The 57,560-nt window shown below is 33.2% G+C and overlaps 3 protein-coding genes and 1 non-coding gene across 4 annotated transcripts; 2 read left to right on the forward strand and 2 right to left on the reverse strand.

The window, feature by feature from the left end:
- Positions 1 to 20,269: 20,269 nt before the first annotated feature.
- LOC115717083 (phospholipase A1-Ibeta2, chloroplastic) lies at positions 20,270 to 22,290 on the forward strand. Its single transcript, XM_030646021.2, has one exon. The coding sequence runs from the start codon at positions 20,488 to 20,490 to the stop codon at positions 22,057 to 22,059; it is 1,572 nt and encodes a 523-aa protein (XP_030501881.2). The 5' UTR covers positions 20,270 to 20,487; the 3' UTR covers positions 22,060 to 22,290.
- A 2,607-nt stretch (positions 22,291 to 24,897) lies between these two features.
- Positions 24,898 to 27,468, reverse strand: LOC115718027 (uncharacterized). Its single transcript, XM_030646994.2, has 2 exons — positions 25,552 to 27,468; positions 24,898 to 25,443 (listed from the first exon to the last, which is right to left on the reverse strand). Exons 1-2 carry the CDS (start codon positions 27,466 to 27,468, stop codon positions 24,898 to 24,900), a joined length of 2,463 nt encoding a protein of 820 aa, XP_030502854.2.
- A 22,880-nt stretch (positions 27,469 to 50,348) lies between these two features.
- On the reverse strand, positions 50,349 to 50,455 carry LOC115715355 (small nucleolar RNA R71). The gene has a single exon (XR_004011231.2). It is a non-coding gene; the product is annotated as a small nucleolar RNA R71 (small nucleolar RNA).
- A 58-nt stretch (positions 50,456 to 50,513) lies between these two features.
- LOC133038474 (uncharacterized) lies at positions 50,514 to 52,678 on the forward strand. Its single transcript, XM_061116638.1, has 2 exons — positions 50,514 to 51,566; positions 51,725 to 52,678. The coding sequence occupies exons 1-2, from the start codon at positions 50,514 to 50,516 to the stop codon at positions 52,676 to 52,678; spliced, it is 2,007 nt and encodes a 668-aa protein (XP_060972621.1).
- Positions 52,679 to 57,560: the final 4,882 nt, after the last annotated feature.

Raw genomic sequence — 57,560 nt, forward strand, 5'->3', positions numbered from 1 at the left:
TGTTAGCTTTAAGAATTGTGTAAGTTAGTTTCTGGAGTTGCATAGAGATTATTTTCATCTTTGTAAGCTAAGTTAAGTAGGTATTTTAATGGTTGTTTTGAATTTGAGTTTGTGAGCTCAAGTTGGAGCTCTAATGGTGAATTGAAGTTTTGTTTGATTTGTTGAGTTCTATTGCTTGGGTTTGGTTTATTATGATGCATACAGGTGTTCTGGAAGTTTTTAGAAAATTTGGGATTAAATTGAGTTGTGGGGGTCGGATTTTTGGTTCCCAGTTCAGAACCGGAATTCTGGTTCCTGGGAGCCTATGTCAACCGGTCGGCCGGTTGGTCCCAGGAACTGGACTTCTGGTTGGGAACCGGCCTGCCGGTTGGGGCTTTTTCCCGAGCCCTAGTTTTTCCCGTTTTTAAGTAAATTAGAGTGTTGGCATCCTTTTTATCGATAGGGTTAAGTTTAGTTTCTATTTTAAATCCCCGATAAGTGTTTTAGCGAGTCTCTCATCGGATTTTAAACATTATGGTTTAGGGCCCTGTAAAACGTCGAGCTGCACTTCCACTCAGGCTGACCGGCACACTTGAGCAAGGAACGAGGTAAGATAGCGTAAGAATATATGTATATGAATGTATATGCTTGTTTTGAATATTAATGTGGTTACGGTGTTACCAACACGAGTACCCAGGGTACATCGTGTTCGTGGTACAACACTTAGTAATTTCTGGGAGTACAGTTAGGGCTCTACCAACACAAGTACAGAGTTGGTACTTTAGTGCATTTGGTATAGTAGTCGTACTACCCTTAAGAACGTTCTTAACCATTTGGTGAGCTTCGTTGTTAAGCTCAGGGCAGCTTGATCATAAAGCTGGCCGCGTGCTACTTTTATATATTTCTTGCATATCTTACTGAGTCTGTTGACTCATCAGTTTGCTACCTTGTGTAGGTAAAGGAAAAGCAAAGCTGGAGGAACAGTGAGGTGGAACTCGGCATGATTGTACATATCGCGGCAGTGCAACCTGGAGGGTTTCGGTTTATTAGTATTTTTGAGTCTGTATTTTGAGGATGCTTGTCCGCTAAATTTTAAAAAAAAAATATATGTATATGTACATATTAGTAAAACACTTTTAACAAGTATTTTGATACTCGGGATCCCGATCCATATAATTATTAATATATTAATTATAAAAATTAGACTTCGGATTTTACTATTATAAAATACGGGCGTTACAGTTTGGTATCAGAGCCACTGGGTTGTCCACTGAAGACCGTCAAGATATGTATAATCAAGGCCTGTGTCGAGTTCAACTCACGGTTCCGTAAGCTTTATTTCTTTTGCAAACTATTTTAAGATATGTTGTGTTGTATATATGATTAAATAAGATGTTTTAAATTTTAATTGCGGTCTTGAAAGTATTTTGACCACTGTCTGACCTACGTGCCTTGTGGGTTCGCAGGCTAAGTCCTAAATAATGGACGACCAGCGAAACGTTAGAAGGCAGGGTGAATTGGTTGAGACCGGAGGTGGTCGGGGTGGTAGAAATCCCCAAAACCCCCGTGGGCGCGGTAGAGGCCGCGGTCGAGTCCCGAGAGGTGGACAGGAGAATCCACCTCAGGCCCCTGTTGATTGGGAACAAAGGTTTGCTGAGATGCAAACTAGAATTGAGCAACAAGAAGAAGAGATCCGACGACTCAGGCAACGGGATGCTCCTGTTGAGCCTCCCCCGCAACCGCCTGCTGCGGCTCCTGCAGTTCCCGCAGCCCCTGTGGTGCCAGCTGAGCAAAATATTGCTGGTAACCGCATGGAGCCTTTATATGAGAGGTTCAGAAAACAAGCGCCTCCAGTATTTCTGGGAGGCCCTGATGTTTTAAAGGCGGAGCAGTGGTTGACTGTTATTGAGAAAATATTGAATTTTATGGGAGTAGCTGGAAATGATAGGGTGGCATGTGCCACGTTCCAATTTCAGGAGGATGCCCTGATTTGGTGGGAAATGGTATCCCTCACCAGAGATGTGACCAGAATGACCTGGGAAGAGTTCCGGGAATTGTTCAATGCCAAGTATTACAACGAGGCGGTCCGCAGTGCAAAGCGGAAGGAATTTGTTGAGTTGGTACAAGGCGAGGGTATGTCAGTGACCGAATATACCACCAAGTTTGATCGCTTGGCCAAGTTGGCCTCCGGAATTGTACCAACAGATTTCAGCAAGAAAGAAAAGTATTTGGCTGGGCTGAATGCCAAAATCAGACATGACCTGGTTATTACAACAAATGATACCACAACCTATGCAGAAATGGTTGATAAGGCTCTTCGAGCTGAAGGAGCAGTTAAATTCTTACAAGAAACCCGAGAGTCTTCTGGTGTTGGTGGGATTACTACTCTCCCTATGTCGGGTCCTGAAAAAGAGAGTGGGGGTTCTACCCTTGAACAGAGGAAAAGAACTTTTCCATCTTCGGGAAGTTCAGGGCAAGGAAAAAGGTTTCGAGGAAACCAGAATAGAGGAGGATGTCAGACTTATTCTTATCCTGAGTGCCCGCGTTGCAAGAAGCATCATCCCGGGGTTTGTAACCGGAGAGCCTGTTTTCAGTGTGGTTCGGTGGGACATCTCAGGAAAGACTGTCCTCAGTTGAGGAAAGAGGAACCGAAGCCCGAGGTCAAACCTGTACCTGCACCTGCTCGTGTCTTTGCTATAACTCAGGCAGATGCTGCTGCCAGTCCTTCAGTAGTTACAGGTCAGCTTCTAATCAATGGTTTTGCTTATACTGTTTTATTTGATTCAGGTGCTACTCGGTCTTATGTGTCATCAAGACTCCTTGATCAGTTTGATAGACCTAGCGATATTCTTGAGACGGGGTTTGGAACCCTGTTGCCTAATGGAGAACTAATTATTTCAAGAAAATGGATTAGGTCAGTAATAATTAGAATTGAAGATAGAGAATTGAGTGCTGATCTCGTGGAGTTACCATTGGCCGAATTTGATATTATACTTGGTATGGACTTTTTGTCCAAATACTCTGCTAGTATTGATTGTAAACGGAAAATGGTGACTTTTGAACCGGAAAATGAGGAACCTTTTGTTTTTGTTGGTTCGGTCCAAGGTTCTCGTGTTCCAAGAATCTCAGCGTTGAAAGCTAGGGATTTGTTACGAGATGGATGTGTTGGATTCCTGGCAGTGGTAGTAGATTCCAGTAAATCTGTGTTACTTGGACCTGAAGAAGTTAAAGTGGTTAAGGAATTCCTGGATGTGTTTCCAGAGGAATTGCCCGGATTACCACCTCAGCGGGAAATAGATTTTATTATTGATCTAATTCCTGGAGCAGAACCTGTTTCAAAGGCACCCTATCGAATGGCACCTGCTGAATTAAAAGAACTGAAGATACAACTCCAAGAGATGTTGGATCTAGGGTTCACTCGGCCTAGTGTGTCACCTTGGGGAGCCCCTGTGCTTTTTGTGAAAAAGAAAGATGGAACTCTTCGGATGTGTATTGATTATCGGGAGCTGAATAAGTTAACCATTAAGAATAAATATCCTCTGCCCAGAATTGATGATTTATTTGACCAACTCCAGGGGAAGACAGTATTCTCTAAGATTGACTTGAGGTCTGGATATCACCAATTGAGAATTCGAGAAGAGGATATCCCGAAGACAGCTTTCCGAACCAGATACGGTCACTATGAATTCCTGGTTATGTCTTTTGGATTAACAAATGCACCGGCAGCTTTTATGGATCTCATGAATAGAGTATTCAAGGATTTCCTCGATAATTTTGTAATAGTATTTATCGATGATATTCTTGTGTACTCTCGGTCAGAAGCAGAGCATGAACAACATCTTCGAATGGTTCTGCAGCGGCTTAGAGATCATAAACTTTATGCAAAGTTCAAAAAGTGTGAGTTCTGGCTGTCGCAAGTGTCTTTTCTAGGGCATATTGTTGGAAAAGACGGAATTATGGTTGATCCAGGGAAGATTGAAGCGGTGAAGAATTGGCCTAGACCTAAAACAGTCACTGAAATTCGAAGCTTTCTCGGTTTAGCGGGTTATTATCGGCGTTTTGTGGAAGGATTTTCCAAAATTGCGATGCCGTTATCCGAGTTAACTAGGAAAAATCAGCGATTTATATGGTCAGATAAGTGTGAAAAGAGTTTTCAAGAGCTGAAGCAACGGTTGATTACAGCTCCTGTCCTGGCCTTGCCATCTGATCAAGAAAAGTTTGTGGTGTATTGTGATGCTTCAAGGCAAGGTTTAGGCTGTGTGTTAATGCAAGCAGATAAAGTCATAGCTTATGCTTCCCGACAATTGAAAGATTATGAGCAGCGCTACCCAACTCACGACCTAGAACTTGCAGCAGTGGTGTTCGCCTTGAAAATTTGGCGACATTACTTGTATGGTGAAAGGTGTGAGATCTATACTGACCACAAGAGTCTCAAATATTTCTTTACTCAGAAAGATTTGAATATGAGACAGAGAAGGTGGTTAGAATTGGTGAAAGACTATGACTGTGAAATCTTGTATCATCCTGGAAAGGCAAATGTTGTGGCAGATGCCTTAAGTAGAAAAGGACCTGATCAGATAGCTAATATGGTCATGATTTCCTCTCAGCTAGCCTCGGAAATGTCTAGGGCAAACATTGAGTTGGTGACTGAGCAATTATTTAATCTGACACTTCAGTCAGATTTGTTGGAAAGAATCAGAATGGCTCAGTTAGAAGATTCAGAATTGGTAAAAATTCGAGAAGATGTCTTAGCAGGCAAAGCTAAGGACTTCTCCATTTCTGACAATGGGATACTGTTGTTTAAAGCACGGGTGTGTGTCCCTGATTTCAGTGAGCTTAAAAAGGAAATTTTAGAAGAAGCTCATACTACCCCTTACTCATTACATCCAGGAACCACCAAAATGTATCAGGATTTGAAGCCCTATTTCTGGTGGTATGGGATGAAGAGGGATGTAGTGGACTATGTCACTAAATGCTTAACCTGTCAGCAAATCAAAGCTGAGCATCAACGACCGGCGGGGTTACTTCAGCCATTAACACTTCCAGAATGGAAGTGGGAAGACATTGCCATGGACTTTGTGGTTGGCTTGCCTAGAACCACAGGAATGTACGACTCAGTTTGGGTTGTGGTGGATCGTTTTACAAAGTCAGCACATTTCTTACCTGTTAAGGTAACCTATTCAGTGGATCAGTATGCTGATTTGTACGTGAAAGAAATTGTCCGTCTTCATGGAGTACCGAAGTCAATTGTTTCAGATAGGGATCCTAAATTTACCTCAAAGTTTTGGATGAGTTTGCAAAAGGCTATGGGAACTAATTTGAAATTCAGTACAGCCTTTCATCCTCAAACAGATGGGCAATCTGAACGAACCATCCAGATACTTGAAGACTTGTTACGAGCTTGTGTTATGGATTTTGGAGGGTCATGGAGTAAGTATTTGCCTCTGATTGAATTCTCCTATAATAATAGCTATCAAAGTACCATAGGAATGGCTCCCTATGAGCTGCTCTATGGAAGAAAATGTCGTTCCCCAATTCATTGGGACGAAACAGGAGAACGGAAATACTTGGGCCCTGAATTAGTCCAGAAGACAAATGAAGCAATAGACAAGATCAAAGCCCGAATGCTTGCTTCTCAAAGCAGGCAGAAAAGTTATGCAGATCCCAAGCGACGGGATGTTACATTCCAACCTGGTGATCATGTTTTTCTACGAGTATCCCCGATGAAGGGAATCAGACGCTTTGGGAAGAAAGGTAAATTGAGCCCTAGGTTTATTGGACCTTTTGAAATTTTGGAAAAAGTTGGGCAAGTTGCTTATAGGTTAGCCTTACCTCCAGCATTATCAGCAGTGCACAATGTGTTTCATGTTTCCATGCTGAGGAAGTACGTGTCTGATCCAATGCACGTTCTGAGTTTCGAATCATTGGAATTGCAACCTGACTTATCATATGACGAACAACCAGTGCAAATTTTGGATAAAAAGGAAAAGGTTCTCCGAACCAAAACCATATCATTAGTCAAGGTACTCTGGAGAAATAGTAAAGTGGAAGAAGCCACTTGGGAACTTGAATCTGATATGAGGACTCAGCATCCTGAATTGTTCAGGTAGATTTCGGGGGCGAAATCCTTTTAACGGGGGGATAATTGTAAAGACCGCATATGATTAATACCTTAAATTATTAAATAATTAGGGTTCATGTACGAGATTATATTATTATTAATAAATAATACGATTATGGGAATTTATTTGAGTTCATATATATTTATTATGTTATTTATGTAATTTCTTAATTTCTGTGATTGTGTTCGGAAGCTGTGGAAGCGACGTTGGGCCTATAGAGAGTCGCATTTTATATGGTTTAGAATATTTTTCGGGATATCATTGTTAAGTTTTAGCGGTGTTGGTATTTTCGGGGTTTGGAAAATGACTAATTTACCCTTGGGATGTTTTAGTTATTTCTTTTATTGGAGAGGGGCAAGAAGGTCTTTTACAAGACTTCTTTTGTCTTATTCTAGTTATTATTTGGCTGTGAATAGGTTAGTGAAGGAAAAAAAATAAGAAAAAAGAAAAAAAAAAGAAGAAGAAAGAAAGCTTTGCTTAAGCTTGAAGAAAGGAAGGAAAGATAGAAATCTCTCTCTCTCTCTTTCGATTCTCTTGGGCAGCAGCTGGGAATTTGATTTGTGTAATTGAATTAGAGGATATTGGTTGTGATTGAAAGCTTTGTTTAAGGTAATTCTTCATATCTTCTTTCTTTTGAAGTTTTGGTAGTTAGGTTAGGTTTTAGTAGGAATTTGGGGAAATTGATGGCTGTTAGCTTTAAGAATTGTGTAAGTTAGTTTCTGGAGTTGCATAGAGATTATTTTCATCTTTGTAAGCTAAGTTAAGTAGGTATTTTAATGGTTGTTTTGAATTTGAGTTTGTGAGCTCAAGTTGGAGCTCTAATGGTGAATTGAAGTTTTGTTTGATTTGTTGAGTTCTATTGCTTGGGTTTGGTTTATTATGATGCATACAGGTGTTCTGGAAGTTTTTAGAAAATTTGGGATTAAATTGAGTTGTGGGGGTCGGATTTTGGGTTCCCAGTTCAGAACCGGAATTCCGGTTCCTGGGAGCCTGCGTCAACCGGTCGACCGGTTGGTCCCAGGAACCGGACTTCCGGTTGGGAACCGGCCTGCCGGTTGGGGCTTTTTCCCGAGCCCTAGTTTTTCCCGTTTTTAAGTAAATTAGAGTGTTGGCATCCTTTTTATCGATAGGGTTAAGTTTAGTTTCTATTTTAAATCCCCGATAAGTGTTTTAGCGAGTCTCTCATCGGATTTTAAACATTATGGTTTAGGGCCCTGTAAAACGTCGAGCTGCACTTCCACTCAGGCTGACCGGCACACTTGAGCAAGGAACGAGGTAAGATAGCGTAAGAATATATGTATATGAATGTATATGCTTGTTTTGAATATTAATGTGGTTACGGTGTTACCAACACGAGTACCCAGGGTACATCGTGTTCGTGGTACAGCACTTAGTAATTTCTGGGAGTACAGTTAGGGCTCTACCAACACAAGTACAGAGTTGGTACTTTAGTGCATTTGGTATAGTAGTCGTACTACCCTTAAGAACGTTCTTAACCATTTGGTGAGCTTCGTTGTTAAGCTCAGGGCAGCTTGATCATAAAGCTGGCCGCGTGCTACTTTTATATATTTCTTGCATATCTTACTGAGTCTGTTGACTCATCAGTTTGCTACCTTGTGTAGGTAAAGGAAAAGCAAAGCTGGAGGAACAGTGAGGTGGAACTCGGCATGATTGTACATATCGCGGCAGTGCAACCTGGAGGGTTTCGGTTTATTAGTATTTTTGAGTCTGTATTTTGAGGATGCTTGTCCGCTAAATTTAAAAAAAAAAATATATGTATATGTACATATTAGTAAAACACTTTTAACAAGTATTTTGATACTCGGGATCCCGATCCATATAATTATTAATATATTAATTATAAAAATTAGACTTCGGATTTTACTATTATAAAATACGGGCGTTACAGAGTTATTTTTATGTTATTAGCAATAACATATATATGCATTATACATAAATTTTATGAGAATGATGTACAATAATGACATAGCGAACAAAAATAAATAACATAGTGATATATAGAAATATTTATTTTAATTAATAAAAAATACAATAAAATTTATTATTTTCTAATTAATAAATATATTTCTTTAATGAATAATTATTTTATTTTTATGTATAATTAACATTCTATAAATACAATAAAAAATATTTTAATTTTAATTTTTTAAAATAATATATAAGATTCATGTACTCAACCAAACAGTATAATTCAATTAACGGGAATATGATTACATATTATCCTACACAACCAAACACAGTTTACACATTTCTCTATAATTATATTCTCCTTCATAATATTTCCTATAATCAAATTATTTTGAACACCTCATACCAAACGCCTCCTATGTATTATAATTCCCTTTACATTGTAAAACTAACATAATAATGATTACATTATTAAAAAAATATCTCTTTTGCCTTTTATTTACTTTTATTAAATTTTAATATTAAAAATATTTTTGTCAATATATTACTTACTTTATCTAATTACAATATTCATTACACAGTTAAACCAAACATCATAATACTATTTCTATTACAATTCTTATTCCATTACATTACCATTTTCATTATACTTCATTACATCAAAACAAACATCACCCACTGGTAGGCCAAACACTCATTGTAGTTTGAGTGAAATTTTTGTTTTATTCTTATAATACACATGTTTTGTTTATTTATTTAATTATTTACTTTAAAGTAAATATGATAAATAATAATTATAGGTGGATATGTATTCTATCTCTTACCAATCTAAGCAGAGATAATTAATAAGCTTTAAAAAAAAATACAATTCTCTTCTTAATTCATGAAATTTTAGTGATGTTTTATTTAATTTTTAGAGTTTATTTTCTTATATATTTTTGTCATTGATCCAATAAATAAAATTCTAAATTTGCCACTCAATCAACCATATAAATTATTGGTTTGAATTGTATAAACTTTTTTGTTTAATTTTTTGGTCAGCCATTTAATGTCGATGAAAATCGATTAATGATTACTTATGGTTGATTATTAATTAGTGCTCATAATATTTTAATATGGGTATATATGTTTGAAAATAATAGGGAATATCAAATATATGATTATTGTAAAGGAGTTTATAGATAAAAATAGCCGTATGTTTAGAATTGTCGAAGCTAATAACATTATAAGGTGGTTTGACATAATAATATAATATATATGTGTTTGACTTGAATATATATCTTATATTTAGACCTAGACTACTTGTAATTGAATATATCAATTCAAATTCAAATTCGATATTTTGCTTATTAATTCACCGCAAAATTTAACATCACTGGCTGCATTATTATTATTATTATTATTATTATTATTATTATTATTATTATTATTATTATTATCCAATTTTATTATGTTCATCCTTTAAAACAAATTTTACTCGTTGAGAGTTTTGATAATAATAATAGAAAATTTTACAATGTACTAATCTAAAAAATATATATATTAAGGGAAATTTACACCCTGTACTGATATTTCCCATTTTATTTCTTTTTTACTGTTACACGGCAATTATTATATTTTTACTGTGTATACTGTTTTTTTTTTTTTAATTTTGTTCAAACCTATTTAATTTACTGGATGATTTTTATGTCAGGTTTTTTATTTAATATACTGATTGTTTTTTATTTTATTTTTTTAAAATTTAAATTTTAAGTCCAACATGTGGTCCCATTTTTTAAAATTTATACATGTGTTTTGGTGATTGATGGCTTACATCACTTTTTTGACTATTTTTTTTAATTAAATTTGAAAAAGTGAAATACCCACCCACCCACCCACGTGATCTCCATTAATTCCAAGGCTTTACATATGTTTTCTATTTCTCTCTCTATCTCTTTTTGTGGGTTGGTATCTATTAAAAATTTCTTGAGATTGGTGTCTTGCATAAAGAAAATTTATTGAGATTAGTGTCTAAGATGAAGACCATCAACTAAGGACTTTAGATAAAATCCTTTTTCCCACTCTTCACTATTTTAAAAATTTACAAAACTCACTCCTTTCATTTATTTTTTTTACTTGGGTTTTGAGAGAGAAAATCAAGATATATATATATATATAGAGAAAGTTTTTGTGGGTGTGTTTCAGAGAGAGATAGAAAAAACTTGAAACGAGAGTAGGCTGATGAAGGAGTGTGGAGGCTCTCTTGGTGAAGAGAGTCCATCTCGTGAGAATATCTTCAAGAAGAACAATACAGAAGAAGAAGAAGAAGAAGAAGAAGAAGAAGAAGAAGAAGAAGAAGAAGAAGAAGAACAGACAACTCAAACTTTCTAAGTAAAAAAATTCTCTTTTTTTCTTTATTTATTTTTTCTTTTTTGGGGTTGTAGTTTAGCTCTGGTTTCGTGAGTGGTGTTGTTGTATCGTTTGATAACTCTTATGACTTATTTTGTTATTGATTTATTATTGTTTTAATGTTGTTTTACTGTTGTTTTCTTTCAATTTTTATCACATTTTTCTAAATACTATTGTACTGCTCTATTTTTAATAGTAATAGAGAATAATGAAATTTGTATGTAAGTTATTTTCTTCAGTTCTCATATGTTCTAATATATGTTCAGTTTTCCTCTGTTGTTCTACTGTTGTTTTTTAGTTGTTCTGTTTCTTTTCATTTTTGTTGTCTTCTCTTGTATGTTCTTTTGTTGTACCCCAACTCCCTACATTTGCTGCATTTATTATGTTGTTTCTTTTCCCATCCAGCTTCAATCCTTTTTTTTGGTCTTCTAGATTTCACAACTTTAATAGAAGGTAAGACTATTACTGTCCATGATTATTTCATTCTGGTTACCTCAAATAAATATTCAGTAATTAGTTTAACTTGTGTAATTTAAAACCAATATTTGTTAAACATACAAAACAATAGTGGAACAACCCAAAAACAACATTAAAAAACCATGACAACCCCAATATTAATGGTTTTAATATTTTTGCTTCATCTAAACGAATTTAATGGTTGTTTTCTGCCTGTTCTGGTGTTGTTGTAGTAGTTTTGTCTGCGGGTGTGGAAAAAGAAGACCTCATTTTTTATTTTTGATGTTTACAGTATAAAAGAAAAAAAAAAGTCTCAAGGCAGTATAAAAGTTATTTTTGCCGTGTGGCAGTATTTTTGTAAAGAGTAAGTTAAAATCCATTATTTTTGTAAGTTTCCCTATATTAATGCATTCTTATTTGTTTTAGTATTAAAAAAAATATTAATTTAATTAATGTTATAATTATATATGCTATATAATTTATTTAAGATATTAGGTACAATTTTGATAAATTTAAAAAAATTTAACACGCTAAAAAATTAAGTTCAAACTGTCTTTTACGTGTGTAACTCTTTTATTTTATATTTGTGTAAAATTGACAAATTAACTGTTTGAATATTATTTTGTATAGTATAAAATATTTAAAATTTTACAAAATATCTTAAATAAACATGAAATACACGACTAAAAAAATAGACTAAACAATTATCATAAATGTCAAAATAAATAACACTATGAAGGGAGGAATTAGAAAATGGGAGACAAATTGATAAAGGAGTAAATTGTAGAATTATCCAATAGTAATTTCTTAAGTGTCAACTTCCAAATGCTCGCGGATTGTTCACGTCCTAATAATTAACATTATTTTTGGTGAAAATAAATTTTGAAGTAACACTAAATATATTACCAAATGACTAATTCAATGAATATTAAGTAGATTGTAATGTTCAACAAATATATGTACCATTTTTTCTTCAACCAAAAGATAAATTGATCATGACCAATAGAGCATACCATATACATAGATATAGAATATGTCAAAATTAATAAAGAGGAATGACTGTTCTAACTTCCAAGCGGTATCAAATATAATGTTAAAGTTCACTTTTTTTTATCTCCAATGTTACCCTGCAGCTATTGTATACTAGTCACTTCTTCTTATTCTTCTTATTATTATTATTATTATCATTACACTTCTATACTTTAAAACAGTTTTTTTTTTTACATTTTTACACAATTAGGCATAGAAACGTCTATTGCAACTAGCGCTGCAATTTAAATTGCAATAAAAAATCGTACAGAAACCCCTATTGCAACTAGCGCTGCAACCACTTTAAAAATCGAAACTGTAAATTTGAAAAAATATTAAAAAAAATAATATATAAAGTAATTCCCCTTATTATTATTATACTATATTTAATAATATTTAAATATATATTATCATTTATATGTTTATAAAGTTTGGATTTATTTTGTCTGTGTTAAAAAAAAACAAATTTTGTGATTTCAAAGTGAATTTGAGATTTTCTTTTAAAAAAAAACCATTAAAATAGAAAATTACCGTTTAATTGGATTATATATTATAATTGTAAGTTTTGATTTACTCTTTTAACAAAAATTTATTATCTTCTTTTATTTAAATAATTAATTACTATATAATTTGTCGGTAACAATTAATTATTATACTTTAAATAGAGTATATAATTACGAATTTCGTAGGAATATTATTATATTATGATTAAGTTGGCTAGAATATAAGCCAAATGGCAGTCTTTTTTAATCATATAAGATTTGCTGTTAAATTTATGAAAATAATATAAATACTATATAATATTTCAAAAAAAAAAAATGTAGAGATATAAATACTTTATAATTTTCTCAATTTATAAAATGTTTATTAAGTTTTAATTAAATATATACACGTAATTAAACTTTCCAACGGATTTATTTATTTCATTTTTCTGTTTAATAGAAAAAGAAAGAATATATTATAGAGTAAATATTATTTTAGACTTTATGTTTTATAAAAGTAATTAATTAGATTTTCTATTTTGTTAAATGATAAAATAGACCATGTATTTTTTAAAATTAAATGAATAGGACCTTGAACGGATTTTTTGTCAAAATAAAACTTAATAATAATTCGATCTAGAGATAATATAATAAAATTGGTCACATTTTATCTGTTCGTCTAAAAAATTATCTTAAAATTAGTTATATTAAAAAATAAAATCGTTAAAAATTGAGTTCAGGGTCTTATTTTTACTATTTTGGAAAATATAAGGTCTATTTTGTCATTTAACAAAACAGTAAGTCTAATTGATAACTTTTGTATAACACAGGGTCCAAAATAATATTTACTCTATATTATATCTCCTTTTTTTAACAATTTTATTATATTTTTAATTGATTGACTTCTTATAATTATAAAATAAGATTTTTAGAAGAAAAACAATGAAAACTACTGGCAGATATGGAAAACTTGAATTGAACAGAATAAGCTGAAAATGTTGTTGGACAAATCAACCAATCCGAGTAAAGCCTATAATAGTCAAATTTCTTATATTTTTCCAATTAGTAAAAATACTTCTTAAACAAGAAATAATAAAAAGAATTTTTCATTAACTTTTTGTAGTTACAAATTTCCATGACTTTTGGTAGTTAACAACCAGAAGAACAAGTGTACTAAAAGTGACTTTTCTTTATGATTAGATATATTTTCTTTAATTTTTTTAATAATTAGCTTTTTATATTTTAATTTTTTACACTTATTATATCACTTAAGATATATTGTTTGTAAATAATAATTGATAGATAAATATAAATTATATATTTTTCACATTTTTTATGTTAATAAATAATTAAATAAAAGACTTGTTTTTTTGTTATAACAATTCGTTTTTTTTATTTTTAGCTTTTTATTTATTAAGGTAAAAATAATGAAAATATATAATTTACATCTATTTATTGACTATTATTTATCGCGGTCACTTGAAAAAATTGAATAGAATACAATAATATAAAAACTATATTGTGATGAATATTATTTACAAGTTATATACATTAAAGATAGAAAATTTAATAGTATAAAAAATATAATGGAAAAATACTAATTATTATTTTTATATAAAGATTTTTTTATAACTTATTTATACATATTTTCTTTTTGTTGGAATTAAATTTAAAATTATATATTTAACAAGTTTTTTTATTATTATTAGTATTTGTTTTTTTGCTGGAAGTTTTTTTTTTTTTTTGAGATGAAATTAGAAAACAAACCAACAATAGTTCATTGATTGAGCATTAGTGGTCCACATTCTGGAAAATGAATCTCCCTCCCAAGGTTCGGATATTTGTTTGGAAAATATTTCACAAATCTCTCCCAGTTGTAGCTGAATTCTATCGAAGACATATAGCAACCTCCCCTTACTGCTTCATTTGCAATTCGTGTGAAGAAACTATTAATCATGCCTTGTTTTTCTGTCCAAGAGCTAAAGCAGTTTGGCATTTGTCGAAATTACCAATTAACCTGTCAAGAACAGATCAAAGCCCTTATGAAGACATTTTGCTGCAACTTTCAGCAACCATTTCTACATTTGAATTTGAACTCTTCTTGGTTTATTGTTGGAGTATATGGCATGGAAACACAGTAAAGACACCTGCTGATGTTGCCTCATATGCACCTTCCTTTCTCAAAGAATTCCAAGCAGCCCGTGCTAAGCATCAACAACCCCATCGATCACAACCTGCCGCTAATAAAGATTCAAGGCTTTTTCTGAATTCACACATGCGCCAAGATGGACAACCCCACCCCCAGGAAGACTCAAACTAAACACGGATGTTGCAATAGACACTGCTAATAATGTTGTTGGCATTGGGGCGGTTCTAAAAAACTCTAAAGGTTGAATTGTTGCAGCATTGTCCAAACCATTACAAGGTAACTTCAGAGCAAAAGAAATGGAAGCATTGGGGCTTGCCTTCAGTCTACAATGGCTACTATCGAACAACCTTTCGGTGGACCTCATAGAAATAGATTCTCTTTTGGTTATTCAAGGACTGAAATCCTCTCATTTATTTATTTCTGCTTTTCATGCTATACTTAAAGATGTAAACTATCTAGTATGAAATTTCGTATTTTAATATTCCCAGTTTGATTATTTAATTAAATGATTAATTAAATGCGGAATAATAAAACTGGTACTGAAAACAGTTTTCTGTAGTTACAGAATGCAACTCTGTAACTCCAGAGAAACCCAGAAAAACAAACAGTGCATAAAAGAAAAAACACACAAGATTTTTGTACGTGGTTTCAACAATCCTTTCAGATTGTTACTAGTCCACGGGGCCACGCCCAGAGATAAGATTCATTAGATCGGTATCAAAAATACAAAGTAATTGACTTATGCATAAATAGACTCCCTCTTATTGTATGCCGCAAGCTTGATGTATTCCACCTACTAACCGAATCTTGATAAAACTCCAAGTGCTCGAACTCCCTTCGATCACCTTGAAGAGTGCTTGAATCCTCCCGATTCAAGGCTTAAAGGTTATCTCCCGAAAGCCTATACAACCATCTCCCGAAGGTTGTGTGCTTGTATCCTCCCGATGCAAGACTTCAAAAGCAATCTCCCGAAAGCTTGTAAATACCCTTCTCCCGAAGGTGCACTGATGTTCTTCTTCGTTGTAGACTTGAATACAGACTCAAGACAATACAAACAACAAATAAACAGAGTAAGAGTAGAACAACTCTTCTCTACAAATCAAAGACTCTCTTTTCTAAAGATATGAATGAAATTCAAAGATACAAGAGAGGTACCAAGAGAGGTACTAAACAAAGACACTCTTTCCTTAAGATATGAAGGCAATTCTAAGTGTATGAAAGAGATACAAAACCTAGCAGCTATAGGATGTATTTATAATGAATATACATCTCATAGACAGCTTACAATCGGTCTGAACAAGACCTCAACCCACTAGAAACTTCCCTAAAATAATTCTCCAATCAGTCCAGGAATTTCCGTTTCTGTACCTACAGAATCGTGGGCAGTAACTACAACTTTCCTTTTATAGAAAAGGAAAGTTTAGCTCCGGTTTTCTCTTCAAGAAACCTGATCTAAGAAAATGGAAAACTCAGCACAAGATCAGATTACACAGCTGGTTAGATAAAAACGAAATGGGTAACCAAACTTACCATTTTTACCTTTTTTCCAAAAATAGGAAAGCTAGACAACTTTCCTTTCAAGTTTGAATACACCAAATAGGAAACCATATTAATGTATACCAGCCGAAAATATACAATGAATAATAAAATATTTTTGTCAATTAAATATGCCAAAAATGGAATTAACATAGTATCCTATTTTCCACGAGCACAAATCTCTCATGTATCACGATCTGCAAATACTTATGCCCACACTTTGGCTAAGTTCGCTCTTACGGTGGATACTGATTGTTCTTGGTTGGAGACATTTCCATCTCTACTGTTGACTGTTATGTAATTTTTTCAAATTAATATTATAGTTTTTTTCTCAAAAAAAAAAACAACATCTCGTACATGTTTCTCTCGCTCTTTTGTTTACATTCTAAAAATTTATATTTATTTTAATAATTCTTATTTTATTTTAATTGTATTAAGTTTTTTTTTTAATTTTTTTCTTTCAATTTATATTCTTAAAAAATATACCTTTAAATAAAAATAAATTATATTTAAATATTATGACAAAAAAATTAAAATAAAAAATCATATAAAATTTTCTTAAAAAATATATATACATAGTTTAGAAAAAAAAAATATATCAAATTAAAATTAAAATAAGTATTGAAATTAATATAAATGTGAGAAAAAAAATAAAAAAATATTAAGAGCAATTAATAAAAATTATTTAAATTATTTTTTAATAATAGGATGTAATTAGCTTCTTATGTGGTGCAAATAGAACTTCTCATATATTATTAGTAAATATTAATTTACCCATGGGCTACAATTATAATAAAAATTAAGAAACAAACCGCATTTCGCTTGCGGCTGTATTTTTTAAATGATAATTAAGTTATAAAAGTATATCAAATTTTAATTTTTCATATTTTTATATATATATTTTTAATAAAAATATACAAATTATTTTAAACCTCATAAATTATAATTTTTAATTAATTTATTTATTATATATATATTGATTAGTTTTCAAAATATTATCGTTTGAATAAATTAAATTGGTTTTGTTATACCCATTTTTGAAAAATAAAAAAAGTCAACCTTGCGACTTTGACCAAGACTTATAAATGTCAATAAGTTAAGGCATCCTTCTTAAGGGCCCCATGGCACCTCTAAAGGGCTAGAAAACATTAACCAACTATTTGGTGTCGGGACTCACACACTCAAATGTGCCCAGACTAGGGTTCATGGGCCCACGCGAGTATTTTCACCCTAGAGACCTCAATCTGCTAAGGAAATCCACAAGGACTTGACTCATTTAGGCATGAAATGACTTAGATTTGTGCATAAAGTTAAAATAGCATAAAAACCCTATGGAATAAGGCCTATGCGCCCATTGCCCTATGAAAATGCTAGTGCTCTCCAATTTCTGGAGAACATTGCCACAAGGAAGTGGTAGTGCTCTCCAATTTTTGGAGAGCATTGCCACAAGGGAATGACAGTGATCGCCACATACAAAGCACTAGGGGGAAATTATTCAAATGTTTTCCCTCATTACCAAGGAGTGCAAAACAAGTGAAGGAAACTATTTCCCACCAAGGAGCAAGCCTAGCTGACCACTACCATCTTTGTGCATGATGAGTGGCAGTGGTTGGCCATGAAGAAGGGGAGTGAGATTTCTTGCCAAGAGTACATTTTCACCAATAATATGTCAAAATCAAGTGAAAGAAGCCATTAAGTTGTGTAGAAACCACTTGGTCGACCACTGCCACACTTTTGGGACAATTGGTGGCAGTGGTCGACCACCTCATAAGGGGAGGAGTTTCATTGGCCAAGTTGTATTTCCAACATCAATGTATCAAATATAAGTGAGAAAAGTCACCCCAAGGCTTCACAAGCTTCTTATGCAACCACTGCCACTTATTTTGGTGAAAATGGTGGCAGTGCTCTCCTAAGCAATTGGCCAAGAACCAATGTGACCAAAGTAGTTTTCTAGCATCAATGTGACTGAAATAAGCAAGAAACACCATCTATAGCTTCCCATAAGCCAAGGCGGACCACTGCCACTCTCTAGTCCCAATTGGTGGCAGTGGTCTCGCGTTAGGGTTTCAGACATCAAAATAAGGTTTTGGGGTGCCGGGACTCCTAAAATATGACTCACTATCAAAAAACAAGTCAATACACACCCCGAGAAGTCTGAGAACATGCATGGCCGAGCACTGCCATTTGGTCACGTCAATGCTTGCAACTGGGACAAAACAACATAAATTGCTCTTAGTAAAATGGGTATAACTCTCTCATTTTTATCCAAATGACCTGGTTCAACTTGTGTTGGAAAGATAATTTCAAGACAGATCTAAGTATTGGCCTCTGCCATATGTAAAGGCTCCTTTTGAAGGTGGATGTGATCCACGAGATTGACCTTCTCTGGTTGTAGGTTGAGTAAGTTGCTGGCCAAAGCCAGGAAGAGGAGGATGAGTTGAGTACTGTACATAGCTATTATGCATCTAATGACCTCTAGACACAGAATGAGAGCTAGGATTATTCGAATTAGGAAAATAGGGAGAAGAAAAGGTACCTCTACCACGAGTGAATGGTTTCATGTGAGCAAGATTTACTTCGGGCTTTGAGATATCTAATTCTTAAGCCGACTTTTCTATTCAAACTTCCTGAGTCATGAGTAAAGCTTCCATTTTAGGGAGAATATAATGATTTGTTTGTGTATTCACGGAGGTGATGAACACATTGTAATCACTGGTGAAACCATTAAAGATTGCTTTAATGTGTTCAGCTGGAGAGATCTCATGACCAATGGAAGCAAGTAGATCGACCAATCTTTTGATCTTGAGTAAGTAATCACCAAGTGATCCTTGCATTTTGGCATTGTGAAGCAAAGTTTGATACTACCAATATTGGCTTTGTTTAATGTTGTGTAGTACTCCTTGATCCAGATCTAAGAAGTTGTATCACAACCAACCATTCCTGTGAAAATTTTCTCAGACATTGATGATAGCAACCATGAAAAAAGGTTGTTGTCCTGCTACTCCCAATCTTCAAACTCAAAATTGACTGTGTTGGAGATTCGATTAGCTTCAGTGAGGAACTTTGGAGGAGTGAGTAGTGGATCAAGAAATAGTTGTAGTTGACTTCCTTTAATTGATGCAAACACTTGATGTTTTCAAGGTAGATAATTGTGTTCATCAAGTCGAACCGAGAGAGAGTGAGAAAAAGTAACACGAGATGATTTTGGGAGATTATGAGTGGATCCACCGGCCTGAGACGAGCCTCCATTGCTGCTGGGAAAAACAGTTGCCATTGAAGCTAGATTGAAGAAGAAGAAGAAAAAGAAGAAGAAGAAGAAGCTCTGATACCATGACAAGACAAAGAAGAAAGAGAGAAAGAGAGAGAAAAAGATCTTGTATATTCAACCATTAATCAAAGTTGTTACATGATTATATACACAATGAATCAGCTATGAATGCTAAATAGGAAACTTGTTATACGACTCACCTAACGAACTAACTGAATAATTAACTCTAACTACCAAACTAACTAACTTTTCTTAATAACACATATATGGGACCCTTTAACCTCAATCCTAGCGGCAATTTTTCTTTCCGATATAAAGAAATTGTATATAATTTTTTTATATAACAACTTATATTATAGTTATAATTTATAATAGACATTTTAACTATTTAATTTTTTTAATAATTAATAATGTTAAAAATAAAATTCAAATAATGAGTATCGAAGGTTTTATTTATTTATTTTTCTTAAAAAAAAACACATCATATGCAAGAGATTTGGTATGGAGGGATACAAAAATAACTTGAAATTAGTATAATATTTGTTTAATTTTTTTAGATGAAATATCAACTTCATTGAATAAATTAGCATTCTGAATACAAAAGATGTAAAAGTTCACTAAAAATAAAAATATAAAAATGCTATACCAAGAATGTCTAGCAACAATAGAAATATAATATTTGTTTAATTTAGTTTTAAAGAAGTTTGATAATAATCTAATTGGTGAAGAGAGTTGACACTATGTGGATGTGTGGTAGGATTAGGAAAGTGTGGTGGTAGCAGACAATAGAGAAGAGTAATAAGGGTCTTGTCTTGCCTTTCTTTTCTTACGAAAACGCGACGAATATAAATACACGTCTGCTGTCTCTGTCTCCATTTCATACACACACACAAACTAATAACTAAAAACTATCTTCTTCTTAAATTAATTAAACCTAAAAAAACTTTAAACAAAAACAAATACGACAAAGTCAACAAACACATCAAACACATACCCAATTCTCTCTATAAATACATATCAAACTCCTTCATTCAACCACTCAACTCGATCTTTAAATTTTATTCTCTCTCTCTCTCTTATACATATTCAATCCAAACTAACAACAATAACAACAACCCTCTCTCTCTTTTTCTTTCTCTGTTCTTAGTCATGATGCAGATCGGTTCAATGTCGTCACAAGCCACCGCTAACTTGAAATTATCTCCTCTAAACCCATTAACAAGGCGTTCTTCCTCTAACTTAACACGGGTTCATCTCGCTAACCTAGAAAAGCTTCTGCAGAAGCCTCCTCTACCTGAAAAACTTAGTAGCACACAAACTGTTCGACAAAATGTTTCTGAGAATATTGATTCAGGGTCTACCGAGAAAAGGGGGAGGAACCTTTTAGAGGGTCTTAACTTGGCCAGATTATGGCCTGAGATGAGAGTAGCCGACGAAATGTCCCCACGACATCTCAATCGGCTTCAGCAACTTCTTAACAAGACGGGTGAGGGTGAGTATTCGCCCAGAAACAATCTTGGCCGTCGGTGGAGAGAATATCACGGTCGTGATGATTGGGAAGGATTGATTGATCCTCTTGATGAGAATCTTCGCCGTGAGGTTGTACGGTACGGCGAGTTCGTACAAGCCGCTTACCGTTTCTTTCACTCCAACCCAGCCATGCCTCTCGATGAGGCTCCCAAGGCTCGACACGTGGCGTTGCCCGATAGGTCTTATAAGGTAACCAAGAGTCTTTATGCGACGTCGTCTGTTGGTTTGCCGAAATGGGTCGATGACGTGGCACCCGATCTCGGTTGGATGACCCAGAGATCGAGCTGGGTCGGGTACGTCGCGGTTTGCGATGACAAGAGGGAAATCCAACGGATGGGAAGAAGGGATATTGTAATCTCGCTTCGTGGAACCGCCACGTGTCTCGAGTGGGCCGAAAATGTGAGAGCTCAGCTGATCCAAATGCCAGACGAAGAAGGTGAACAAGAACACCAAGCAAAAGTTGAGTGCGGGTTTATGAGTTTGTTCAAAACACGTGGTGCTCACGTGCCGAGTTTGGCTGAGTCAGTTGTTGAAGAAGTCAAAAGACTCATGGAGTTATATAAAGGTGAAGAACTAAGCATAACTGTCACTGGCCACAGCCTAGGAGCTGCTCTGGCCTTACTAGTGGGCGATGAGCTTAGCTCGTGCGCCAAGGGAGTACCACCCGTTGCGGTCTTCTCTTTCGGGGGTCCTCGGGTGGGAAACCGTAGTTTTGCTAACAGAATTAACGAGAAAAATGTTAAGGTCTTAAGAATTGTGAACTCACAAGACGTGATAACTAGAGTTCCAGGCGCGTTTTTAGGCGAATGTAAACCCGAAAAAGAGAAAGCAAAGAAGACGGGTGTTGTTGGTGGTATGCTTGATATGTTGGAGGACAACATGCCCTTAGCATACTCACATGTTGGGACAGAACTTAGGGTGGACACAAAAATGTCACCTTATCTTAAACCTAATGCTGACATGGCTTGTTGTCATGATTTAGAGGCTTACTTGCATTTAGTGGATGGTTTTTTGGCCTCCAATTGTCCTTTTAGATCAAATGCTAAGCGAAGCTTGGCTAGGTTGCTTCAAGACCAAGGATCCAATGTGAAAAAATTGTACACTAGTAAAGCTAAGTCCTTGAGTTTGAATCTTGAAAGGCCTGGGCAGGGAATAATGCACTTCCCTATTAGCTTACCTAGTCCATCTTAAAATAAATGAAAAGTATAGTATAAATTTCTTGTATCTTGATTATATCAAAGTGCTTTGACTTATATATTATTAGAGATACTATATGTTGCACCTTGCACGTATAGTTAAATTTGTACAAAGATGAAGTATACATGTGTATGCATACATAATCAATGCATATGCATGACTCACCCAATATGTGTAATGCAATTACAAAGTTAAAATATTATGGTGTTATATAGCTTTTGTTTATTTACTCTTTACCAAAGATATAATAATAACATGCACAACAACACAATTAACCTTTTTAATTTCTTGTGCACCTCAAACTTTAAATATCAACTAACTTATTTGTATTAATTCAACGGTGGGTGGTGGGCATGTCAAGTGCGATGTAGAAGTGTAGTTAAAAAAAAAAAGGTGAGAAATGTATGAGGTTTCATTTTAAAATTAATAAACAATGTGTGAAATAGTTATTAATTTTTTATATGTTATTAATATGAGATTCTCTAATATTTTCTCAAGATAGAACTATTTTTAGCTGACAAATATGTTAGAGGACTACATCGATCACAAGTGACTTTTAACTTACTATACTATCTCAAAATTACAAATCATCACTATTTTTGCTCTAATTTTTCAGTCAAATACTCGTTAGAATTTTGTTTGTATATCAGTTTTGTGTAAAATTAAATTAATATTATTAGTTAATATATTTTAGATTAATTAGGATTTGGTCTTGCAAATTTTGGCGTGTACCAAATTATGTTCTCTTACTTTTTAAATTATTAAAAAAAGAATTCTCAAAATTAAGATTGTTAAATTCAAGGATTTTCGTCCAATTCTGTTCAATTTTACTAATGCAACTATGGTCCATGTCCTAAATTACGCCTCAAAACTTTGAAATCTACCAAAATGTGCCTCCGAACTTTGACAGGGCCAGCCCTGAGTATAGGCGGGCTAGGCCTGTGCCTAGGGCCCACCTAGCTCAGGGGCCCAAAAAAAATTTGTCCCCTTTTAAAATTACACATTTTTTTATCAATTTTGAAAAATATCACATTTTTTTCTGAATGAGGGCTGAAAAATATTTTTTTTCTATGACCCACTACATTTCAGAGTCGGCCCTGAACTTTGACATATACCAAATCGCGCTCCTTGAGCTTTCGTCTATGCCACACTTCCATTAGATAAATTAAACAAAAAATTATTGAATCCAATCATCTCAATAGTTGGGAGAGAATTTTTAACGGCATAAAAAGTTAAAAAAATATAATTTGGTACATGTTAAAATCTAAATAGCAAAACTCATAATTAATTTTTATTTTTTAATATAAAGTAATTAGGCTTTTTATTTCCTTCCTTTCTCAAACTAACCCGGAAAATCAAAAGTGGCAATTTGTTGGTAAGGTAGTCAATTTCCGCCACCGTGCAGTTTGAAATAATTATAGGTTTTATTAAAACTTTATGTTTAGGTAAACTTGCTCTCCAAATATATTTAAATTCATTCATGTATTATATGATAAGATATATAGAAAAAGTCCATATTGAAACATATAAAACCGAGTACTGCCCTCTTTGAATTGACCCAAGTTAAGGGTCCCAATCTGAAAAATATTACTCTCTTTTTGGTGCAACTGAGATTTGACCTTCGAAACCTCTCGTTTGTTGCTAGCTAGCTGGCTTTAGTTTCTTCATTTAAAGTACGATATATATATATATATATGAGGATTGCTATTAGGCACCATGGTGCCTAACAACTTCTTAATATGTTGCGTTCTAATTAGTTAGCGATATTTTCCAAAAAGTTATTACATTAAACTATATAGCACCCGATATTTAGTTTGACCAATAATAATATTGACACGTAGGAAGATACTAAAAACCTTTATATATTTATCACTTTTATATATTAGCATGCACGGTGTACAAAAATAAATTAATATATTCTATTATTCAGAAGGGAACTCCCTAATAATATTATTACTATAATTGGTTTTTTTGTCGGCATTATTATTATTATTATTATCTGAATATATATTTGTAGTAACGTGTTCAAGTATATACATTGTCATTTTATCTATAAGAAAAGTATATATATTGTCATATATACAGTCACCTTAAAAATAAGCAAACTACATTTAAGAGACAACTTTTGTTATTTGTTTAATAATATGAGCTCATTTATATTAATATTTATATTTAATTAGAGGCTGCATTGATAAATTTAAATTTATTTTACTGTTTATAGCATGACATACTTGGCTTTCTTTTATTGATTATTGATTGATGGCCTATTTTGGAGTACTGGTATTCTTTATATACAAATAATTTATTTTTGAACTTGAAAGAGAGAGAATCAGATACTTTGAAAAGAATATACATACAAACTTATTTTTATGATATCATTCCTGTGTAGGGGCTAAGGTTATTAGTCAAGCCAATTTGTTTGTCAACTTGTATTGAAGTCCGATTGTGTTCTCATATATGAAAATAATATAATAATATCCACTAGATATTAAAAAAAAAAAAAAAAGTGATACTTGAAATACTTTTGTAACAATTAAGATTGAATAACATTATATCTTCAAAATACCATTCTCAATATTTATGAATTCATATACGATGGACTTATGATATTTTTACTTTCTTACACAATTCTCTCAATTGATTGAGACCATGGTTTGAAATGGGTTGGAAACCTACCAAACCAACCCAATTCAAAGACCCACTAAAGGCATGTGTCCAAGTCAAAAGCCCATTCCAAGTAGAGGTAAAGGCACCGCCCACATTGTTTAATACAATAATTACAAATTAACGATTTTTTTTTTTTGAATGAAATATCAACTTCATTGAAATGAATTAGCATTCTGAATACATAAGGTTCTGAAGTTCAGAGGAAATAGGAAAATTAGAAATGCTACCACCAGCATAAAATCGAGACTGCCTAGCAACATAATGTGCAGCACGATTTGCTGATCGTTTAACAAAATATAAATTAACATTGGGCAAAGATAGTAAAGCAGAACGACAGTCCTGAATAACTAAACCAAAAGTCGACCCCATGATTTGAGAGCTTCGGATTGCTTGTACAGTGACTAGGCTATCCGTCTCAACCACAACATGGTCCCAATTTTTGGTTTTGATCCAACTAAGCGCCTCTTTGATTCCCAAGGCCTCAATTACTGCAGCAGAGTAAACTCCACCAAAGCAGCCTGCTCGAGCCTCCAAACAATTGCCAAAGTGATCACGAGCCACAATGCCAAAGCCATATTGTTCTTCTTTTTCAAAAATTGCTGCATCAACGTTTAACTTGATTGTATTAGTTTCGGGTTTGATCCAACGCTCACCTCCATCAACTTTGTTATTTAAGCATAACGATGATAGAGAGTTTTTGTCTTGAGCTTTCTTTCATTGATCAAGTGCAATTGTAGCCAATCCAACAATATTCAAAACAGAAGTGTTTTTCGCTTTCCAAACAGTGTTGTTTCTGGCTTTCCAAAGGGACCAGCAAACCATAGCAACAGTTGCTATTTGTTCTGCAGTGGCCGAGGTAAATATCAGCTCTAACCAGCTGCGGAATTGGCCTCCAGGATCAAAAACAAAGGTAACTCCAACCTTTCTCCAGCAGGCAAGAGCAATGTTGCAGAAAATCAAAGCATGGGATGTGGTTTCGGGTTGAGCTTTGCACACGGGACAAACAGTAGGCACTTCCACATGTCTAAAAACCAGATTGACGCAAGTGGGAAGGTTGTTTGTTGCAGCTCGCCATAAGAAGTTTTTGACTTTGGGGGGTATACACAAGCCCCAAAGTTTATCCCAGAAGCTATGTTCGGTTTTAGTAAGCTGAGTTTGTTTCTGCCTTTGGAGGAGACCGTAAGCACTTTTCACAGAGAATTCTTCAGTATTCTCATACATCCAAGACCAGGAGTCACATGTAGCATTTAGACTGAGAGGAATTCCTAGGATTGCGGCAGCATCCGAGGCACAGAACATGTCCCTAACAACATCAGTATCCCATACTCTAGAATCTGTTATGAAGAGCGAGTCAACATATTTATTCACTAACCCAGGATGATGCACAGATACATACGGATTCTTCAAATTAGGGAGCCACGGATGTTGAAGTATGTTAACATTTGTACCAGAGCCAATAGTTCTCTGAATGCCAGAACGCAAAAGATCTTGAGAACTCCAAATGCTTCGCCAAACAAAGCTAGGATTGTTACCCAACTCGGCAGTAAGGAAGTCCGAATGAGGGTAATATCTAGCTTTGTAAATTTTCCCCGCGAGGAAATCGGGTTTACACAAAAGCCGCCAACCTTGCTTAGCAAGCATAGCAAGATTAAAGTCGTACAAGCTACGAAAGCCCAAGCCACCTTCAGACTTTGTAGCACACATACGATCCCAAGACATCCAAGTTATGCCTCGTCCTTTACTTGAGGATGTCTTCCACCAAAACCGAGCCATCTCCTTCTCAATTTCAAGGCATGTACTTTTTGTTAGAAGAAAGACACTCATTGCGTATGTTGGAAGTGATTGAACCACCGTTTTGAGAAGGATTTCTTTACCAGCACGGGAAAGAACCTTACCATCCCAACTATTAACTCTTGCAATTACTTTATTCTTCAAGAATCCCAGTACTGCATTTTTGTTTCGACCAACAATATTCGGGAGGCCCAGATACAAACTCCCTTCTGATGCTTCGGGCATGACAAGTCTATTGCAAATTTGAGTCCGATTTACAGCACTGGTATTCGGACTAAAAAAGATTGTGGACTTGTGGAAATTAATTTTCTGTCCTGAAGCATTCTCAAAAACTTGGAGTAGATTAGAAATCCCCACAGCTGCACCAGGCGTTGCTTGACAAAACAGATAATTGTCGTCAGCAAAGAGCATATGTGTAATGGATGGTGCCCCATGAGCCACACGACAACCTTGGAGAAGATGCTGAGATTCAAATTTCTTGATAAGAGCAGAGAAGCCTTCAGCGCATATAATAAAGAGATAAGTAGATAATGGGTCTCCCTGACGAATACCACGTGAGGGAAGAATAGGACGCATTCGATGGCCATCATGCATAATAGAATAGCTTACAGATGATACACAAAACATAATCAATCTAACCCATCTTTCAGCAAATCCCATTTGAAGCATCACAGCATGAAGATAACTCCACTCAACCCGATCATAGGCCTTACTCATATCCAATTTAAGAGCCACATAGCCTTTCTTGCCTTTTGTTTTTTGTTTGAGATAGTGCATGACTTCAAAAGCAACCATAATATTATCTGAGATAAGGCGTCCAGGGATGAACGCACTTTGAGTGTCTGAGATAATAAGATCAATAATATCTCTCATCCGATTAGCAAGAACTTTAGAGATCACTTTGTAGACAACATTACAAAGAGCGATAGGCCTCAAATCTCCCATTGTAGCTGTTGGGTTTTATGCCCTAAATAAAACTCGTTACAATCTGATTAGTTATCAATTTAGAAGTGAAGTATGATTACATGTATGTTACATGTTTATGGTTTAATACATATACTTGATATATGCACAAAATCAGTTAAATCCAGAACATATAGTTATTCACAATTACAGTATCGTCAATACAGTGGAATGTGATTGTGATTATATGATTCAAAAGATTTGGTCCCTGTTCATCAGTGTTTTGGATTTACACTGATGTGATAATCAGCGATGAAGTATACTTACACTTGGAGTAAGTGTTATGTTCTTTCCAGAACATTGGCAAAGTATACTGGTTTCGAATGCATGGAGTATGCATTGGACTGGACCGATATTGAACTTGGTTAAAGATATTGTAAACTTACCGTTGTATCTTTCCAAGTCAATGTCAGAAGTTGATCTTAGATTAAGAGAATCTAAATCCTGATATGCTTAGGCTCAATCTCAGGAGTGCTATTATTGTTCTTTGATTTATTAGTTAAAGCCTACCTTTGGGTCAGGATAATACATATATTTTGGGAACATGATAGCATAACTGAATGGGAGTGCTAAACATAAATATGGAAATCTATAGCTTCTACTGGTGTATAGAAGTAAAGTGATGATTCCTTTTGAGCTTAGTTAAATAGAAGTAAATGGATGAGCTCTTGTTTCAGTGACTATATATTAGATCACTAAAACATCATTTACAGGTAACTAAGTGTTCAAATGGGCAAAATACATTGAGGGGTGTAAACGGTAAATTGGTCCCGTCTCGATGTAAATCATCTATATAAAGGATCTCTAAATCACATTAAGATTATAACAATGGTTAAATGAGATAGCATATTGATATCGTGAAACATATGATATGCTCTATATAAGTCTGAGAGTGCAGTTCTGAGTTCTAAGAGTGGATTCAACGAGGAATTAATAAGTTAGGGATTTACTTGGTAAATCGGTTCAACTTATTGGAAGCTCAGAATATAGATCCATGGTCCCCATTCTAGTTGAGACTATACTGTTTGTAAGACTCTATAATTGATTTATGATTAATCAATTATAATTCTAAAAGTTAGACTATGTCTAATTTGTGAATTCTCATAGTTTAGGGATGAAATTCTAAATAAAAGAGTTTCTAGGTTTAATTATTAATTATGAGACTTTGCATGTTTAAATTAATAATTATTTTAAATGATAATATTATTTAATAATCTATTTTAGTTATTAAATAATTAGTTTTGGCATTTAAATGATTAGAATTCGAAAAATGGCATTTTTGGAGAAATAGAAATAAAATTGAGGAAATTGCAAAATCCATGTGAGGCCCATACACACCATGGCCGGCCACCATGATTGCATGTTTCCCAATTATTATTTTCAATTTAATTTGCCATATAATTGCTAATCAAAGCCTAGCCTAAATAGGAAAGTGATGAATCACACTAAATAAGGCAGTTATTCAATTACACAGTAAAAGAGGAAACTATTTATTTGGAAAGTTGTGGTCTTCCATTTTCCTATTTATAGCCGCCCCATCTCTACTCTTCTTGTGCATAAGAAAACTTTGCTTTGCATTGTGTGTGACACGAAATCAAGAGAGAAAACAAGAGAGAAATTTTGAAATTCCTAGTGAGAGAGAAGTGCCCACACACATCATTCAGTACCTCATTATAGTTTGGAAGACTGTGAAGGATCACATCCAACTGAAGAACTTTCGGGCTCAGATCTTGATTATACTCTGCTACAGACAGGAATCAAGGATTAGAGATCTGAGTGGAAGGAGACATTAATTCCGCTGCAATCACTGTAAGTTATTCTTAACTTTTATGTGTTTAGTTCATCGTTTTAGAAGTTCAATATTAGGTTGTTAAATCAACATACTTGTAAGTAGATCTAAGATCCTGGATAAATATAATACCAACAACTGGCACCAGAGCCATGGTAATTGATTTGCTTGCAAGAAATTTGGACTTAAAACGATTTGCTTGTGATTTGGATGGTTTCATGATGTGTCATATTGATGTTTGATTGATGTTTGTGAATTCTGGTAAAAGTAATTGATTGTCTGTATCTTGAATTATTTTTATTGGATAGTTTAGAAAATTCTAAGCAATTTACTTTTTTACAGAACTCGATTTCGATTTAATTTGAATTAGTTATGAATTTTTGAAAATCGGGAAAAATCTAGGTGGTGAGCACCTTCCCTACGCGCGTGGAAATCATGCGCAGGGGTGCTTGCGCCCAGTTTTCTGGGCTATGTCTCCCCTTCCACGCGCGCGGACAGCATGCTTACCACCTGCTATTTTCTTCGTTTTCTTCGATTTTTCATGCTATTTCATAGAATTAAATTCCGATTTTTTGTGTAGTTTTGTATGTTGATTTTTGTTTTTCAAATTTCAAATCTAATTATTAGAAATAAATTAATTTTAATTTTAAAATTAATTTTAGATATTAGTGCAATTTGATTTTGCAAATGGGAAAAATCAAATTTTGCTTACCTCTTTTCTTATTTCTTTTAAAATTTGATTATCTTTTTTTTTTTAAGTTCAGATATTAATTTTTTTTCTGTAACTTGACCTTAATTAAAATAAGATCAAAATAATTATGATAATTTTAAAAGAGGAAATAAGGTATTTTTGTTAACTTTTAAATTTTGTTATTTTTCAATTAAATTAAATTGTAAAATAAGAAAAGGGTATGTATTTACCGTTTTCTATTTTATTATTTGATTTATTAAATAACATGAAATTTAAAAGGAAAGTTAGCAATTTAATTTTGAAATGCATTTAGGTTACCCAAAACCTAATTTTTCAAAATGGTAGGTTTAATTTTAATTTTATTTTTCGAAATATAGATTTAAAATTAAATAAATCCTACATCCAACTATGCAGATCTAACCTTGTTGCAGGAGTATGTGGTTTAGATTGTTTGTAAGTTTTTCTAAAACCTATTATTACTTGATCTAAATTGCCAGGGTTAACTTGTTGACAGATCAAATGATCTGATTTTAACTCATGGTTCAATTGATGATAGATCAAGTAGATAATTTGTAACAGGTAATTTTTACAAACTTCTTTCATCTGTGTATGACCTCGTAACATGATAGGATCCATCCAAATCTGTGTGCCTGTGTGAGCCTATATGTTTAATTTCTATTATAGATACATATAGGTTGTTGTTGCTAAATAAAATGTCATAACCTGATAGATTTTATTTAGGCTCATTTAGTTAATGGGCCTATTCAATTAATAACAGTTATTCATTTTAAGGTTAAATTCCTCTCTTTTGGGCCTTGTGTGAGAGTTGGGAGCCTTAGAAGTGGGTGCGACATACTGGACCCAAATTTCCCCTCACATGAACAACCCCAATTGTGAAGGCCCATTTGCCTGATTTGGATAACTGTGCTAGGTTAATTATATTAGTTTGACCTAATAAAATTGAATAGCAACATAATTAATTTCTTCGAAATTAATTTAAGAAAAACATAGTTTAATGAATTTCATTTCTAGATAAACTATTTGCATTTTTCTTGTATTTAATTAAATAAAGAATTTTAACTAACTAGATTCTTTCTGAAACTTACTTTTATTATTTCATTAAATATTCTTATTTAAGTTATGAATTAGTAATTACTAATTTTTCCTTTTAACTTAAATTTGAATATATTTTGATAATAATATTAAGCTGAGGAATTCTAGGAATTAGTTATTGAAGATTCTTAAAAGATATTATTTTAAGTTGGTTTTAAACTTAAAAAGGGAATATCTTTAAATTAGGTAGTTAACACCTAATTTTTATATTTAATTAAATTTTGTTTGGAAAATTTTAAGTTTGTATTTATAGATTCTTTCTATAATAACTTAAATCAGATATTTTCCAAATCTTGAAAAGATACTTAGTAGGATTGAGATATTTTCTAGATATTAATTTCTATACTAATTATTATTTCTAATATAGGAAAATATCATTGATTGTGAAATTAATTGTTTAATAATTAATTTTGGTACAATTCAATTAATGATATTTTTCCTTGTATTAAATTGGAAATTAATGATTAAGCCTTCTCTATACTTAATTATTTATTTCCTGAATTTAATACATTTAATTAAATTGAAAATCAAATATCTAAGTTGATTTTAATGATACTTAGATATTGTTATTTTCATGATATTTAATTAAATAAGAAAATTATTTTAAGTTGGGTATTTCCATAACAACTTAAATTTGAATAATTTTTCAAAATATATTCTATTTATTTTATTAATCATTTTTTCAAAATTGCATTTAATTATGCAAGATGATTTTGAATTTATCTTGAAAGATAGATTGAAGTTGTAAATTAATTATTTTAATTAATTTTGAATCAACTTAAATCAATGATATTTTCATTTAATGATTAATTTAAAATAAAGGAACTGAAATATATTATTAGAAATTGGATTAATTAGTCAAGAAAATCTAGATAGATAATATTTTTGCTTGAAGTATTTTTTCTAAGTAAAGTTTGATTTATTTTAAATGTATTTCGAAAATTATATATTTTTGGAAATACAATATATATATATTTGTAGAAAATTTTAATTTGAGTTGCAAATTAATTTAAATTAATACAACTTAAATTAAGTAATTTTCTTAATATTTGTTGGAAAATTAACACTAAGATGGAAATAATTCATTTTATTTTCTTAACCATCTAAGTTTAATTTTACAAATATTAAATTAAATTTTATTTAGATTCTATTCTAAATTTAAAATTTAATAAATATATATATATAGATTTAAAATAAATAAATAATAGAAGAAAATACAATTTTAAATAATGAGCTTTATTATTTTGAGACATTCGATCTCCATTGTTGGTTTTACATAGCTATTGTTTTAGTGAGTAATTCTCCCTAATGGAGGAACGTTCATTAGCAAGTTAGCGCCGTTTAATCTCGAAAGATAAGTATGTTTGTAAGTGTTTTATATTGGTATTGATCACCCTAATGGTGGGTACTGTATAAGACTTACAAACATATGAAACAATGGTAGAAGCTCATGAAATAAGAATGACCTTGACTCTCGCCTAAACGGGACAACGTCGGATTTTTTTTCGATCGAATAAAAGGTTGCTAGAATGTTTGCCATTTTAGATGAGCTGACAACTCTATTCGATGAATGATAGCTTTGACTCTCGCCTAAACGAGACACTCATATCAGTTTGTTGAAACCCTTGGAAATTATTTAGGATTGAATTTTTTTTTGTATTTTCTCTAGTCATTCCTACTTGCTGTGTGCTAATAATTTCTAAATAAGATTTTGTGATAAACCATAATTGATATCTATGTGTTATCTTGTAGTATCCTGAATTGCAATGTCAAATCCCATGTTGTCACTCTTAACTGAAAATAAGCTAAATGGGTCTAACTTCCCAAAGTGGAGAGAGAACATTCATATTGCTCTCATAGGTGAAAGTGCCTCGTTTGTGTTGACTGAGTCGTCCCCTGAGCAGCCAAGTGACAATGCTATTGGAATATATTTTACCAGGATCTTAGATCTACTCACAAGTATGTTGTTTAAACACCCTAAATATGAACTTTCTAAAACGATAAATTAAACACATATAAAGTTAAGAAAACCTTACATTGATGCAGCGGAATTAATGTCTCCTTCCCCTCAGATCTCTAACCCTTGAATCCTTTCTGTAGCAGAGTATAATCAAGATCTGAGCCCGAATGTCCTTCTTCTTCAAGTTTGATCCTTCACAGTCTTCCAATCTATGATTGAGTTACTGCTTGCTGTGTGTGGGCACTTACTCTTTCACTAGGTTCACGAAAAAGATGAAGGGAAAAGAGAGAGGGATTTCAGCCAGGTATAGAAAGTGGGGAAGGCTCAGTTTTTCTGAATAGAGAAATTTCTGTCAGAAAGGCTTGTTAAAAACTTGTGAAAGCATGTGTTGTGACTGAGCCATCACTTTCTATTTATAGGCAACTACTAGGTTTAGGTTAGGATTTATTTGGCATTAAAATAATGAAAATATTAATTTGAAAAACCAACTTAAGTGGTCGGCCATGGTGTAGTATTGGGCCTCACTTAATTTTGCAGTTTTACCAAATTTTATCTCTATTTTCTGAAAAATGCCAATTTTCCAATTCTAACCTTTTAAATGCCAAAACTAATTATTTAATAACTAAAATAGATTATTAAATAATATTGTCATTTAATTTAATTATTAATTAGACATATAAAGTCCATTAATAAATAAATAAACCTAGAAAACTCTTTTCTTTACAATTTCACCCCTGCTTAGTGAAAATTCATAAAATTAGACATAGTCTAACTTTAGAATTATAATTGATCAATCACGAATCAATTAATGAGTCTTACAAGCAGAATGTTCTCAACTAGAATGGGGACCATGGATCTATATGCTGAGCTTCCAATAAGTGAACCAAATTTACCAAGTAAATTCCTACTTATTAATTCTTCGTTGAATCCACTCTTAGAACTTAGAATTGCACTCTCAGACTTATATAGAGCATATTGTATGTTCCACGATATCAATATACTATCTCATTTAACCATTGTTATAATCTTATTGTGATTTAAAGATCCTCTATATAGATGATCTACATCGAGATGGGATTTCTTTACCGTTCTCACCCCTCAATGTATTTTGCCCCTTAAAACACTTAGCTACCTGTAAATGGTGTTTAGTGATCTAATAATTAGTCAGTTAAACAAGAGCTCATCCATTTACTTCTATTTGCTAAGCTCGAAGGGAATCATCACTTGACTTCTATACACCAGTAGAAGCTATAGATTCCATATTTATGTTCAGCACTCCCACTTAATCATACTATCATGTTCCCAAAATATACGTATCACCCTGACCCAAAAGTAGGCTTAACTAATAAATCAAAGAACATGAATAGCACTCTTGAGTTGAGCCCAAGCATATCAGGATTTAGATTCTTTTAATCTTAAGATCAACTACTGATATTGACTTGTAAAGATATGTATAACGGTAAGTTTGTAATATCTTAACTTAGTTGCAATATCGGTCCAGTCCAATGTATACTCCATACATTCGAAACTAGTATACTTTACTAATGTCCTGGAAAGAACATAACACTTACTCCAAGTGTAAGTACACATCATCGTTGATTATCACATTAGTGTAAATCCAATAACACTGATGAAACAGGGACCAAAACTTTTGATTCATATGATCACAATCACATTCCACTGTGTTAACGATACTGTAATTGTGAATAAACATATGATCTGGATTTAACTGATTTTGTGTGTATGAATGTAATAAACACATTTAAACATATTAAACCATTAGCATGTAAAATTCATGCAAACATCAATCACTTCAAATTTCTTATATTGATAACTAATCAGATTGTAAAGAGTTTTATTTAGGGCATAAAACCCAACAAATGCAACCAAAACTGTGAAAGAGAAGTTCGAGCGTTAGCATAATGCTAACAATAAAGCTCGTTACTTCATGCTTTCTAGCATGGTTGACACCTTGAAAACAAGGTTTGCAAACACTGTCACGGCTGCAGAAATCATGACGCAGTTAACTGAGATATTCGATATGGCATCTATCCAGTCTCATTTTGACGCGACTAAGAAATTTATCAACGCACGGATGGAACCCCATCAGAATGTGCGTGATCACCTTCTCCAGATGGCTAGTTATTTCCAAGAAGCCCAGAATCATGGTGCTGAAATGGATCAGACTACTCAAGTGAGTCTCATCTTGAATAGCCTGACTCCAGATTTTCTGCCATACACATAAAATTATGTCATGAATAAGAAGGAGCAAGACTTTCATACTTTAGTCAATGACCTTCAGACATATGAAAATTTGATTGGAGGTCCCAAGAAAAGAGGGAATAAACCTCAAAATTCTGGAAACGGTAATAAGACGAGTAATCCTGAGGCACTTGTTGCTTCTACTTCCAAATCCAATCATAAGAAGAAGTGGAAAAATGCCAAGAAGCGAGCTCAAGCTGCGAATGCAGCTAGGAACAAAAATGCTGGAGCTTCTGGAAATACACCAAAAGGAAAGTGTTTCTACTGCAATGAGAAAGGCCAGTGGAAATCCCAATGTCCTAAGTATCTCGCAAAGAAACAAGGTATTTGTTGGAAATTATTTTACCAGAATCTAGATTTACTAACAAGTATGTTGGATTAACAACCTAATATGAATTCTAAAACAATGAAAATAAACACATATAAAGTTAGAAAACCTTACAGTGGGTGCAGCGGAATAATATGACTCCTTCCGTTCAGATCTCTAGCCCTTGATTCCTTTCTGTAGCAGAGCATCACCAAGATCTGAACCTGGATCTTCTTTTCTCCTTCTTTGATGCAGAAATTCCATAGTCTTACATACTATGATTGAGATACCACTTGATGTGTGTGGGCACTACTCATCTCACAAGGATTTCGAATTTTTCTCTCTTTTTCTCTCTTGAATTTCGTGGCTTATAGGCTTATTATGATGATCAAGAGAAGATAACAAGGGCTGCTATATATAGGGAGAAGGGAGAGCACAACTTTCCAAATAAACAGTTTCCTCTTTTACTGTGTAATTGATCAACTGCCTTATTTCGTTTGATCCACCACTTTCCTATTTTTGCTAGGCTTTGATTAGCAATTACATGGCAATTAAAAAATAAAAATAATAATTGGGAAACACAAAGGGAGTGCTCGGCCATAGAGGGAAATGGGCCTCACTTGGATTTTGCAGTTTCCTCAATTTTATTTCTATTTCTCCAAAAATGCCATTTTTCCAATTCTAATCATTTAAATGCCAAAACTAATTATTTAATAACTAAAATAGATTATTAAATAATATTGTCATTTAAAATAATTATTAATTAGACATACAAAGTCTCTTAATTAATAATTGAACCTAGAAACCCTTTTCTTTACGATTTCATCCTTAAACTGTGAGAATTCATAAAGTAGACATAGTCTAACTTTTAGAATTATAATTGATTAATTAAAATCAATTAACTGAGTCTTACAAGCAGTATGGTCAAAACTAGTATGGGGACCATGGGTCTATATAACCGAGCTTCCAATAAGTCGAACCGAATTTACCAGGCAAATTCCCTAACTTATTAATTCCTCATTGAATCCACACTTAGAACTTGGAATTGCACTCTCAGTCATATAGAAACGCTCTATATGTTCCACGATATAGACACGTCATTAGTTATCCATTGTTATAACCCTAATGTGATCAATGATTCTCTATATAGATGATTTACACTGTACAGGGATTAAATTACCGTAACACCCTACAATGTATTTTATCCTTAAAACACTTAACCCTGTATAAATGATATTTCACCTAAGTGAAATAAGATCTCCACCATTTATCTTCGTTTGGTTAAGCTCGAAGGAAATCATCCTTTACTTCTATTTGCCAAATAGAAGCTATAGATTCCATATTTATGTTAGCGCTCCCACTCAATTGCATTACCGTGTTCCCAAAATGTACGTATCACCCTGATACAAAACTAGGCTTAACTAACAAATCAAAGAACACGAATAACACTCTTGAAATTGAGCCTAACCATATCAGGATTTCGATCATGTGATCTAGGATCAACAGTTGATATTGAATTGAATAGATATTACGGTAAGTTTTAACATATCTAATCAAAGTTCAATATCGGTCCCTTCCGATGTATACTCCATACATCCGATACTGGTAAACTTTGCCAATGTCCTGGAAAGGACATAACACTTTTCCAAGGTGTAAGAATACCTATCGCTGATTATACCATGTCAGTCTAAATCCAGTGTTCTGACAAATCAGAGAATCAACTTTTGAACATATAATAAAGATTATATTTCACTGTGCTGACAACACTATAATCTTTAACCAACTCATATGTTCTGGACTTAAAAAGAATTCATACATTATATACACATATAATCATGAAATAAATCATGTGAACCATGCAACATAAAATGTTATTTCTGATCTTTATTAATGAGTAAATCTGATTATATGAAATGAGTTTTATTTAGGGCATAAAACCCAACAGTATTTTCTTAATAAACTGATGTGTTTTTAGTGAATTATTATCCTTTTGGATTATTAATTCTGGACTACTAACCTTGTTTATTATTCTTCTTATAGCTAAAGCTTCTTAAACTCGGGTGCTGTCTTAGCGAGTTGGATTAGAAAGCTGGATGGTGGATGGAGATTGTCTACAATAAAGAAGAAGCTCTTTCATTTGAATTAATTGTTTAGTTTTTCAAACAATTTGGATTTCAAGTTTTGGGATCTTAATTCCCTGTTTGGTTCTCATAAATATTGCAAACAATTTTTTTTGGGTTTATAATAAAATATCTTTTTCAATTATATTGCAATTTATGAGCTGAGCTTCAGTACTTTATCTTATCTATTACCGATTATTATATTTATTATGTTTGAATGTGTATGTGTTTTTATTATTGATGCAAATTCAAAAGGTATTTAAACTCCTTACAGAGTTATTACTACATAAACACTAGAAATTATTTCTATGTTTATGAATAATTGTTAGTTCCAAAAACAATTATTTGAGAATTTGTTTAATAAAAAGATCTTTTGATCTGATAGGGGTGGAGAAAAGTTAAGAATAATATGCAGTTCAAACGATTTTTTATATCTAATGAACTCTGGATTATATTCAACTCCACAGACTCTCTATCACACTTAGAGATTTACAACCTTTAGGGGTGGACCATAATCTCTATAAACTTAGGGGTGGACTTTATTCTACAGTACCCTTTGTGACACATAATTTTAAACATGGAAATAATATAATAAATTAGCTATTATCAGAATAAATCCTTGATCTTGATTATATGTTCCAGTTTAGATTTACTGTTGTAATAGTTATTGATACCATTAAAGTTCTTTGATAATGTTTCACATTACCTTGGTTGAGTGGGAGAATATTAAAATTCTTTACCCATCTTCGTTTGGTTGATAATTGTGATAGGAACTTAAGAACACCTCTGATAAAAACAAGTCTAACCATTCACATGGATAGAAACAACTTATCAGAATTATGAGAGTAAGATAGAAGAATTCTTGCACAGTCCATTCGAAAGACTTGATTCAAGATGTCTATTTCTCATAACATTTTATGGTATCTTGATTTGATTGCTTAAATCTCTAGCAAGTATTTTACACTTCAAATACTAGACTGCTATGTTGTTGACCTAATCTTAAAGAAACTTACAGTTTCAGCTTAGGATAATAAGTCACAATGAGATGTTCCCAGAAATAATAGTAAAAGGTTAAAAGTTTCTAACCAGATATCTGCTATTGAGTGGGAGCCATCTGAGATGTAATCAAATGGGGAACATTAGGGGACAATCAAGAAAGATTTACAAAAGTGACGTATATGTTATTAAGGAACTATGCATTAGTGATCCTGATATGCACACCGACTCATTAAAAAATTGTGAGATGGTGGTTACTCTGGGGATGGAGGAATCATTATAGAAGAGTGTTAAAACCCATCTATAATAATTCAAGCTTCATCAGAGAAGATATAACTTTGTAAATTCAAAATTACCAGAAAGTTATTTTACTGAAGAAAATTCTACACTACTTTATCTCAATTCCAAATTTTAAAGTTTGAGAGATATGTCTTCTGGTCGTTCAGATGTACTTAATGGGCAGTAAGGATTTCAGTATCCCTTGATGAGTAAAGCATAAGTTAGGGAGGTTTCATGAGTCTTATGAACCTGGTTCCAGATATATGGATGGATTCAAATATACTACACTTGATCAGAGGATCAAGACAAAAGATTGATTGTAATATGCACAACTTGTTTTATGTCAGTGCAAGTGGGAGTTTGTTGGGTTTTATGCCCTAAATAAAACTCATTACAATCTGATTAGTTATCAATTTAGAAGTGAAGTATGATTACATGTATGTTACATGTTTATGGTTTAATACATATACTTGATATATGCACAAAATCGATTAAATCCGTAACATATAGTTATTCACAATTACGGTATCGTCAATACGGTGGAATGTGATTGTGATTATATGATTCAAAAGATTTGGTCCCCGTTCATCGTTGTTTTGGATTTACACCGATGTGATAATCGACGATGAAGTATACTTACACTTGGAGTAAGTGTTATGTTCTTTCCGTAACATTGGCAAAGTATCTTGGTTTCGAATGCATGGAGTATGCATTGGACTGGACCGATATTGAACTTGGTTAAAGATATTGTAAACTTACCGTTGTATCTTTCCAAGTCAATGTCAGAAGTTGATCTTAGATTAAGAGAATCTAAATCCTGATATGCTTAGGCTCAATCTCAGGAGTGCTATTATTGTTCTTTGATTTATTAGTTAAAGCCTACCTTTGGGTCAGGATAATACATATATTTTGGGAACATGATAGCATAACTGAATGGGAGTGTTAAACATAAATATGGAAATCTATAGCTTCTACTGGTGTATAGAAGTAAAGTGATGATTCCTTTTGAGCTTAGTTAAATAGAAGTAAATGGATGAGCTCTTGTTTCAGTGACTATATATTAGATCACTAAAACATCATTTACAGGTAACTAAGTGTTCAAATGGGCAAAATACATTGAGGGGTGTAAACGGTAAATTGGTCCCGTCTCGATGTAAATCATCTATATAGAGGATCTTTAAATCACATTAAGATTATAACAATGGTTAAATGAGATAGCATATTGATATCGTGAAACATATGATATGCTCTATATAAGTCTGAGAGTGCAGTTCCGAGTTCTAAGAGTGGATTCAACGAGGAATTAATAAGTTAGGGATTTACTTGGTAAATCGGTTCAACTTATTGGAAGCTCAGAATATAGATCCATGGTCCACATTCTAGTTGAGACTATACTGTTTGTAAGACTCTATAATTGATTTATGATTAATCAATTATAATTCTAAAAGTTAGACTATGTCTAATTTGTGAATTCTCACAGTTTAGGGATGAAATTGTAAATAAAAGGATTTCTAGGTTTAATTATTAATTATGAGACTTTGCATGTCTAAATTAATAATTATTTTAAATGGCAATATTATTTAATAATCTATTTTAGTTATTAAATAATTAGTTTTGGCATTTAAATGATTAGAATTGGAAAAATGGCATTTTTGGAGAAATAGAAATAAAATTGAGGAAACTGCAAAATCCATGTGAGGCCCATACACACCATGGCCGGCCACATGATTGCATGTTTCCCAATTATTATTTTCAATTTAATTTGTCATATAATTGCTAATCAAAGCCTAGCCTAAATAGGAAAGTGGTGAATCACACTAAATAAGGCAGTTATTCAATTACACAGTAAAAGAGGAAACTGTTTATTTGGAAAGTTGTGGTCTTCCCTTTTCCTATTTATAGCCGCCCCTCTCTACTCTTCTTGTGCATGAGAAAACTTTGCTTTGCATTGTGTGTCACACGAAATCAAGAGAGAAAACAAGAGAGAAATTTCGAAATTCCTAGTGAGAGAGAAGTGCCCACACACATCATTCAGTACCTCATTATAGTTTGGAAGACGGTGAAGGATCACATCCAACTGAAGAACTTTCGGGCTCAGATCTTGATTATACTCTGCTACAGACAGGAATCAAGGGTTAGAGATCTGAGTGGAAGGAGACATTAATTCCGCTGCAATCACTGTAAGTTATTCTTAACTTTTATGTGTTTAGTTCATCGTTTTAGAAGTTCAATATTAGGTTGTTAAATCAACATACTTGTAAGTAGATCTAAGATCCTGGATAAATATAATTCCAACAGTAGCGACATTCTTCTTTTTAGGGATTAAAACAAGATTAGTTTCATTCAACTCTTTTGGGAAGGAGCCTGAATGAAAGAAATCCTGAACAACTTTAACCACATCTAACCCAACAGTATTCCAGTGATGTTGAAAGAAACCCGGACCCATCCCATCTGGCCCTGGAGCTTTGTGAGGGTGCATTTGGAACAAGGCAAGTCTCACTTCTTCGCAAGAAACTGGGTTCAAGAGTTCTTCATTTTGTATGGTACTAACAGTGCAATTAATCTCTCTAATAACCCTAGCATTTGTCGAACAACCAGCAGTATACAGGTCATCAAAATACTGGACAATTACCTGATCAAGGCTAGTTGCCCAATCGGTCCACACCCCAGCAGTATTTTGCAATTGACGTATCTGATTGTTTCTCTTTCTAGCACTTGCAGAAGCATGGAAATACTTGGTATTCTTGTCACCATTATGAAGCCAAAACTGTTTCGATCTCTGCTCCAATAAATCTCCTGTTGAGCCAATAATTCGAAATAATTATTTTGTTCGCTTTCGAATTCAGTATACAGGAACGAACTCGTCTGGCTTTTCATTCTGGTCATACGCTTCTTGCTTTGGGCAATACGGTTCTTAAAATTCCCTAAGATTTCCTTTCCCCATTCCTCCAATCGAATTGAACATTGTTTTATTCTACCAGACAGAGATAAGCCTTGCGAATTAAACCAGCAATCTTCAACCAACTGGGAGCAAATTGGTTCACGGGACCATACATTTTCATACCGAAAGCAGTGAAAAGAGGCAGCAGTGGACAGAGTTTCAGGTTGTAAAAATATGGGTGTATGATCAGAGCAAGTGTAGTCAATATTGGTAAGAGTAGAGTGATTAAAAATGACTAACCATTCATGGGTAACAGCAGCTTTGTCTGGGCGAATTTCAATGCAATGGTCAGTTCCTTTTCCACGTTCCCAAGTAAATGGATAGCCACGAACCTCCAAGTCAATAAGATGACAATCATCAAGGGCCGATTGAAAACCAGAGATTAAAGCAGCAGGATATGGACGACCTCCTTTCTTCTCCTCATTGCTGGCTATGTTATTGAAATCACCAATTACACACCATGGAAGTGTTGATTCAAGAGAGAGGCTTCGAAGAAGCTGCCAAGTTTGATGTCGTAATTGTCTGTTAGGTTCGCCATACAAGCCAGTTAACCTCCAAACTCCCATGCCTTATAACCTCCAAGTCGATATGATGTTGAGAAAAACCCAGTAACTTAGCTTCATCATTCGATTTCCAGAACAGAGCAAGACCTCCCTTTCTTCCATCAGCATCGATTGAAAAAACTCCCTCAAAACCAAGTCTAACCCGTACATGGTTCACCAATTCTTTGGTGCAAAGAGTCTCACATAAGAAAAGAAATTTGGGCTTCTTTTGGAAACAAATATCCTCCAGGAACTGAATGGCCCGTGGGTTCCCAAGCCCACGGCAGTTCCAACTCAGAGTGCTCATAATGCTTGGTGGGCCTGGACACCAAAACCCACCATGACTCCGTTTTCTGAAATTATCTCTATTGCCTCCTCATTATCATTTTTGTCATGTTCCATATCATCTACTATAGGCCCAGTTGGGTCATTAGTATTGACAAGCCCAACACGTCTCCTTTTAAGCTCAGATATTGATAATTCCATATCAGATGAGAATAAAACTTGATTCTCTTTGACCAAGACAACTGGCTCATTTAAAGCCATATTCGACTTTACATTAGCAGCTCCCGAATTGTAGGCAATATCCTTCCCATAACCATGCAAGTTTCCATATTTGTTCCTTTGAATATTATCCTCCCTATCATCAAGCCGAGTATCATGGGGAGCATTAACTTTAATATCTTCATCAGAATTCTTGCCGCCAGTATCCATCTGAGTTGCTTCATGTTGCCGAAGCCATGGAGAAGCAGTCAAAAAATTGTTCCTTCTAGGTGGAGCTTTCATAAAGAATCTGTATGGCTTCGTAAGGTTTGCTACAAGGGTATCATATAACTTAGCACAAAAGGTCTCAGAACGTCCCATAATACCACATATAAAGCAAAATGTGGGGACTTTCTCATATTTGAAATTATCCCAAAATGTTTCACCATCACGTTTCCGGAACTTCATTATCCTCTTCAGAGGTTTGTGTAAAGAGATAGAAACCCGTACCCGAAGGTAGTCACGCCAAATACCATGAAAATTATTAGGATCCGAACCAAGAAATGTGCCAATGTAGTTCCCAGCTTTCTGAACTGCTTGCTCTGTTTTGAATCCAGATTGTAAATCATGGATCTGAACCCACATGTCAATCGTATCCAATTCCACCATTCTCGGATTGTCCCCTGCCTTCAGTCTCTTCAAGATCAAATGCTTCCGATCAAATGTCCATGGGCTACCATTGATCACACGCTGAATGTCAATCTCGTGATAGAATTGAAACAAGAATCAGTTCTGCTCTAGAATCTTAACAGTCATTCCTTTGCCTGGCTTCCATAAATCTGCTATCATATTTTGGAAGACCTTGTAATCTGATATTCTGCCTGTTAACAATTTCCCTACAAGACTCCATCTTACATCAAACTCAGGATTGCCATCTTCCTCATCTTCCAGTATCTCTTCACTCTCTTCCTCTTCTTCTAGACATATTGTATCCCATCTATGTTCTAGTTCTTCCATCACTCGACTACTTGACGCCATCTTAGGAAACGAAAATAACAAAACTTTTACTGATCAAATCAACACTCTACAGCAGAGAGAAAAAACATGTCAAAAGACATGACTCCACACCAACATGTTCTCTACTTATTTTGTGTTGTTATTGAGAAGTGTAAGACAATTAACGATTTTTTTTTTTAATTTTTATATAGTTATATAATTTAGTGGTTTTAAATTTTTCTTCTTCAAATCCTTCTCTTCCAATGTAAAAAAAAAAGATTTTTTTTTTTTATAATTAACCAAAAAAATAATATAAAAATGCGAATGCACAGTTTTTTAAAATATTTTTAGGAGTTAGATTTTTTTTTAACAAAAATACGGATGGATTTAGGAAAAATTCAAACCGCGAATGCACTACAAAGAATTTTTAACTGTATTTTTTTACGGAGTGGTGCGATGCGGACAGTTTGAGCGGTTTGATGAACACCCCTACCCACTACCTTCGGTCTCGCACCTACATATACCCATTTTCTTAAGTATGGGGCAACACATACCAAGTGTAGTGTGGCTCCTGGATAGGTGAAAATAGAGGCTCCAAAATCAACTGTGAGCCACTCTCGGAACAAAAGAAGGGACAAGGGCAATAACTATAACGACTCTTCAAAGAAGCTGAGAAAAGAGTATGATCCAAAATACTTTAAGTATACTAGTTTGATTGACACACGAGAGAACGTCTACAAAGCGATCTATAACATGGTCCACTACAGAAAGCCTCCGCGAATGCCACACGGAGGAAGAAATAGATGTGATTAGAACAAAGAATGTGAGTATCACAGAGAGAAGGGTCACACCACTAACGAGTGTGATTATCTAAAGGATGAGATTAAAACTTTGGTCTGAGCAAGACATTTGGGACAATGGGTCTGAGTTCCAATCATTTACTTTGGATAGGGGGTCATCCACGGGCATGTGATCGTTTTGGGATAACAAAATGTCGTAAATCCCCCGCAGGGGGTAAGACGTTCTCAAGCTCTTAGAACATCCCTGCCTGCACTCCCTACTCCACCAGTGCCAGATAGGGTAGCATTACTCGCACCGAAACATGGAACCCCATATCCTCCCAAACTTGCCCCAACTCCGGTGGATGGATACGTGGCCACAATCTCGGGTGGACCCCATCTTGCAAAAAGCACGAGAAACTCGCAAAAAAGATACCTGAGAGAGGTTGAAGAAGAGGAAGTGTGAGCGTTAGTGCAATCTCCTACACAGCACCCCAGAATGATGAATCTCCTACACAACATATCCCGACACTCAAAACTAACAATAAACTTAAATCACAAAAACACAACTGTTGAGTGAGTTCTTGAACTCAACTCACCCAAATCAAAGTATACCAACCAATAAAGCTTGAAAGTACAACATAAACAACCTTAAATTAAACTTAAAAACATGCTCTGAACTTAACCAAATCTACATGCCTAAAATCATTCAAAATCCCCAAAAAAACTCAACCTAAAACTCTAGAAATCACCAAGAACAAGTGAAGAACTTACCTCAAGGCTTGTACGACACCTTGTTGTGGTATTTTCAACACGCAAGTGTACGTATCGTAAACAAGTAATAGACTTACAAAGTGTGAGGTTGATCCCACAAGAATTGTAGTTAAGTACTTTAAAATTAAATCTTTACTTCTATTTGGTTATGTCAAAGTTAAGAGAAAATTAAATTTAGAAATACTAAAGAAACAGTGAAATTAAGAAGCAAATAAATCAAAAAGGAAATTAACGATGATTAAAGTTAGGGCTTTCAATTTCAATTGTATCTATTGATTATAGCCTAATATGATTATATTCCTATTACTAATTTCTATGCAATAATAGGTTTACTAAGGTAATTTATAATCTTCTCAGATATATAAATCTCAATTACATGCAAATTTTCTACTCTCGTGATAAATTAAACATGCAACAGACATTAAACACAGAAACCCTATAAGCTATCTAAACCATACAAGTACTATCGTCCTATATCACATTCAGTTCTATTTCACTGTAGCATAATTGACACTCACTTCTCAGATCTCGCATCAAAATCATAGTTAGTTAATTGGTGATCAGTCAATTAAAAGTAATTAAGTACGAATGAAATAGAATACATAGAAATTAAGGGAAAATAAATCATATTAGAACTATAAAACAATACCAAACAATCTCAATCTAGACCCTAATTAAATGTTTAGCTACTCATGTTCATTGTAGCAAAATCACACATATTAACTTAAGAAAAGAGAAGAAAATAGTGAAGAAAAGAATGCTGAAAACCCTCTGAAGAATGCCTTCAGTATTGAAGTCGGTCTCTGAAATTCGTTTTTTTCTGCCTTTTTATTTCCTTTTGAATTGCTTACCGAAATCAATTGAAGTTCACTCCTTATATAGTTATTGAGGGACAAAAGATAGAACAATTGCACATGCTAAAAATCCTATTCAGCTTTGAATTAGGCCACCACAATAAGCCCACGTTGAGAAATAAATCTTTTTCTGCTTCAGAATAGGGGCGGGCTGCGGCATGCCTTTCCTGGGCCGCGACCCGTGTGCATTTTTCACACGAAGGGGCCTGCTTTTCACGATACGGGTTGCAGCCCGTGTGTACTTTCCCACATTTTCAAGGTGTCAAATCTTTTTTTCTTAGGCCGAATCTCAATTTTGCACAACTATCTTTTATGCGATCTTTTATCTTTTTTTTTTTCATCTTAGTTTCTTTTGATATTTTTTAAATCTTCTTCTATTTTAAATCTACAAAAATAAAAGATAACAAGCGTAAAATTACTCCAAACACGAGTAAAACTAAATTAAAAATACAATAAAATTAAGGGTAAATGGCGGCAAAACCCCCAATACTTTTGTTTTGGTTTCATTAAACTCCCACAACCCAAATTTCTGCGGGTAACCCCCAAAACCACTATTTTGTTAGCAATTTACCCTTTCTGTCCAAATTTAGCTGTTAAGTGCCAGGTTGGCTTGTTCACGTGGACGCAATATACTGATAACTCTAGAAATTAGAGTTATTTTTCACATTTTTTTAACTAAAAATTGGTTTAGTTCTTAAGTTTTTAATTAATTTAGTAAGTTTTTAATTATTTTTGAATTTATTAGCTTTATTGTAATTTTATATGTTTTTGTGTGTTTTTATAATTATTTTATTATAATATGTTATGTAGTATTTATTTTTAATTTTATTTTAGTTTTCTAATTAATTTTATGAATCTTTAGGTGTATTTGGTGGATAAAGTATGGATTAATTTGAAGAAGATGTGAAGAAATTGGGGTAAAAATGCAATTTTAAAAGCAAAATCAAATCAGCCCAAGAAGAAGCCCACTCTCGGTCAAAGTCAACAGCCCATCTGGACCGTCCGTTTACCAATCGTGCGGCTGAGGATGGCGAGTGTAACTCACCCCGCACGTGCGCAAGTGAAGCTGCAGGCGTGGTCCCCGCATCGGCTCCCTCTTCTCCTTCCTTCCACGCGGGTCCCGGCCATCACCGCCTCCTTCCCGGTCGGCACCACTTCCGTCAGCGCCCAACCAATCAGCAAGCGCCACGCAACCGCCTCGTCAGCTTCTCCTCCAATCACAGCTCGCCAGCTGCCACCTGCTGAGAACAAAGAAAAAAAGCTGTTAAATTAATTGCTTTATTCTTATTTTCTCATACACATAAAAGCCAAAAATCCATATTTTTCTCCCATAACTTACACCTAAATACCTATTCACTCTTTCCTACTTATTTCACCTAAATAAACATTCCTATTTTATTTTTACCCTATCTTTCACTACTTTTACATCCTTACAAAACATTTATTTTTTCCAATACTCTTACACATACTCTATTTATCCATTCTCTTCCCAACACTAATTAAATTAATCATTTTATTTATTTATTTTGATTAATTTAATTCTCTAATTTTGCCTATAAATATGGTGTTGGAAGACCATTTCAAAAGACATCTCTTCACCCCCTAAACATCTCTTCACCCCCAAGACATCTCTTCACCCCCTAAACACCTCTTCAACCCAAAACACTTCTCCATTCCACACTCTTCATTTTTACCATTTACTTTCTACCATTTTTACACTTTGAAGAGCATGTCAAGTATGTTTATCTTTTGTAATTTTTATCTAGTTATGAGCTTCTAATCTTTTTTCAAGATTATTAAGATGATGATGAAGCAAAATGTAACTAGATAGTGTTTATGTTTGTATGTTGATTTCCCATTTGTGCTATAAAGTTCATGGATTTTTCTATCAAAAATATGTCTTTTTAATCTTCAATATCATGTATTTTTGATTGTTAAAGCATATTTCTACTTAGTTCTTCATTATGCAAAAAATATAATACTCTTTGATTAAATGTCTTTCATTAAATTGTTTACATCTAATTCTTAGAATATAAGTGTTATATTTTGCCTAAACATAGTTTCTTTGATTTTGTGTAGTTTCATTAAATTGTAACACATTTAATGCTTAGAAATTATACATTTTATAAGTGAAGAAAAATCCTACCTTTTTGAAAATAACTTGTACTTAAATGAAAAATATATTTTGGAAAATATGGTGAGATTTATTTCAACTATATCTAAAACTTGGGAATCAATATACTTATAAATATTATTGAACTTGCATTTTGTGGATTCTAATATCTTAATAATCTTATTTTACACATCTTATTTGAAAATCATTTTCATACTCACTCATCTTTAATCTTAAGTATTTTAGTTACTTGTCTTTTATTTTATTTTGCAAAACCAAAATCCTATCAAATATTTGGAGCTAGGTTAGAATATTCTTATTTTGTTTGAAATAGTTTCTTTTGATGTTAGTCAACTCCCATGGGTTCGACCTTGCACTTACATGAACACTATATTCCGAAACGATTCGTGCACTTGCGAGTATAAATATTAAAACACTCACTTTTGAGGACAACAAGTTTTTGGCGCCGTTGCCGGGGAGTTGCTAGAAAGAAACGATCTTTCTACAAGGTAAGTAATACTCTTCTACTAGTTATTTTTTTATTTTCTCATTTTCGTCAAAAAAAAAAGTTAAAAAAAAATATCGAAAAAAAAAGTTGAAAAAAAAAGGGAAGTTATACATATATATTGTTATATATTATATATTATATACTATATATATACATATTTATTTGTAGTTGATGGCATTTTGTGCCTCCTACCTATTTGTTAGTTGAGTGCATTTTTGCCTCCTAACCTTTTTTTCTTTTAGTAGTTGAGTGCATTTTGTGCCTCCTACATACTTGATAGTTGAGTGCATTTTTGCCTCCTATTATCCCCTCTAGTGATGGCATTAGTGCCTCCTAGCTTTTATTTTTGTTTATCATTTTAGTTGATGGCATCTTGTGCCTCCTAAAATCTTATTATTGCTACTAATATTACTACTACTACTACTACTATTATTATTATAGTTAGTTGATGGCATTTTGTGCCTCCTAACTTTAATATAACTATCTATCATTATTATTGTATTTATTTAGTTGTAATTTTATTTACTTTGCTTAAGAAAATACTTGAAAAAAAAAAATTAAAAACAAAGCTTGTTCTTTCAACATAAGCAATTTTTGCTTAAAGGAAATTTGGCAAAGTTCCCATCCACACTTAATAATTAACCCCGGGGAGTTGTTATTAAGTCGTGAGTAAGTGGAATCAAATAGGCATGGGAACAAGTCAAACCAAAAAAAAAAAATTGAAAAATTAAAAATTTACAAAAAAAATCATAATCTCTTTGTGTTATAAGTATGCTCTGTGGTTGCGGTTTATAACTGATCTTCCACATCAGAAATTTGTCTTCTTGAGATTATTGTGTGTTATTTGTGTTTCTTTGTGAAATTTGTGACATTGCATGCATCATTGGCAACGTGATTCTAAAAATCGTTTGGTAAAAAGAGTAGTAACTTTAGGTGAAATTGAAAGTGTTTTTGAAAAATTAAGCATAATGGAACAAGAACCTAATATTGCGCAAGAAAAAACGCTCCTTGAATATTTTTCACCTATTTCAACTAATGCTCCATCATGCATTGTTTTGCCTACTACTAATGCCACTCATTTTGAACTTAAACCTTCAATCATTCAATTGTTGCCTTCTTTTTATGGTTTAGAAAGAGAAGACCCTTACATGCATGTAAAAGATTTCTTAGATATTTGCTCAACTTTTCGTTTTCAAAATTTTTCGGATGAATCGGTTAAGCTTAGGTTGTTTCCTTTTTCTTTAAAAGATAGAGCCAAAGCTTGGTTAAACTCACTTCCAACCGGAACCATAACCACTTGGGAACAACTTTTTAATAAATTTCTTGCCAAATTTTTCCCCATGTCCAAAACTGATAATTTAAGAAGAGAAATCTCCGAATTTTATCAAAAAGATAATGAAGAATTTTATGAATGTTGGGAAAGATTTAAAGATTTATTATTAAAATGTCCCCACCATGGTTTTGAAAAATGGAGACTTGTAAAATATTTTTATGATGGTTTAACCCCTTCAAACCGACAAATGATTCAATCTATGCATACCGGAAAATTTTTGAAATTACAAGGGCAAGAGGCTTGGGAAGCTCTTGAAGAATTGTCTGTTAATTCACAACAATGGAATTATTCTGAGGCTAGGTCTAGAGCAAATAATTCACCTAAAAGAGGAGGAAAATATGAAATTAAAGAAGAAACTGATTTGAGAACATCTTTTGAAAAATTAGCAAGAAAAGTAGAAGCCTTAGTCATAAGTCAAACTATGAATTCTCATGTTCAACCTAAAAAAGAGGTTTGTGCTAGTACTTGTCATAATGATCAATCATGTCCTCCTTTTCTTGAAACATTTTCTGAAGAGGCTAATGCATTACATTCATATGGTAAACCAAATGATAGCCCATTTTCAAACACATACAATCCTAATTGGAGAAACCATCCCAATTTTTCATGGAGACAAAACCAACCACAAATGAACCAAGGAAACCAATTCAACATGCCAAATCCGAATCATGCCCAACCAAGTCAAACTTACCCTCCACAAAGAAAGCCTTCCTTAGAAGACACTTTACAACAATTCATGCAATCCACCCAACAAATCATGCAAAATCAGTCTCAATCCATTGCCAAACTTGAGACACAATTGGGTCAACTTGCCAATGCCGTAACTGAGAGAGAAAAAGGGAGATTTCCTAGCCAACCCGTCCCAAATCCTAAAGGCCAATATGAAGTAGGAGTCCCAAGTCATAAAGAAGAAGCTAAGTCTATTTCAACTCTTAGGTCCGGAAAACAAATTGCCAAACCCGATTACACACCTCAAGTTGAAAAAGACCAAAGCCAAAGTTCCAACACAAATGACTTATCAAAAGATAATGATCAAATTCTTCCTTCCATTCCAAAAGCTCCTTTTCCACAAAGATTACTTCCACTCAAAAAAGGCAACCAATATAGTGACATCTTAGAAGTGTTCAAACAAGTAAGTATCAACATCCCCTTCTTAGATGCCATTAAACAAATTCCTGCCTACTCCAAATTCCTGAAAGACCTTTGCACTGTTAAAAGAAACACTAATGTTCCAAAAAAGGCAAACAAGTTAGTTCCATAATTCAATACAAAAGCCTTGTGAAATATAAAGATCCTGGTTGTCCAACAATTTCATGCATCATTGGTGATCATTTTATTAACAAAGCTTTACTTGATTTAGGAGCTAGTGTGAATTTATTGCCTTATTCTGTTTATAAGCAACTTGGTCTAGGAGAATTAAAACCAACTTCTATAACACTTCAATTAGCTGATCGTTCTGTGAAAATTCCTAGAGGTATTATAGAAGATGTTTTAATTAAAGTGGATAAGTTCTATTTTCCTGTTGATTTCATTGTTCTTGATACTCAACCTGTTGAAAATGCTCATGCTCAAATACCCATCATTTTAGGTAGACCATTTTTAGCTACATCTAATGCAATTATCAACTGTCGTAATGGTGTATTTAAATTATCTTTTGGAAACATGACTGTTGAATTGAATGTTTTTAATGTTGCTAAGTCTGTTGAGTGTGAGGAAATACATGAAGTAAACATGATTAACACGGAAAATATGTTTGAAATGGACATGAATGAATCTTTTGAAACTTATGCAAAAATGTTTGGAATGTGCTTAAATGTTGATGATTTTATTCATGATGTCAATTCTTTGCTTAAGTCTACCCCACTAATGGATACTGAAAAATGGAAAGCCAAAATTGAACCATGTATTCCATTAGAGCATGTTGAGTCAACTCCTGAACCACCAAAGTTAGATCTTAAACCTTTGCCCGACACTTTAAAATATGCATTTCTAGGAGAGTCTAACACTTATCCCGTTATCATTGCATCTGATTTAGATGAAAAACAAGAAACAAAGTTGTTAGATATCCTTAGAAAACATAAAAAGGCCATAGGTTGGACCATGGGAGACATTAAGGGAATTAGCCCAGCTGTGTGCATGCATAGAATTCATTTAGAAGAAAATGCTAAGCCCTCCCGAGAAAGTCAAAGAAGATTAAATCCAAACATGAAAGAGGTAGTAAGAGATGATGTAATTAAAATGTTAGATGTAGGGATCATTTACCCTATTTCTGACAGTCCATGGGTTAGTCCAGTTCAAGTTGTTCCAAAAAGTCTGGGATCACTGTTGTTAAAAATGAACAAAATGAGTTAATCCCTACTAGAGTCCAAACTGGGTGGAGAGTGTGTATAGACTATAGAAAGTTGAATAGTGTCACTAGGAAAGACCACTTCCCATTACCCTTCATTGACCAAATGCTTGAACGATTAGCTGGCCATGCTTATTATTGCTTTCTTGATGGGTATTCGGGATATAACCAAATCCCCATTGCCCCCGAAGATCAAGAAAAGACTACCTTTACTTGCCCTTTTGGAACCTTTGCATATCGTCGCATGCCTTTTGGTCTTTGTAATGCTCCTGCAACATTTCAAAGATGTATGATTGCAATATTTTCGATATGGTTGAAAGAAATCTTGAAGTGTTTATGGATGATTTTTCTCGTGTTTGGAAATTCTTTTGATGATTGTTTGCACCATCTTTCTCTTGTTTTAATTCGTTGCAAAGAAATGAATTTAGTTCTTAATTGGGAAAAATGTCATTTCATGGTTAAAAAGGGAATTGTCTTAGGTCATGTGATTTCATCTCAAGGAATAGAAGTTGATAAAGCAAAAGTAGATCTTATTTCAAAACTTCCTCCACCTAAGACAATAAAAGAAATTAGATCATTCTTAGGCCATGCCGGTTTTTATAGAAGATTCATAAAAGACTTTAGCAAAATTTCACGCCCTTTATGTCATTTACTTGGAAAAGAAAATGCTTTTGTCTTTGATAATGATTGCCATGTTGCCTTTGAAAAATTGAAATCCCTTTTAACTAGTGCACCTATTATTCGCCCTCCCGATTGGAATGTTCCTTTTGAAATAATGTGTGATGCTTCTGATTATGCAATTGGTGCTGTTTTAGGACAAAGAATTAACAAGTTACCTCATGTAATATACTATGCTAGCAAAACTTTAAATGAAGCTCAATTGAATTACACTACAACTGAAAAAGAATTGCTTGTCGTTGTGTTTGCATTAGAGAAGTTTAGGTCTTATTTGTTAGGATCTAAAATAATTGTCTATTCTGATCATGCTGCATTGAAATATCTCTTGTCGAAAAAAGATGCTAAATCTCGTTTAATTCGTTGGATCTTGCTTTTACAAGAATTTGATTTAGAGATACGTGATAAAAAAGGTTCTAAAAATGTTGTAGCTGATCATTTGTCTAGAATTGTTGTTGAAACTAATCATGATTCCACCACTATCATTGAAACTTTTCCTGATGAACAACTCATGCATGTATCTTCTTTTCCTTGGTATGCTGATATTGTCAATTATTTGGTCACTGGTGAAATTCCTTCTCATTGGTCTAAACAAGATAAATCTAAATTTTATGCTGAAGTGAAAAATTTCATGTGGGATGATCCTTATTTGTTTAAATATTGCCCCGATCAAATAATAAGAAGATGCATTCCAAACTGCGATCAACCTAAAATCATATCTTTTTGTCATGATCATGCATGTGGTGGACATTTTAGTGGTAAGAAAACTGCTTTGAAAATTTTACAATGTGGATTTTATTGGCCTACTATTTTTCATGACACTTATATGCATTGTAAATCTTGTGAGCGTTGCCAAAAATTAGGAAGTGTAACTAGGAGAAACATGATGCCTTTGAATCCTATTCTTATTGTTGAAATATTTGATGTTTGGGGCATTGATTTTATGGGTCCATTTCCTAATTCTTTTGGTAATTTATACATTCTTGTTGGTGTTGATTATGTGTCTAAATGGGTAGAAGCTATTGCATGTCACACTAATGACCATAAAGTTGTGCTTAAGTTTTTGAAAGAAAATATTTTCTCACGATTAGGTTCACCACGTGCCATCATTAGTGATAATGGTACACACTTTTGTAATAGGCCTTTTGAACATTTAATGAAACAATATGGCATTACACATAAAGTCACTACACCTTATCACCCACAAACTAGTGGTCAAGTTGAAATATCAAATAGGGAGATTAAGCACATCTTAGAGAAAACTGTCAACCCCACTAGGAAAGATTGGTCCCTAAGACTCATTGATGCATTATGGGCATATCGTACTGCTTACAAAACGCCCATTGGAATGTCTCCCTATAGACTTGTTTATGGGAAGGCATGCCACTTACCCGTTGAGTTAGAACATAGAGCCTATTGGGCTATTAAGCAACTTAATTTTTCCTTAGACAAAGCGGGTAAGAAAAGAAAGCTTCAATTGAATGAGTTAGAAGAGCTTAGGCATGATGCTTATGACTATTCGAAAAAGTATAAGGACCGAATGAAATTTTACCATGACAAAAACATCTTGAGAAAAGATTTTTCTCCCGGTCAAAAAGTCCTTTTATACAATTCTCGTTTGCATCTTTTTCCGGGAAAGTTACGCTCTAGGTGGGTAGGTCCATACATTATCCGCACTCAGGGACGGAGGGACTTTAGCCCATGTGTGGGCTAAAGCCCTCACTCAAATATATACATCAAATTTTTTATATGTAGATATATACATATATTAATTCACTTTGCTCAATTTATTAAAGTCCAATTCACAAAAGCCCTCACTCAATATCTTAATCATGATTCATGAGCCTACTCTTATTCTAATCAAGCCCATTTTAAAAGTAGTACAATACAAATAATAAAAAAATAATACTTTATTAAAAAATAAAATAATACCATTGACAATATTTTATTTTATTTTTGTCAACAGTATTATTTTATTTTGTTGAAGATAAAAATTTGAAAGATACATTTATCATTATTTTTATTAGTTTTGACTTAATATTTATTCAAGCCCTCACTTAACTAAATTTCTGGCTTCGTCACTGTCCGCACTGTTTTTCCACATGGAGCCATTGAAATTGAAAATCCTAATAATGGTAATGTATTCAAAGTTAATGGACAAAAATTGAAACTATTTTTAGAATTGAAAAATGTGGAAGTGGATGAAATCCTCCTTGAGGATCCAATTTACCATGATCCTTAATTGCTCTCATCAATTCTTGGTAATATGTATTTTTCTTTATGTTTTAGATTAACTTTTTGTTTTGATTTTTGTTATCTTTTTGTTGCTCTTGACATGCTCCACGATGAGGTATGACCATTCTAAACTCTCAACTCTTTCACTTTCAATTTATATTTGTATTTTGATACATTGAGGACAATGCATAAATTAAGTTTGGGGTGGTGAGTTCCTATGGTTATTTCTTTCATGTGCTTAGAAATGGTAGAGTATTTTTCACTAAAAAAAAAAAAAATTATTGTTTGGATGCTAAAGTAGTAATATTATATATTTTTATAAAAAAAAAAAAACAAATAAAAATGTTTATTATTATTCTTCTAGTAAAAAAAAAAACAAAAAAATATATTAATTTTCTATATATATATTTATGCCTTAAAAAAAAAAAAAAAAAAAAAAAGAAAAAAAAAAACCCTTTGGTGATATCCCCTTTTTCCTATGATAATACCCTTGATTGAGTTTGATTTTAGTTTATACAAATATGAATCTCTTTTAAGCTTTATTTTTAATTCTTGGGTCAATTTTGCTAAAAAATCAAATTTTGAAAAAAAAGTATTCATCTTGTTATGTGAAATAAATATTTTGTTGCAATAATTTTTCCAAAATTCACATAATAATTTGATGAATAGATTTTTAGATTTAGAATTTAAAATATATTTTCAAAGCAAGATTGACTATAGAATTAATTACATAAGCTTAATTTTTATTCATATTTTATATAAGTTATTTTCAATGTGCAATTTTTGAGGACATTTTTGATATCACCAAAATAAAAAAAAAAAATGTGTGTTTTTAATTTTTCTTTTGCTCGAGGACTAGCAAAATTTTAAGTTTGGGGTTGTGATAACTCTAGAAATTAGAGTTATTTTTCACATTTTTTTAACTAAAAATTGGTTTAGTTCTTAAGTTTTTAATTAATTTAGTAAGTTTTTAATTATTTTTGAATTTATTAGCTTTATTGTAATTTTATATGTTTTTGTGTGTTTTTATAATTATTTTATTATAATATGTTATGTAGTATTTATTTTTAATTTTATTTTAGTTTTCTAATTAATTTTATGAATCTTTAGGGGGGTGTTTGGAATAGGTTAATGTTAGCAAGGGAATGGTAATGTTAAACATTACCTTGTTTGTTTGGAAGGTTTAATCTTAAAATGTCATTCCCTTGGTAATATAAATACCCTTGAGGAGGGGAATGTTGATACATTAAAAAAGAGTGGGATTAGTTATTCCCTTCCATTATATTAATTTGAATAACATTTTTAAATTAATAAATAAATTTAAAGATCATTAATATTATAATTTATTATAAATAAAATATTGCGATATATATATATTTAGTCTGTAAAATCGATTTTTTTATAACTGAGTTATTTTTATGTTATTAACAATAATTTATATATGCATTATACATAAATTTTATGAGAATGGTGTACATAAATGACATAGCGAACAAAAATAAATAATAGTGATATATAAAAATATTTATTTTAATTAATAAAAAATACAATAAAATTTATTATTTTCTAATTAATAAATATATTTCTTTAATGAATAATTATTTTATTTTATGTATAATTAACATTCTATAAATACAATAAAAAAATATTTTAATTTTAATTTTTTAAAATAATATATAAGATTCTTGTACTCAACCAAACAGTATAATTCAATTAACGAGAATGTGATTACATATTACCCTACACAACCAAACACAGTTTACACATTTCACTATAATCATATTCTCCTTCATAATATTCCCTATAATCACATTATTTTGAACACCTCATACCAAACGCCCCCTAGGTGTATTTGGTGGATAAAGTATGGATTAATTTGAAGAAGATGTGAAGAAATTGGGGTAAAAATGCAATTTTAAAAGCAAAATCAAATCAGCCCAAGAAGAAGCCCACTCTCGGTCAAAGTCAACAGCCCAT

The sequence above is a fragment of the Cannabis sativa genome, chromosome 5 (genome assembly GCF_029168945.1).
Source record: "Cannabis sativa cultivar Pink pepper isolate KNU-18-1 chromosome 5, ASM2916894v1, whole genome shotgun sequence".
In the NCBI taxonomy this organism is placed as follows: Eukaryota; Viridiplantae; Streptophyta; class Magnoliopsida; order Rosales; family Cannabaceae; genus Cannabis; species Cannabis sativa.

Coding starts and splice junctions, on each gene's coding strand:
- LOC115717083 (XM_030646021.2), top strand. CDS start 20,488: ATGATGCAGATCGGTTCAATGTCGTCACAAGCCACCGCTAACTTGAAA.
- LOC115718027 (XM_030646994.2), bottom strand. CDS start 27,468: ATGGGAGATTTGAGGCCTATCGCTCTTTGTAATGTTGTCTACAAAGTG. Junction 25,444..25,551: donor AAATAGCAACTGTTGCTATG/GTTTGCTGGTCC, acceptor GATCAATGAAAG/AAAGCTCAAGACAAAAACTC.
- LOC133038474 (XM_061116638.1), top strand. CDS start 50,514: ATGATTCAATCTATGCATACCGGAAAATTTTTGAAATTACAAGGGCAA. Junction 51,567..51,724: donor ACACTAATGTTCCAAAAAAG/GCAAACAAGTTA, acceptor TCTGTTTATAAG/CAACTTGGTCTAGGAGAATT.